Source organism: Tetrao urogallus (genome assembly GCF_951394365.1).
Source record: "Tetrao urogallus genome assembly, chromosome: 4".
Classification (NCBI taxonomy): domain Eukaryota; kingdom Metazoa; phylum Chordata; class Aves; order Galliformes; family Phasianidae; genus Tetrao; species Tetrao urogallus.
In genome coordinates this window covers 2,511,098-2,583,186 of record NC_136817.1, presented here as the reverse complement: position 1 = coordinate 2,583,186, position 72,089 = coordinate 2,511,098, and the positions used below count along the sequence as shown (strand labels likewise).

The window sequence follows — 72,089 nt, the reverse complement described above, 5'->3', positions numbered from 1 at the left end:
CTTAGAGTCACATTTTTCTTCCACTATATCCTTCCAACCAAAGGTGCTTTAAAACCATGTTCTGCAATGACTGATTTTCAACCGAGTTCCATTCTGCAAAGAGATATGTATTTGCTGCATTTTATTTCCACGTTTCTCTTTATTTCTAATGAAACATAATACCTACGTAGTAATGGCTCCTTTCAGACTTGAAAATGCTTTCAGCATTAATGCAATCTCAATTCGTATGCTGATAGACCTGATTTCTCTTTATGATAATCATGAGATTCTAGACTTCAAAAACTTTTTTCAGCCTGTTTGTAATACAGAAACAAAACATAGAAAGTTCCTAATAACTTTAAAAGTGATACCATGGCTGAAATAACTCAGTCTTACAATTCAGCCGAAGAAATAGCACCATATAACTTAAGATCATTAAAAATACCTTTGAAACAACACCTACCAATCATCAGAAGACATGTAAAACATCCAGGAGATGAGGCCATGCAACTTGTTTCAATAGGCATCAGCAAATAAGAGCAACCTTCCTAACTGCAGCAATGCTTTATAAAGGCTTGAGAAGCAGCAGGTCTTTTGTCAGGTGCAACAACTAAGGGCTTTATTAGCTCTACAGGTGGATTAGAATCTAATTAACTCTTTTCTAGTTGCTGATGGAGACAGCTGATTTCATGTATTAAAGGAACGGCTGCATTAACAGTCAATTCACATAACCTCATGGCTCTCAGAACGCGCACATCTTCCACCAACGCCAAACATTTGCAGCAGAATGTTTGTCATAGAAAGAGCTGCACGTAGGAAAAAAATAAACTGCGAAACAGAGTACGTTTGTGAAAAAACCAATCTGCTCAGTGTTGTTTCGTTTTGTCTGTGAGGCACAGTGATCATAATTCCACAGCAGCAACGTCACGGCATGTTGCTATGGAAAATTGTATGACGCAGTTTCGCTAAAATATGTCCTAGTTGCAATCTGCCTTCCTAGAAAGGAGTCCATCAAAGCTGAGAGTGAACAATTCCTGTTATCTAGTTAAAGCCATCACAGAAAACGGCTACATTTTTAAAGAAAGATGCTAGGGAAGAAAAAAAATTTTGCAATCGGCTTCTTAACACAGATGCTTTCTTTTTAAGGGATGGTTTACTCAAATGCAGAGCTTATAAAATTGTGTGTGTGTGTTTTTTTTTTTAATAGTGAATGGATGGTATCTCTTTAAAACAGTAAAAAGATTATAAGACAAAACAAAGGAGCAAGCATTGGTAGAAATGCCCCTGTTTAGGGCAAATGGATATTTATGTAATGGACATTGAACTTAATATACTCAGCTAAAGGGGAAGGAAGAGAGATATCTATCTCAGAGTTCCCTGGCAAACTTTTGTGTGTTTTTAAGCTCCAAAAAAAGAAAATAAAAGCATCACAGGGAAGGCAGCACACATTGTCCTGCCGATGCTCTCACCCCACTGCTCTTAGATTGATCTCTGGCCTGCAGACTGAATTACCCAAGTAAAGGACAGCTGTGTGCCATGGGGTGGGAATTACCGCACAGAAACCTGCCAGCTGGGTTTGAACTGTGCCCACTCATATCAGCCACAGAGCAGCTGTCAGCTGCAGCCACGTTACACTGCTGTGAAGTTGGTCATCTGGAGGCTCAGCCTTTCCGATCCCCCAAACGATGCACTTTCAAAGCACTTTTTGTACTTCTCAAATCTTCATGTTGTTCATTTTGCCTTTTACTGAACGGCAATGACTAATGCTTGAATTGTGCTGAGATTCACAGGATGTGAGAATATGCATTTGAAGATTAATTAAGTTGCTTTGACTAATCAGACTGTGACTTAGTCTGCACCATTATCTTTAGTATAACGATAAGACTATTTCAAAGCCAAAATCATTTCAAAGCGTGAAGGAAAATAATCCTTCAGTTGATACAATCTCTTTGACAGAAGTCCCCTTTAGACTAATTTTCCTTCAAAGTATGAGCATGCACATAAATAGTTGTAACAGCAACAACAGTGTTATTAGGGAACTACCAGAAATAAAAATTCTGTAAGCTAAGCAAAGGATAACAGAAGCAGAAGAAATGGGGAAACATCTCTTGCTTGACTTGCCTGTGATTGAGCCCATCGTTCTGCCCCACACAAATAGTTTTAAGGTTGTAAAATAGTACTTGCTTGCATGCTTAGTGTATTGAGTTTTAATAATGCTTTATGACAGCTCTCAGCTATAGAGGTTAAAAATTAAAAAGGATACTGTAGAAAACAAAGGCCTGGAAAAAAAAAGATTAAAAAAGAAAGGGGGGAAAGAGAATGAGGAGAAGAGGATAAGAGAATGAAAGTTTTGTTCATCCTTGAGATGCCTCACTAACGTTAGCAGCACAAGCCTCTACTTTGTATAATACTAGTCTGAAAATTAACTGCTGTGAAGGAAGCCATTAGAATTCTCAATTGTGAATCTGCCTCATGTTCTTCAAATCTAACCTGAAGATGTAACCTGAGATGCATTTGGGGGGCTCTTGCTTTATGTACTCCTCTGCGAGACTGAACTAAAATATTCATGAAATATTTATTTCTTCAATTTAATTCAAAACAACTTTCAAATCATGAAAGGAAAGAGGAGATGTTGACACAGAAAAGAATAGAAGGTGGATGACTGGGATTTGCTGAGAGCAAATCATTTATTTCCCTAGTGAAGCACAACAAAACAGTTATGTCACTGTGGTAACCACCAGCCTGGAGAAACACTGAAGCCACTGGGAGACGTGGGGCCCTCTGAAGCTTGACCTCCTCTAAATGGATGCTCTGAGAAATGCTCACATCTGCCCATTCCCAGTGCAGTGTCCATTTCTGTCTCCATCTACGGAAATACTGCTGTTCTAATTAAATAATATAAAAACTGCTAAGACTGCAAAGATGATTCTTTTTCACATCATTTCTAAGTAGTTTTTTTTTTTTTTCTTTCTTTTTTTTTCCCCTGTTCTGCTTTTCCCCTCTTTATTTTTTTCCCCCCTTTCTTCTTTGCTGGATTACTTCAGAAAATGAACATAAGCTGACTGGGAGGTGTCCTGTCTCAGATACTGGACATCCCTGGCAGCCCAAGGTGGTACAAGGGTAGCAAGGACAAAGCTGTGTCTTTTGGCACTTGCACCTGCAACTCTGAATGTGATTTCCCATCTACTTGGGCCTTTTTCTCTGATTCTAACAGCAGGTAGAGAACTTAAGCAGACTTACAGAGCAAGCAGGTTTATGCTGATTGTTTCACCCACACTGTCGAACACTCATGCACACGTGCACCACTTTACAGCATTAAGCCCAAAGAAGCATCCCACCAGTGCTTCTAAATGCTCCTGCACAGTTCACTCATCCCTTCTGCTCATCATCTTCTCCTTTCTCATCTTCTCCCTCTTCTTTCTCTTTATAAGGCTCTTTCCCCCTGTAGCCTGACACCTTTTTCTTACTTTCCATTCCTAATTTTCTACTTTGTACTCCAATTATTGTCCTTTCATCTCTTTGTTGGCTCCAGTTATTCTCGCCCTCCTCTGACTTCCTCACCCAATCTCACATCTCTTCTTTCCTGTTGCACAGCTACTGTCCCTTCCTCTCTTCGGCTCTCTTGCTTTCCCCTCTTTTGTTTGGTGTCCTCCTTTCTCTTGCTTCTCACAAACTGCTCCATCTGCCTCTTCATAAGCTTTCTGGACTCTCCAACAAAAAAATCTTCAAATTACCTCATGAAATTACACTGAACTCCACTTTGCTGTCAGCATTATATTGCTTCCTGAATTTTGTCTTTTTTGACCCATGTGCACCACTCTTCAGTAAAGAAAAGGTAAAAGGTGCTGATTGCAGACACTCATGAGCTCATAACATCAGTAAAGAGGCCCTCATATTTCTCACTTCCCTTTAGCTGCCCAGCTCAGGGTGGATCTCTAATATTTGCCAGCACTTTAATTTGGCTTTGGAGGAGAAAATATGTCTTCCAACAACTCTAACAATACTAATCTTTAATTAACCGATTTGCTATTGGTCAATTGAGGTCAACAATTGCAGAAGCAGCTACGAGCGGCGAAAAACAAAAAACAACCTACAAAACTGTTGATGGTTTTGTGAACTTCTGTCAAGAAACAAAACACACAGAGTCCCCATTTCCAGTTCTAAGTAGTGTGCACTTTTGAAAGTCCATAGAAGTGGTCAATATGGAAAAAAGTACCACAGAGGTTTTTGCGATTGTAGAAGTGCTTTGGGAAAGCCTCACCTCTGAACTATTTATGCTCACAGTTTTCTATAGAACAAACGTACTTACGCCTCTCAGTTTTGTTTTGTTTTAGCTGAATTATGCTGTTGAAGCTGGTTGAGACTTCAGCATAGCCTAAATCCAGATCACACTCCTAAAATTAAGACATAAAACATAGGCTGAGTATATTCATAATTTGAACATGAAGTTGGATTGACGAGTCAACAGTTTAATTGAGGAAATGAATTTTATTCAGAATGATCATTCCGTTGTATGGGAACACATAAGCAAATGGATGGTATGGGTGAATGCCAGCATTTTTACAGGTATTCAAAGCAAAGAACCCAAGTCAATTTTGCACATAATAAAAGTCTTATGTTGGTTAACACAGAAACCTGGTGAGTCAGCTTACGAAGTTGCAAACAGCTTGCCCTGTAGTGTATTCCCTGTTTGGAAATGTGCATACAACAACAGAAAATATTAATAAAAAGCAGGTTTTTAAGGAATAGAGAAGTGTCCCACAGAACTCTGGGAATTTGTCTCATGAGATCTACCTTATGAAACAACTCTACTCCGCATTCAAAATATCTTTATGTTCTCAGGTTCCTGATGTCTGCAGCAGAAAGCCAGAAGCTCAGTACTGGAGGGGATTAAGTATAACCTAGGATGGAACTAAGTGGTTAAAAAGGCAAGGTAACAACAACAGCAACAAAAAATAGCATAATGAATTTAGACTGCAAGAGGAAAGGCAGGACAGAAGGTTCAAGAAGGTTTTCTAATGACAAGATAGGAACTGAAAATGATGGTCAAGGTGCCAAAATATGCCCCTTCTAGCTTTAAGAAGAAAAATTTATCCTTAAACACAGAGCTTTTCCTTACCTACCAAAATACAGCAGTATTCAGCTAATGTAATGTCCCTTTTATGAAGTTGAATTTTTTTTTTTTTTTTTTACAGTTTTTAGCAACAGATGAGAATGCATCACAGATAGCATAATCCTCTGTTACACAGACATTGATGGTCATTCTTCTTCGTCTCTGACAAAGCTTTAGTTTCCTAGATCTTTCCAGATTTGCATGCAAATCTGATGCTTGCAAATATTGGACTATAAATTCAAGTGAAGTTACCAATTTGTGATTGTACCTTCTTGTCAGTCCTTTGGTACAGTTTGATTTTTCAGCATGATATTAAGCATGATTAACGCTTTGTGTCTATTATTCAAGCTCTCTGCAGCACACCTATTTTTTGTCATCGCTCTCCTTTCCCTCTATGATCCCAGCATGCCTATCAGATAACAGATCACAGAAGAAAAGCTTTTGGTTACATTCTGCTTTCCGTACTGCATTATATTATACTATAAATGTGAGTGAGTAATCTGTCATGAAAGGCTGCCATGTTTGACATCGAGAAATTGCCCTGCATTTTATTTCCTCTGAAAATCAACAGCCTGTGTCTGCAGACTGAAGCGCTACACGTGTGCCTGAATGTAGGCATGACTGTAATATTCTCTTGCAAATTTACCTGCCTAGTAGCATTCCCAGTGTAACGATTACACAGATTGCTTGTCCTTGTCACACACAGTAAAATTGAACACCAAGTTCTTTAGTGTAGTAAGCAGCACAAGCAGTTGATTAAGTGGCCATTCTCCAAGCAACATTTGAAACCAAAGATAAATCATACCAATGGTGGGAGATATCTTTTGTTTCTAGTCTTCAGCCTTCCAAGTAGAAAGGGTCTAGCTAATCTCTTGGAACAGTCATGCATGACGTGTCTACAGAGCTGAAGAAGGGATTCCAACAGCTTGGAAATTTGGAACTAAGAAATTTAGGCATCACCGTGCCATTTTAAGCTCAGTTCCACATCATTCCAGTCTGAGATACTATACAGAAAGATGCGCCGAAGAGGACAAGTGAGGAATTACTTTGAAAGTACTTTTTACTGCTTCCTAAGCAGAAAATTCTAGGCAACGTATAGAGAACAACCTTTAGGGTCAAAGATATTCACTGACTGAATGAAATGATACTTGCAGGCACAGATTTTCCACTAGAAATGATCAAAGCAGTAACCTGTTTGAGAAACAATCCCCTCTCCAAAGGGCCACGTGTCCTGCTTGGCACCTGGTTGATCCACCACAGGTCCCACTTACATATCTGCTACTCGAGAGATGAAAGACTTCACAGCATATCATACTGTTATTTGTGTGCTCCCATTACAGCATCATAAATAAAACTGCAAAGATGCAAATCTTTTTGTGTAACACTACGGAATTTAAACAGATAGGGATCAGCCTTTTAGATAAACACTTAGAATGGTACTGTTGAATTATTTCCACATTAATTTCATAAGGAATTTGCTTTCACTTGTTGTGTGGGAGAAACTGCCCTGCTATTTCATTACAAATGTTCTTAGAGCAAAAGCAGACCTGCAAAAACATTTGTACAAGTCCAATTTATGAGCTTCTTAATATAACTTCAGTTTAGCATCAGACTTAATTTCATCTCAGTATCTCATAACAGGAGACTGAAATCTAAGAAATCATATCTCTTCACAAAGGAGAATCCTAAAACTCTCAAACACAATTGAGGAAATTCCACTGTCCTTATGAAGCGTTGGGGAATTTTTATTGTACCTATTGAAGCAAATTAGACACAAGCATGTGCTTAAATAAAATTAACTGAACAATCCATTGGGCAGAGTCCTGCAGCCACAAGCAGTTCTACAAGGAGTCTGTCTGTGAAGAGATGTCACGAGCCTTTCCTGGGTCATGAATTATCACTGCTGAGTGTTAGTTTGAAGCTGCTCTGCACTCTTCCCTTTAGTGACAAACACGAACTTCCATCGTTACAAGTCTTTAAAATGCCTCCTTATGCTTCTTCTTATCTATTTCTAAAAACAGTTGTTCCATTTCACTCGGGGTTATTCCTTTTTCTCCTGATTTTTCACCTATTTGGAAACGTAGAGACTTAAGCCTTGCCTGGTTATCAGTCAGAGTATCTGACAGCACCAGAGGACCAGGATACTAAGCTTTGGTATAGAGATTTAGATGCTGCAAACTGAAGTTTACAAAGACACTTACTTTCATTTTCACCTGATTTCATCTTTTCAAGTTGTTCACCCACTTCTGAATGATTGTACTACGAGATAGCTCAAGCAAATTTCTGCTGGTGTCATTTACCTTACTGTCCCATGAAAATCATGCATCCATCTGTTTCAGCTTATTTATATTAAAGACAAGTTAATTTAACAGGTATAAGGCTCCCTTATCTGGAAGCTGTTGATATGTTTGGGCCCTGGTACAGCCATTCTGCTGGGGGGCAAGCAGAACCCATTGTCTGTCCCTATTTTTACTCTTCAGTTTTGCACTCTACTTGTTGGCATATGGGTCCTAAGCAGGAGGAAGCTTGAGCCATTTTCCTAGTTTGTTTCTGACTTTTCCTGGTGAGGGAGTACAAACCTGAGGTCAGCACACTGAGAAGATGTGAGGGGCACCCACAAGAGAGTTTTGCCTCAATCCCCCTTGAAGTGAGAAGCATTTAGAGCCTAGGCCATTTGGCTTCTGGGCCCACACAGAACGGAGGCAACATGAGCCAAGGCTTGTACTCAGCAAAGGTACGTAAGTTGCTCCAAAAGCAATGCCTCCTTTTGTTTCCATAAAAAATACAACAGATGTAAAAAGCACAATAATACTGATAAATTCTTAACTATGAGATGCTGTTTTGGACCATAGCCACAATCATTAGCTATGCATTTTTGCCAGCAAGTAAGCAGAGCCTGCATGCCAGAACTGTGAAAATCTGCACCAGCAGAGAGAACCCACTTTTTCACAGCTGCTATGAAGGTGTCATTGCTGAAAGGCACCACCATCAGCCTCACTGCACTCACATTCACTTTTTGGTCTCCATCAACATTCAGAAAACATCAATGGATGCCATTATATCTGCATGGTGGAATTCAATGCCACACCTTTGCTCCATCACTCCTCCATGTCAGATATCATTTTGTCACACTGCCCCTGTGGTGCCATCTGTCACGCAGAAATAACACGTAACAGAATATTGGCAGGTAGGTTCAAACTCTACTGCCATACCACTAACATTTGCCTCTGATGTCATGGGCCAAGTAAGCAAAAACGGCATTTCTTTTGAAGCAGTCTTCAAAGACAAGGTTTGACTGTCATCAAGAAAACAGAACTTTGACCTTATCCCCTCCAAAGTTAGGTCCGCATGTGAGACAACTCACTGCCACCTACAGAAATAAGCCTGGAGTTCAACTAGAGCTTTGAGCTGCCTCAAACCAAGCTCACTCTCACTTGACAAAACAAGGATCTTTTACTGCAGTTTTCAACACTCCCTTCATCCTCCCCAGTCTTTATGCCGTAAGCATCAATTAAAACAAGAAAAGCTTTGCTCACCATTGGTCCGCCATCCAGGCAGGAGATATGGGCAGGGTGATACGGTGATGAGGATCCCTCACTTCTAATGGTGGTGCTGCCTAGCCCCAGTCCTCACACCACAAAAGTGGGAATTGTTATTGTACTCTTTAAGGTTAACTAAACACAGGTCTGTGCCTAAATATGAAAAGAAATAACAAACAAATTAATGCTTGCAAAAGCAAACCTACAAGGAGCTTACAAAGCTGCACCCCCCAGCCATTCCTTATCTACATCTGCAGCAGCACTGATCTTGGGAGTGTCAGCATCAGGTGCCTTAATGAACAATTTGCTCATCCCCAAGGCCAGCTTTGTTTAACAAACCTGTCTTCTGATCACTACAGTTACAAACCAAAGCTGCTGTCTTTTTCACTTCACTAAATGACAACCTTGCTCCCCCTCACGTGGGGCCAGTCTGTTCCAACCCGTGCGCCCCTCCTAACAACATGGCACCTTCCCAGAAGTAACTAACTGATGCTGGTAGTAAATTACTCTGCAGTTCTACAACTGAGCACTGTACAGACATTCATTTTCCCAACCACAATATTTACGAGAACCCCAGCCAGCGAGCTGAACTCAAAACACCGCAAAGTGTGGGGCTGAAACTCCGTGGTTGAAACTCAACAAATCTTCAGCTTTTTTCTTACTTGATGGAGAACCCATACTTTATATAATCACACCAATTTACTGACTGAATAGAGAAGGAATTACGGTAGAGTTTGGCAGAGAACCCTACCTTCAATGCCACAGAAGCAGTCTACTTAGGAATGTGGACCAAAGTATTTATCTGACTATACTGATTTGTGCTTGTAACAATCAACTAGCAAACAGAAAGAGACTGAAAAAAAAAGAAAGGCTACAAATTCTACTGGAGAAAGACAAAGGTTTGTTTTGTTTTTCACTGTGCAAAACCATCCAAATTATCAGTGTGATGTTTCCTTGGCAAAAAGCTGCAAATAGTTCTCTGTTTTTAAGAGTCCTGATGGCCATGGTAGGGCCTGAGTACTTTCTGCTTGTTTGATGTTTCTCAGGTTGATGTTCATGTTTGAAAATATATGATGAGTACACAAGAAAAGTCGTTGCTGTTAAGTTATAAAAACTCACCGACTGTAAAGTTCACAGTAGATACACACCTCTATTTGCTTGGAACTGAAAGCAGAAAGAAAGAAACAACAAATGAAAATTCACTTCAAATTACTGTCTTAGGAATTCCAGGAAAATGTTTTTGAAACAAATGTCTAAATGAAATTCAGCTTTGTGAGATCATGACACATACAAAGGTAAAAAGCTTTAAGACTATGCAGTTGGAAGACCTTGAAGTATTTTCATCAAAGGACCATGTGGTGATGATGTCAGTGAACTAAGCTTTAAATACAAAGCCAAAGACAATAATAATATCAAGCTCTATAAATAACTTTGGCAAAGCAAGCTTTCTATACAATTTAAGTTACATCAAGCAAACGCTGTTTTATATCATGTTAGAAAAGAGTGTAGTGTTCCAGGAATTTTCTTCTTTGTGTTTTGTTTAAATAATACTCTGCCCTGACATTTCGCCTTAATGAAAAAGCTGTACAAAATATTCTGGAGTTATTCATCCTTGAAAATAAACATTTTTGGAAGTGAAAAACTGTGTGATGGCAATAAAATACTTGGCTTTTCATGTCACTTCAGTATTGCTAGCCAACATGGGAGGGATCTGGCTTGGGATGCTGATGGAAGGTGCATAAATTGAAACAGAACAACAGTTCTGTTAGCTACTAAATTCTGCTTCTCTTTTCATATGCTACAACTCCTGTGTTACTTACCTGGCTATAAGTTTTTACAATGGACAGAACACATCTTGCAATGCATTTTTTTTAATGCAGAACTTGCCCATCCCTGCAATGGAAGACAGCAAAAGCTGCCCCACACAGTTTCACTGATGACCCCATCAACTCACCAGTTCATAAATTTGTATCTGATTCTCCCCACCATAAATCAAATTAAAACAAGAGATAGAAATAAAATCATGAAGAAAACAGCTATTGACCACAGTTTGTTTGCAAGCCTATGCAGTGCCTAGAGTGAACCAGACATACACCATCAAGGCACTCACCAAGATGATGGCTGCCTACAGAATACTTCAAGTCACTGAGTGTGACCAAGGAACTCATTTTATTGGTACAATAGTACAGTGCTGGACAGAAGAAAACAACACTGAATGGCGATTCCATTTGCCATATAACCTGATGGGGGCAGACCTTACTGAATGCTATAACAGTATTCTTAAGGCTGCCCTGAAGACAGGCTCTCATTCCTGCAGAGGCGGCCAAAGGGTCTCTGTGAAACCCTGCTGGACCTGAACGAAAGGCCTGGAGACAGCAAATCCAGTGCCATGAAGACGCTACAGACAACATGGGCCTCCCTGCTGAGGATCCAAATTACTGGCACAGGTTGTCAGGTAAGACACCAAAAGGCAATGAAAATAATCTACTGCTCCTTGCCCCAGAAAACCTAGAGCCCAGAGCCCATAAAATAGAATGGCTTTGGAAGGTGCAAGTAGGACTGAAGTGGTGTGGCCTCCTTGCACCTTGGGGAAGATTACTGGGGGTTGGGGGATCAGTAACTCCCCTAGTAAGTAATAGGTACACGGCTTGCAGATATCACTGTCAACAGTCCGGTTTTCATCACTAAGGGAACCTTAATCACATCCCTGTGGCAAATCTGGACTCCCCCTTTGGTACCCAATACAGGTATGCAGCCTCAGATATCAGGCCAAAGGATATGGTATAAACAGCTGGGACATGCCCTGGTGCAAGCAGACCAAAGGATATGATATACAGATGGGACATGCCCCAGCACAAGGAGAAGTGTAGACCCAGGACAGGAACATGGCCTGTATCTTGCCATGGAAGGTGAACCTTCCACTTCTGGAAACATCTATACTACTCTCCATGAGTCTCTTTGAGTCCACAGGAACGTCAGGAAGAACAACATGACATAAAGACGCTCCACTATCACTATTAGATCAACATGATACCTGATGAAGGAATATATGGGACTGATGGAATGTGAGCTGAGCCTTTCGTGGTCCCAAGCTACTATATGCCTCCAGTAACACCATCGAGCACTGGTCCATGAAAGAACATGGACTTCAACCACGAACCGATCATGGGTCATCTTGCATTATGTCAACCTGAACCACAATGGGCAATTGTACAAGTGTTGTGGTGCACTGGATCCCTGTATGAGGGCTAACCCTCCAGCTGGGCTAACCATTGGCTCATGGCTTTAAGGGATGGAGTGCATGGGAACTGCTGAATCATGGCCTGAACCATTGGAGACAAGACCTGCTCAGCCCTGGGAGCATAGATGAAAGCAATTCACCTGAGTGACTGGGAAGGGTGTAGCTTGGCTTCACCTCTCTTAAGACCTCATTTAAGGGCTGACTGCCACTCTGGAAGGGTTTCTTGTTGGTGACCCCTTCTCTGTGGAGTTTCTAACTGTGAGCCCAGATCCTTGGAGACGGGTGAGCATTTCTCTTCTTTGTTTTGTAACGTTTTCCCATTGCGCTGGTCTCTCTGCTGTTACACTCCCTTAACGTCGTAAAAAGTAAATTATATTCTATTAAACAGGACGTGCTAAACAGACTTGCTCATAGCTGCAGTGTTACAGGTTTAAATTTTTGTGGTTTTGTGTAACAATTCAGATTGCATCAGATTTTCTAAACAATATAACGAAGTCATTTGTTAAATATCTCACATTATTTCCACTTTAATGATTGATATTACCATTAGCCCTCCTGTGATTATTCCTTTGTGCATATTTACATGCCCCTTCATTGCTACTGCATGCTCAAGCATGTGTGACATAACTCTAAATGAATGCTGACAGCAATACCAGAGGCTGCCCATATATGTGTATGTGTATTCTAATGATATTCAAATAGATAATACACAAGTAATTCTACTGATTAATTCTAGTGATGATATGACAGCTAAAAACTATTGGCCTTGTTTCATAATGGAGGTGGGGGTGATGGCAGAAAACACATGAGGTTTGTAAAACAGCTCTGGCAGAAGATGGGTGTACATTCCACAATGCCTGTATTTTGTGGAGAATAATTAAAATAATTCTTCTGAGGTGGCAAGACTGACTAATAATTGAAAATATGCAAGTTTCCATTTTTCTGGATAACCAGACTTCTGGCTCTAAGTAATATACACTTGGGCCACAGCCTGATTGATTGTTAACCCATGTTATTCAGTAAATCGTTTCCAATAGAGTTTAACCTCCAGTTATGTAAACATGTTTGAGTTACTAATAATTGTTTGCTTCTTAACCCAGTTTCACTGAGAATTTACCTGACTAAAGCATGGGAGGACAAGTTGTCCCAGGAAGGTTTAGTTCTTGTCACCCAGCCCAAGGAACACCTCTCCTTTGCAGAAGATCCTTCCTGCTGAACTATTTCAGAGGTAACCAGAGTGAGAAGAGAGTAGTGAGATCAGCAGAGCAAGCAAGAGCTTTAGAGAGAGTTGCAAGTAACAGGGTCATCACTAAGTACAGAGACAACATGAAGATGCTTTACAAGCACACTTTACGTAAATATACAGCACATCACTCAGGTCTTATTTTGCTCCAGGCTAATTAACAAATGCTGTTAAGATCCAGCTCAGGAACAGACAGTGATCCTACAAGCTGCTCTGGCTTCTTCACAACGCCAGGGTTCTGTCAGCAGTGGGGTCAGAGGCATGGCTTCAGGAACAGGCCAGCTTTACTGCTGTGCTTTACTGAAAAGCTTAAGACATCTCTGCTACTAGGAGAGACATTTTTATCATTACCTGACCAAAGCATGCTGCTGCTATTTAAAATCAACCAGCTTCTGCCTGTCAAGCTGTTTCGAGAGCATCCTTAAGGCCTTTTCCCAGGGAATTATATTCTCCTCCTCCCACATTTCTGTCCACCACCCAGGAACTGCTTAGGCACATGTATTTTGTCCACCTGAGCCTCCTGTCAGGACTGTCCTATCTCAGCCCTGTTGTTAATGGCTGGATTAGCATGCTGCTGTGGCTGCAGCTTGATGTACCTCAAGCTGCTCATCCACACCAGGCCACCTCCTGTGAAACTCCTCCATCTGAAGGATGTGCTTCTAAATCTTATTTTAAAATGGTAGAAAAGATTCCGGAAATTTTAGAAAGAAATAGAAGTAGAAAGATTCTCTGTACTGCCATCAGTATGGTACATACGCACATACGTTGGATGCCTCATCACTGGAGATGCTCAATGTCAGGTTGGATGGGGCCCTGAGCACCTGATGTAACTGTAGGTGTCCTTGTCCATTGCAAGGGAGTTGGACCAAATGGCCCTTAAGGATCCCTCTGAACTCAAACAATTCTATGATATTTGCCGTCTGTAGGAACTGTTTGCGGCTCGAGACATTTAAAAATCTGCCAGACAGCTTCCCCAGAATACAGAATTCATGCAGAAGATGCAGATTCGGAGTTGAAAGAAATGGCAGGGTAGCAAATGAATGGTGAATGACGCGTTTATCACGCGTAGCCTTTTGTGTGTTTAAAAAAGCAGCATTTTGGAACATAGCAGCAGAAGTAGAATTATTTTCTTCCTCGGTCACTGCTTTGTTTCTGATGTCATAGGAATGACATGAAATGCTGCCTAATGAATAGACCAGTGGTATATGGATTAGTTGTGCAATCTTTGTTAAGGAATATACTTAATTTAATTGGAATTATTCTTTTCTGGGTAAGCAAGCAAAGCATTTAATCCCATTATAAAACTGACAAATATTGTTAGAATTTGAATTAATGTTTTCAGTTGCATTTAAGAATATTTTTTCTAAAAAAATTAAATTTGCTCCCGATTGTCATTCAAGCAGTCATAAAAGGACTAAAATACTGTTTTGCTTTTGTTCCGTGTCCCTCCCTTAATAGGTTTAAACATTATTAGCCAGCCTGAGTGCCTACAGATATCTCAAGGAAGTCTACAAAATAATGGGAAGTTGTGCCAGGTCCTGTTTTTGAGAACAGACACGAGGAGAAACAATGGAATTATTACCTGAGTAACTAGGAAAATAACGTGCTGATGACACACTGCAGCCATGGGGGGGAACACTGCACTGCTCTCAGACAGCAGCAGCGGAGGTCGCGCTTCCTCTGGCATCCGATGCAGGGCTATGTGGGGCTGTAAGGGGCAGATCCCGAGTTACTATTCCATCCCATTAACCTCCAGCATGATGCAGTCCCTACAAGACAAGTCTAATTGATGCAATATGCCTGATTCTGATCAATTTGCTGAAAGTTCTCTCAACCTGGATAATGAGAAACTCTCACTTCAGCTTCATTGCTTTATAATTTTATTACTGCTTCCTCTTGGCTCGATTTGTCATCCGCACTTATTGAATTCCTGCTTGTATTCCATATCTTAATTAAAAGTTTGTTTCTTCTGCTTTTCTTAGTAATCTTTTTCATGCCTTCTGGAGTTTGTCCAGTAACTGAGGCTTGCCATCACAAGCAAACACAAGCTTACATTTGGACCACTGTCTCAAAGTAGGGAGAAAAGCCACTAAGGCTAAAGAGCTCTCCACCTGCCTCAACAAATGTCCACAGACAGCTTTTCCCCCTTGAAGCAACTTGACTCTTCAGTAAGAAACAGGAAAGAGGCCACAGCAGATGCTATAGGAACAAGTAGGGTAATCGTTCATAGGCACAGTTTGAACTGCACACGCCTTCTTGAAATACTCATTATAATATCAACCAGAGGCTCTTTCTGAATTCCCAATAAAAGTGATCCAGACACAAAATTTACATTGCCGTCTTAATGAGTATCAAATGTTCTATACACAAAGCACAGTAAACGAAGCCTGCCAATGATCTGTCTCAGAGTGCTTATTTACAATACTCATCTACACAACACCTACTGAGAAATTTCAAATTGGAAACTAGGCTTTCTTTGAAAAATCACTTTCTCTTAAATCTTTGCTCAGATAACTTTGCTCTGTGGACAGTTGTTCTTGCATTACAACACAGCGAGTAGTCATTCTTTATTCACAATAATTTACTGGCACATTTTTTCCATGTTGGTTCTCTAATTCAGGACGAGGAGTTCTAATTAAATAACAAATTATTGGGTACAAGGTTACAAGGTTACAGTATTTATGACTTCTAAAAATGCCACTGTACATCTATTTTTGAGACTAGGAAGGCTGAAGTTGTACAGTGGAATACTGCTGTTGCAAGATCTCCTTGTAGGGGAGTTGGACCAGCTGACCTTAAAGGTCCCTTACAACTCTAAGGATTCCATAATTTACTGTTTATTAATTTCAAACATGCTGACCACAAAGTTGACATTTTGAGGCAGCTACTTGCAATAACTTATGCTCCTCCTTAGTTGCTATGTATCTAAATTAAGTGTATCCTACGTGCCTGTATATATATGCATACTGATATTTGCACAGTTAGGGTTACTGTACTGTATAGACATACCAGTATCTTGGACTGATGACATCCTTTCCTGTGCTTCGATGGCAGCTGTAAAATTTGATATTCTGAATCTTTTTCCATGAGCAAATTGTCACTAAACAAAAAGCTACAGCTTCTGAAATGTTTTCATCCTTTACATTTTTCAGAAGTGATTTCACAGTGCAACACCTCATTATCCATCTAATGGAATCCAATCTTGCTGTTTTCCTTCACCAAAGTAATATAAAAGATCTCCAAATCCTGGACAGGGCAGATCTTGTGGAAAACCAGAAGCAGATATTTTCTTGTCTTTTCAGCTCCAATGATCATGCAGACTTTTTAAAAAGACTTAAAAATGATAGAGAGCATTAAACTTCACACAACAATCACTTAAACCGCTCTAACCACAAACACAAATTCTCTACACCAGACAGTGCTTAATATGCAATACTTAATATTAAGATATGATCAAAATCATATGCAAAGCCATTTTTTAAAGCATCTGAGAGTTTACTTGTGTTATGGGGTTATCTAGCTCTATCTGTGTCCATGACAGAGGGAGGTCCGCAGGCCCAAAAAGGGGAGAGAAGAGGGGGATGTTGATGATTTACAGGCTGGTTTGGCCCAGATCTGTGAGAAATAGGGCAGGAGACCCACAGATCCATGCCCTGGGAAAGGGGGAAGGGTAGGGAGATGGGATCTGGGCCTAAAAACAGAACAGTGGCGAGAACCTGAGGAGGAAAGATAATTTAATAAATATGATACCTGAATGCAGAAAGCAAAGTTCTCTGGGGTGAGTATTCTTCTCTTCTGAGAGCTGGGTATCCAGAAAGTTGTCAGTCCACAGAACTGGAGTACTAACTCTCTAATTCCTGTGCTTCACATGATGCTATGATGTGGAATACGGATAACAGAAATTATAGAACTGTGACATTCCACCCCTTATTCCACATCACTTGTTATCCATACATATATACAAACAAGCAGTAATTAAAATGCGTTACACACACAGATCCATATACATATATATACATAGAATCACTGATTGCACTCTCCCAGCATCAAATTCCCTTGGTACACACTAAACATCCCCATCTTTCTGCATCACCCATCAAGTGCACCCAGATCCCTGTGCAGTAACAGTTCCACGGAAAGGTTCCACCTTTCCAGAAGCTGGAAGGACCCAACCAGCTTTTCCCAACATGCTCTTAATATGTACCACAAGGACCTCATCTCCCTCAAGGTCTCCATCTCAACCGACCGATCCTCTAGTGTCGACCAGCCAGGTGGCTTCTGCAAAATGTTTCCCCCAGTGCTTAAATGTTCCACCACCAATTGCTTTCATCGTGGTTTTTAATAACCCAGTGTATCGTTCAGTTTTACCATAAGCTGGCGCAAGATAGGGGATGTGATAAATCCACTCAATGCCACAATCTCTGGCACAAGAACTTACAAGGAGATTTTTGAAATGAGTCCCATTATCTGATTCAATTCTTTCTGGAGTGCCATATCACCACAGGACTTGTTTCTCGAGACCCAGTATGGTGTTTCAAGCCCCTCAGTGGTTGCCTCCACCATGGTAATCACATAACACCACTGTGAGATCGTGGCAAGGTGATACAATATTTTTTTTTGCCATTGCCCTTCCCCCCAGAGAGGTTTCATCCTCTTGGCTTGTGTAATTATGGCAAATGTTTCAGAGTCATAAATAACCTGTGCAATAGCATCCATAGTTAAGTCCACCCCTTGGTCTCTAGCCCACTTATAAGTTGCATTGTGGGAATAAAAGAAAAACTGTTCAGAGCAGAAGCTGGGGAGCAAGATAAACAGCATTGCATCTCTCTTCCTCGATGTCCTGAGGTCTCATGGGCTCACTGAGGAAGAAGTAATTCACCCTTGTTTTGTCAGTCCAAGTCTATTTGAGCCACCTCAATTTTGGCAGCTCAATCCACCTGATGGTTATTTTGTTGTTCTTCAATAGCCTGACCCTTGGGCACATGAGCATCCACGTGACACAACATTATATCAATATTCTTTGTTCAGGCAGCAATGTCTTTCCACAGCTCAGCAGCCCAAATAGGTTTACCCCTTCTTTGCCAGTTATTTTGCTCCCACTGCTGTAACCACCCCCATAAGGCATTTGCTACCATCCATGAGTCAGTGTAAAATAAAGCATTGGCCACCTCTCCTGATCCGCAACATCTAAGGCCAGTTGGACAGCCCTTACCTCCGCAAATTGGCTTGATGCTCCTTTCCCTTCAGTGGCCCCTGCAACTCGTTGTGTGACGCTCCACACAGCAGATTTCCATCTGTGATGCTTCCCCACAGTACGACACGATCCATCTGTGAACAGGGCATATTTCTTTTCATTCTCTGGTAGTTCATTGTATGGTGAGGCCTCTTCAGCATGTGACACCTCTTCTACTGCTGATGTTCCAAACTTTTTACCTTTAGGCCAGTCCATGACTTCTAAGACTCCTGGATGACTGAGATTCCCCATCTAAGCTTGTTGCATAATCAGCACAATCCACTTACTCCAAGTGGCATCAGTAGCATGATGGGTGGAGGGAATATTTCCTTTAAACAGCCAGTTCAGCACCGGCAGTTGAGGTTCCAGAAGGAGCTGCGTTTCAGTGCCAGTTACTTCAGAAGCAGCCCAAACCCCCTCACACGTGGTTAAGGTCTCCTTTCCAGTTGGAGAGTAGCACTCTTCGGACCCTCTGCATGCTCCAGAATCCCAGGAGTTGGCCTCAGGTCTCTCCAGAGGTTCTTTCTCACAGACTCCAAGTGGGACCTTTCTCTCCAGCAGCAGTGTAGAGGATGTTCTTTACGCCCTGTCCCATCCACACCGGCCCCAGGGCCACGGCACAGGTTATCTCTTGTTTGATTCACTCAAAAGCCTGCTGCTGCTCAGGGCCCCATGAAAAATCATTCTTCTTCCACATCACCTGAGAAAGGGCGCTAAGAATAAGACTATCATTTGGAACATGCATTCTCCAAAAGGCCACTACACCCCCAGAAAAGATTGCCTCTCTCTTGCTAGAGAGTGGAGACACAGCAGTGATTTTGTTGATGACACCTGCTGGGACGTGACGACACCCATCTTGCCACTTTACACCTAGGAACCGAATCTCCTGGGCAGGTCCTTTCACTTTGCTCCGCTTAATAGCGAAACCAGCTTGCAGAAGCAGCAGCTTTCCCATAAGGGCAAGAAAATTAGACTAAATGACACAGACAATAAACAGATTTCCAAGGTTACCAAAACAATGAAATTTTACATTTGCAAAGCATCTACCTTCAATTAAAAATTAAAGCTAATTTTCTTATGAAAGGAAAGCAACAAGAAAAACAGGTTAGATTTAGGAAAGATTTAGTTCTGTAACTACAATTAGATGCAAAGTAGCAAGGATACAGTCTTCTCGATGTGCTACACCAAGGGGCCAGAAGCTCCTCAGGAGGCATTTTAACAGTGACATAAGTTAAAGTAGCTATTTTTCTGCCCATAAGGACATAAAAACTCACAAAAGTTGATATATGAAATGTCTGTTAGTAGCAAACAGCTGAGTTGTGACAGCATCTAAAACTGACACAAACCACGTTATGAGAAACACAAGTGAAAGCCCAATTAAATGGTGGAAGTCTGTTAAGATCAGGTCTTTCTTGATGCTAAAACTTACTTCACCAAAATAGGTACAGCCAATATGGAAAAACTGGCAGTTGCCAAAGTGATTTAATATAAAAGGTATGATGTACTAAAGAATAAAATGGATTGATACCACAAAAACGTGTGATTGTACGTGTGTAAATGGACACACATACATACCCTCGCTTCACCAAATCAACCGCTGCTCACCAGGTTACAAGAATACAACGGGCACTGAAGTACAGTAAGTGCAATCAGTGGAGAAGGAAAAACAGAAGGCAATCACTTCACTTCCATGTCTGCAAAAGCTGGAAAAGCACAATATGTGTTCAGGGTGAATAGCCTCACAAAAGGCAAGAAAATGCTGTCTATGTTGCTAGAACTGCAAGTTGCAAGTGCTTAACTTAGAATTTTTCAATGTTTTTTGCTTGTATTATAAACATAATATAAAATGCTGCCAATCTCTAAAAAGATTCAAACATTTTTTTGTTCCACGTAGCTTTGGTTACCTATAAATAGTAGCTTTTTTAGGGATTTAAGAACTAAATTTCAACTACTGCACTTAAAAATGCTAGACACAAACATGTGAAACAGAAGTTAAAGATGAGGGCACACATACTCTTTGCAAATACATCTCTAGGGACTCACCACAAGCCAACAGCCTGAACTGTCCCTTTGAGCTTGATGGCACAGTATGCTTTGAGGATACAAACTCTGATAGGGTTTTACACAACAAATTCCAGCCTTGCAATTGCACACAAAAGCAACTGGAAACCACAGTCAAAGCATCCTGGAGCCTGTGGCCTTTGCATTCCTGAGGTTCTTCCTTGTCCAGGATCAAAGCTCAGATGTGTAGGACTGCTGGGAGCAGTTTTTGCTGTGCAACTCCTGAACAAGTGTACCCCTCCCCTCTGTCAATAAGGAAAAATTAGTCATCTGTTAGAGGCCACTATTTTCCTTTGGTCCACAAATGCAAAATGTCAGGTTGCTCTTGCAAACGGGCCCTTTGGTGCAGTAAGCAGCACAAATCTTCAGCATTACAAGAGAAGAAATCTTTTAGATTTTTAAGACACATTTTGTGGTAAGCATCAAGAACATGAGAAACATCTCCTCAGCTAAAATACTGCACTTCACAGTCACTTGCTACGAAGATTATATATTTAGCTAAAGTAGAGTCCATCTGTCATTGCACAATCCTGGAATACTACATTAAATTTCTTTTTGAAAGCAAGGGGTCAACATAAAAAACGACGTTCATTGCTAGCATACATCATTTGACTATCATTTTATTTTCATTCCAGATGCAAAAATGCACAGGGATCAGATCAAGACTGTTGAACTGGTATTTAGTCAACCTTGAATTGTGATTGAAAAAGAAACTTCTAATGTAGATAAAACACAGAAACATATATAGAGATAGTAAATGCATTTCACTAGCTGCTTTAAAGGACATGGGAGTGAACGTATCTATTTTTCTAGATATTAATAATTTTTACAAAGAATATGAAGGAATAAAAAGAATTATGGAAGAAGAGCAGCAAGCCTAGGAAAGCAAATTGATAATGAATACAGGGAAGGAATAACGAGGTGTGAGAGCTCTAAACAGGTGATGCTGAGTACCCTTGTTGCAAACACCACATACATACAAAAATCTAATTTGGAAACTCCCTGTTAACCTGTACTTGAAGGATTAGTTTGCTTTTAAGGATCACCAGAGAAAAATTCTTGTAACAAGCTCAAATATATTCTTACACATTATTAAACAGTCCCAGACATGTATACGACGTTATAACTTTCTTCAAGAAGTGTCATTTTCCCATCTTGATCCTACTTGATTTTTCTTTCAATTACACATACAAAAAATTAAGCAACAACAGTGAAAAGAAATATTCCATTCAGTTGTTTGACTGATACAAAAACAAAGAGCTTTGCTGATATAAGCAGAGCCATGGTCATTTAGATCAGCTGCAGAATTTTCTCTCATTAGACATTTGCTGTCAGGCTGTTGTGTATAAACAGCTCTATAAACAGAACTCTGTGGGTTCAGCATTTCAACGTTAAAGCTGTATTTCATATTCCAAACTTCAGGAGCATCTCAGAAATCAGTGGAATACTTGTCTTCATAATATTCCACGTGACCACCTTGAAAAGATAGTTTGGAATAAATACATGTTTAAACCAAACCTCCTGACGCGTTACCATAACGGCTTTTTAATAGATAAGAGCTGCAAAGAAATGGTGGTTTGTTCTTTTTTTTTTTTTTTTTAATTTTCCCATTTGCAAGGCAAAAAGGCAAATCAAATAGGAAATGTGCTAAAAAACATTTAACAAAGCCAATATTTGAGTCTTCCCAAACAAGAATTGTAATTACTGCCCTAACAATAAGCAATTAAGTTGTCCCTTCTCATAGCTTTACAATACAGACTGGAAGACTGTACAAAATTGCATGTGGGTTTGTTCCAGAAAGCCAAATAATGCTTTGCAGAAAAGAGGAAGTGCAAAGTTGCTCCTGCCCTAGTAGATTCAAATGTTTCCTACAATCCAATCTGGTAGAAAAATACTGGGCCCACACCACACATGAACTTACGAGCATCCCTCAAGACAGAGCAAACATCTGAACCCAAGACACCTCCACTCAGGATACTCACAGCACCAAACAAAAGAGGAAACTATAGAAACAGACAGGGCCTACAGCACTACTTCATGTAGTGAAGATGGGAAACAGGTGGTCAAGGTTAGAGGTAAACTAGGTCCCCCAGTTCAAGCAATGCTGCTTGTTTATTCCTAGCACAGCTGGGGATAGATTACACAGCAGTGGGAACCAGATAATTTTTAAGGTTCCTTCCAACCCAATCCATTCTGTGATTTTTCCAGACTAAACCTTGAATGAAATTACAATGTAATCTCAACACGCTACAAATTTCAAGCTGTGGTATTAAAGCACGTCATGTTATCATGTGTGTCCATGAGTAGAGCTTATAAAGTAGATGGAAAACATAGTCACACTGCTGCTCTTCTTGTTTTTGTTTTTTCCCCCTAAGACTGCAGTCTGAGTGTTGCACTTTTCTAGACAGATTTAGTCCACTCAACAAGAGCTCAGTAAAAACCCCAACAATTCATACCACGGTCATGATTTCTACATAATGTTATGGCATTTGAACAAAGAGAGTAGCAGCAAGCACTAGTTTATTTTTCAGTACCTTCTTTTTTTCTTTCTGCATTTCCTTCAAAACTTCCAATCTGCAATGATTGGAATATTTTTATATGAATTGTTATCTTTAAAGAATAATGCCTCTAAATAAGAAACAAGTTTCACATCTTTGAATCTTATGTTCCAAAACACAAGTATTTCCAGACATAATACAGTCAAATCAATAAGACAGCATTGGAATAAGATGAATTAGTAAACACACACAGAATATTGGCTCCCTTTCTCCACCATCACAGCAGTGAATTGGAATTTATGGTGTTGCAAGTTTCACACCTAAACCAACAAAATCACTAACTATACAATCATCTGGCTTTATTTAATAAGATCCTTTGATATCCTTGAAATGTGGAAATAAACATTTCCAGGTTTTCTTTCCTGCTAAAGCTTTTCTTTTTTTTTTTTCTTAACTTCCCTGAAAAAAGTTATGCTAAACGTTGGACATGCATTTTGCAAACAGTCGTTGACACACACAGCTGTGCTTTTGATTATACAAGACAGCAGCACCATCTACTGGTAAGAAGATCTTCAAACTTTAGAAAAAGCTGTGGAGAGCGATCCAGCCAAAATGATGCAAAATGCTACTGAGAGTAATACGTAGTTTTTCAGGCCCTGGATAGATGAAAGGAGAGAAAAAGAAAAATACATCATAATTTATATCTCTTCACAAAAAAAAAAAAAAAAAGAAACTAAAAAAAATAGGGTTTAATGTTATGATAAAACAAATCTATCCATTGCATGAAAAGCTAATCTCATAATCTCATCCGTAATGGCAAATTACACACACTATGAATCTTGTACAGAATAGCTAAGGAAATTTTAGGCTACACTGCTATGCTTCAAATTCCATTAAGAAAAATCATGTCAGCCGTGTCATGTTAATATCTAGTAACTCAGCCTGTTCTGTGCATATCAGTTTAAGGATCTCTGTATTGCCCATCAGAAGGACGCTCACTGCTTGGTCCTTTGGAGGATTTGATCCTGGTTTATTAGTCCATGTGATCTTTGGACAACTGCTAAATTCCCTGCTCCCACTGAAAGAACTGGCTCAAATAAAGGTTATGCTTGGCATCCCATTTCTTGACAATGCTACAGCTTTTATTTACCCCCCCTGCTGCTCATAGCTCTGGAATTCCAATCTTCATTCCTTTGTTCAAAGTTCTTCATTTTTCTTGGAAAACTTATTACTGCACGACCCGACTGTCAGCTTCATAATGCAATACTTGTAAGGTGGAGAAATTGAAGAGAGACAGCTGTTTATCAAGTAATGCTGCTCTATAAGCTACACACAACCACAAGAGAGACTAGGTAAAAGGCCTACTAAGATTACCTTGATTTCTTTAAATACAAGGACTCCCCACATTGCAGCAATGAGGCCAGGACCCTGAAGAATAAGATTCATTTGTACATTACAGAATTTCGTTAAAACGTGCCACATTCTCATTATTGTTTTAAGGGTGCTTGCATTTCAATTGGATAGCAAGTTTATGCATTTCCATCCCGTATTATTACAGCATTCATGGAAAAAGCATTACCATCACCAAAGTGATTGTACCTTACCCTAGGAGGTAAGATACAATAAATAATCAAGAAGGGCTAAAGAAGTAAAAGACTGTTTTTACAGAGGGCATAATTTCTTTCTGAATTACACTGCGGAGTCTGCACTAGCTGTTACATGTTCTTTTAGAGTCTCCAAATAGTATGTCCAAACTACAGACTTTCATCTATCACCACATTTCAGAGGATTATTCAGGGGTTTTTTTGGCAGCCATCAAGGATATTCTTCTCTACTGCGACTAACCTGTCCAACAAAGTTTGATTTTATCACTCGGTATGATATCAAGACACTGGAAAATTAAGGTTATTTCCTGTATTTCAGGGATCTGGACAAAGCACAAAGCCAGACAGTTAAGACAGGTCAGGAAAACTAGTGTTTTATCTGTGATGTTGTCTTACAGGTTTCCTAGCTAACAGCAAACAGTGGCACACAATGATATTTTCCAGACGTTCCTGGTAATACAGTTTATCTCCTCTGTGTGCAATGACCTGAATTCTCACGTCTGATAAGAAAATGTCTGAAACTCTCTGCAAATGCTTCTCATTACAGCTGCTCTCTGAAACACCTGACAGATGTTTAGACAGCCATCTTCCTCTCCCTGTCTTAAGTAAACTCAATAGGACAAAAATTTATACCAGGAGACAACAGTACCTAATGCTGAGTGTGTTTGCACATGCTATTTCTGAGTGAAATTGCAAAGTATTATTTACATAATAACTAAGGTGCTATTTCACTGTCTAGATAACTTACATTGCCAGAGGAATGCATTTTTTAAACGAGACAAATTGTGAAAGGGACGTGGTGAATAACTGAAATTCCCTCCAGGGCGAAGTAAAGGAGCAATTCCAAAACTGCAGTGAAAGACAGGCAGCTTCTCATCAGTGCTGTCTTTAAAATGTTTCATTTAGTGATTTTATATCCTTGCCCTTTACGTATGCTGATAACCAAAGTTACTAAAGCTGCTTTCCACTAATCCTTCAGTTTGTAATTAGAATGATGCCAAGTTTTTTTTTTTCATTGCATACTGCAGAGTTTATTTTGACTAACTGCATCTTGAAGCAAACTTTAATCCCTATTGTTTCATTAGTTTTTTTTTTTCCTCTTCAAAATAGAGCTGTTCAGCAGAACATTGATTTTGATACTTATAAACTTCAATTTGCCAGAAGTTATCCAGCTTTGCAGTACCGTTCAGTAGACTCCTGAGAGAGCAACAGCAAATTTGTACACAGTGATGGAATTTATGCAACTTCTGGATGTTAACAGTTTGAAAGGTACAGCATCATAAGCAGGAATCCAACAGCCATTTTCCCTGCCTAGGTATAAGAAAATTATTTTCAGCAATTCAAATGCTGTTAAATGTGTTCAGGAACTGTGGTAAAAAATACTTGACTGAATTAAGCAAAACAATAGAAAAAAATCCAGAGCAATATATACTTGGTGAGATGAAAGTATGTAACTTCTCTGCCTTTGATCACCTCAGTTCACTGTTTCATATTGATACAGTTATGTTTCCAGAGCACTGGCTTCAACACAGTTTGAAGTCTCTTACTTTCAACTCCTCCACTTTAAATTGGACTTTCAGCTCCACTTACTTTCAACTCCTCCACTTTTCACTGGCCAAAATGGTGCTTGTCACAGTCGTGAAAGTTTCCAATAAAACAAAGGCTAGCACAGACAAGCAAGAGAGGCAAAAAAAAGCCCTAGGTGTGCCAAAATTTCATCTTAATTCCACAAATAGCAGGAAAAGAACTTTCACTTCAATTCTAGTCAGAGATTTTGTCGTTATATACTTACTGCAGTAATTATTGGAAAGCTGACCACAGCACTGAGATAGTGATTGGCGATGAACCAGCAGCAATTGGCTACAGCCCAAAGCAAACCAGAAACAAACCCTAGAAAAATAAATTCAGATCAAAAACATGTACAGAGAAGTATAGACAGCCATTTGTGAAACATCTGTATTTACAGCATAATAGCAAAACTGAACATTTTAGTACATTAACTACTCTAACAAGCTAGCTCTGATAACCCAGACCAAAGCTCAAGGGATAAAATCAGCCACCTCAACTGAAGTAGCAAATTATCATTGAAGTTCAAGCTTTCCTGGGCAGTGTGTTATCCTCTAAGGCAGAGCTAGTTTTTGAAAATCCACCACTTGCAATGTCACTTTCCAGATCAGAGCAAAATTAAGGTTTTGTCCTAACTTTAATTAACCTAATAGGAGTATCTTTCAAACCAAAGTCAAATGAAGAGACTTCAAAGGCTAACTACAGCTCCAGTACACAGACTGAAGTAGTCACTGCAAAGAAGTACAAAGAACTAACAGTCATTAGCTACTAATTGAACAGTACGACATACCTGGTAATATGGCTTGGGGATAAACATTAGGTTTGTTTTTCCTGACTGCACAGTAGATCAAAAAGTAGATGGTACTTGTAAGAAATATTCCACTGAAGTGTGCAAAAACATAATCTAAATCTGAGAGAGAAATTGAGAAATTGTTATTAGCCTAAAATACCAGCTATTAATTTTAACTACATTTATTTAGCTGATTCTATTCCTACAGACAAAAATACGTAAAATGCTACTGCTAACAACTCAGGTTCAAATTGTGGTTATGAGTAACGTAACAGTCTGACTGTGGATAGATTTGGTTAGTCATACACATTCTCTTAAACATGAATTAAATGTTGCACTGACTTCAGCATTTATCACAAGCCTTTATGCATTCCTGTGAGTTATTTTTTGTAACTGTTAGTCAAGCAACTGAATTAATTTATAAAAAACTTGAGAAAACCCTTAAATGAGGCCACAAAAGTGATGGGGAGTTGTTTTACATAACCACATCCTCTCTTAACCATCTACATTTGCACTCCTGTAGATAGTCCTTTCATTTCATGTCATACATTTAAAACTGCACATGTGACTGCACAGATAACTGCACACCAACTGATACCAGGGAAGATAAACATGGCCTTTTTTTCTTTCTTTCTTATCTTGAAGAATGCATCACAATTTTGATCACTCTAATCACTAACAACAACCCTTTACATATTGGGTAGGTGCTAAATAAAACATTCCCAAGGTGGTTAAGCTGAAGCATATAGCAAGGTAATTTCCATCTCCTCCCACCTGCAAGTCCTCATCAGAAAAGGCAACTACAATAATAACACATTGTATCTAGTTTGGGAATACATGAAGTTCATTGTTACACTTCAACAAAAGGCTTCCATTTAAAAAGCAATACGACGTTAATTACTTAAACTTCTGTATATCTCTTCTGCTCATTAATTATGTTCTGTCTTCTTTCCCATTACTAGTGCACTAACTTGGCAGCTGAGTGAGCTCTTGTCCCTCATGTTCCTGGCATACGAACCTGGTACTTTGAAAATGTTAGCTACATTTGGTAAGATGTGAAGTGAGATAAGGATGGTATCTTCTGGGTTGTTTCTCACTGTTCCTTTAATGGTGTAAGTCACCTCTGGGAAAAAGGGAGCTCTAGTATTTAGATGGCAACAGATTTGATAACACGTAAGGTGGTGTAGAACTTTGTTTTGTCACTGCACTTGCAGCAGTACAGTTTCATCCTGTGCCTTTATGAAAGCAGAAGACTGCTGTGTAATAATATCATAAAGCAGAAGGGCTTATTAGCCTTTACCAAATTGACTTGCTCTTGCATATATTGTTCCATTTCTTCTTCCATGGTCCTTGATGTAAAGTACTGGTACAAAACTGGAACCGTAGAGTACTCCAGCTATGACAGCTAGGCTACATCCTCTTTAAAAAGAGCAAAAATCAGGAAAAAGAGAACAGCCTGGTGTTAATTAGGGAAGTAAGTAACACACCTAAAACATCTAAGAAAATTGCCAGCAATGCCATAAAAATGGTATGTTAGCACATCTTTTTTTTTTTTTAAAAGCAGAACTTGTTCAAAACAGTTACTTAGTTTTCCTGCACCTCATGGCCAAGTAATACAGACAACTCTTGTGTCAAGAACCTGCAACCAGTATTAACCACATCAACCAAGCAATATTTCTTTAGAAGTGAAGCTAGGAGAAAACAAAAGATACAGTTAAAAATGCGCCCGCTCTCAGCTTCACTTTGCAGCCAATGTTTTCCACATAAAGATTTCAAGGATAATGCACCCCTTCTCCACTTCCAGATAACTGGGGCCTCAGCTGTCAGCAGTCCCCTTGCTAGCTACCAATTCCACCTTGGACCATTTCTGCTGTTTAGTTACCAGGTTGCCATGCTTCTTGCAGGTGTTTTCATCTGGAAACCACACCTGGAAGCATGGAATCCTTCTATGCTGGGTGCCAATCAACAACATGATATAAACCAGCTCTGTAATTACTTAATTGCTATTGATGTTTACTTTGCAAATGTTGTTCTTTGGTAGGGTAAAACACACTGAACACAGAAGAAAATTATCCAACTAGCTTAGCTATTCATATACAGACATGTGTATTGTTTGTTAGAGCATGACTATGCCTGCAAAACAAATTAACAAATTATGTTCTTATTGTGTGTTTAATTACTTTCTCTGTTAATGACTTACACAAATCTTTTTTTTACTGGAGAAAGATTGGTCACCCATGAGACATCAGAGGTGTCTTCAGAAGCATTAACAGACTGTAGAAAAAGTAGAGTTTTTACTCAGTCCTGCTTTTTTCCCTTTAAAAAGAAAACGGCATCTCAGACATCATATTAATACAGCAATTCTGCTCTGAGAAAATGATAATGGAAGGAAAAAGAAGAGGAATTTACACAAATGCTTTGAATAAAGAAAAATCATTTCAGGAAAAAAAAAAAAAAAAAAGAACAAACCTAACAGTAATAATTGGATCCATCTCCAAGTCTGTAAATGACTGCCTATGGATTTTGGCTTTCCTACGTTACAGAGCACTCACAAGCATTTTAAAAATCCAAATGCACATCTGCCTTCCAAAATTTGTCGTGTGCTGTGGATCAGGGACTGGTTCTGTAACGTGGCAAAAATCTAGAACACTTAAGCACTCAGTTACCTTCCCACTAAGCATTCTCCTGCTATTATAGTTAAGTCTCTATTAAAATAGCTTCCTCTTCTCAGAGAGGGAAGAAATGTCTGCAACTCTGCAATAAGTACTTTTAAGTAATAAAGCTGAGAAAGAACATTTGGGAAAGCCTTTTCTGTTGCTCACGTTTGACTGAATACACAAATACAATATAATCAATGCATATTTATACAGTTTCATGTAGTTTACCATGAACTTTAACAAAGTATGTTAACATTCATGCAGTTTTTTGCTGTTGTTTTTAAATGGTTACATATTTTCACTGCTGTAAAGTAACAACTACAGAGTACTTACAGATTCTCTCAGTAATGGCGTGCTTTCTAATGAAGCTGAAGATGTTTGGACTTCAGTTTTGATAAAAAAAAATATGACAGCACTCAGAAAAGAAAAACATACCAATGATTACTACAAGTCAGATCACAAGGATATAACATTTAGTGTCCAGAAACAAAAGGTGTATTTGGAAGCATGCTAGTTTATTGTCATTACTATCCCAGACTCAATTCAATACATTTTTTAAATGCAATTGCTTTGAATAATTTTAACAAACCACTTCAGCAGAAGTAAACCAGATTGATCTTGTTTTAGTCTTTAATGTTCTCTCTTCTATGTAATGCTATTGAAACGTCTCCTTTCTGTGGCGTGGTTACAGACACATGCTAATATTAGCTGTGGTAGATAACAGTCCTTTTGGCACAGCACCACACATGGTCAAACATCTGCACAGAAATTCTATATGGAAAAACTTCAACCTGCACAGAACTGGATTTGTTCCCAAGGGAAATTAAGTCTTTCTGAGTCTTCTATCATGTGCAACTGGGAGAACACTGCTCCTGCAGGGTCTCATGCACGTGCAGGAGGAGAAGGGGTATTGCTTAGTGGTGCTCCAATGCACTGACTGATTGAAAGAAAGAAGAAAGGGGAACATTTCTAATTTACCCCCAGCTCTCAGAAATCAGGTAAGTATATGTAATCAGTCTGGTTCTGGATTGTTTTCTTTTCAGTATTTTTCAGCAAGATAATTTGATGTTCTACAAATTCTTTCTCGTAGCCATAAACAGAAAGCCTCCATTTGAGGAGTGATTTATCTCCTACTGAAGCCATATGGAGAGACACAAAAAGATGCCAGCTTCCTCCAGAGGGACTAGGTAAACATGCACAGGTCCCACCCAGGAGGCTAAAATGAAACACATGCTTCTGAGCTCTACAGAACAATACGCATATGCTTTGTGCAGCTTGCCAGGAAAACAAGTCTAGTAAGGATCTTTTCCCTTGTTGATCACTTTTTCCTCATATCTCAGGAACAGGCAGGAAGCAGCTGGTGAGCTGAATGAATTTATCAGGCAGAAATAGTAGCACTGCTACGTTCAGTGAAAACCTCTCAAAACCAAGCACTGCTAATGGGGAAAAAGCCACAGCAATCAAGGATGGTCTCCACTTCCCCCATGTTCTTAACTCTCTTCTTTTGTGCATTTTTTGGGGGGTATTTTGTGCATCTATTGCTTAGCATGCCTATGGCAAGCCTATTGCATTCAGGGCTGCCCTTCTGCTCCTGGAAAAACCTCCCTGGCCAATCAGCTGGAAAGCAGAGACAACTGCTACCTAACAAAGACCATCGGTACTCTATGTTTAGCTCAAAACATGAACAAATAATAAACTAATAATAAAACGAGAAGTGCTTCCAAAGGTCCCAAAGGAAGCCACTGTTTGGCAGTTGTTGGAGGGAAGGTAGACAGGGAGCTGCTACAGTGAGTGCACCACACATCTGTCTTGACCACGTCTACCAGCATAAAAATATGTTTCTGTTCTGAAATCTAGGCATGGAAACCAAAAAAAAACAACAGGTATGGACAACTCAAAAACGTTGTGGTAAATCACTCTGCAAAAAATAGTTCAATCCATTTGCCTGCTGGTTGCATTTTTCCCCGTGGTTCTAAAATACATTTTTAATGTTACAAAAATTAATCATTACTTTTTACCTTAACAGTGAAAGTCCGGCTCCAATATAATTTAAGACTGGTCTTGCTACCTCTTCTGGGTCAATTCCAAACCATCCAAACCTGAAATATTTAACTATTTATTCTTAGCTGCACTGATTGCACACCAAATACTATCATCTAGTCTTGAAAATCTTTATACACAGAAATAATTCAGCTGAAGTTTACATTAGAAATATTGGATCGATGCTTCAGTTGGCTTGCAAAAATTCGCGTTTATTCAAGAGTAATCTTCAACTTAATTGAAATCGATTTATTTTTTTTTAAATCTGGGTATTTAAAAGTCAAAGTTAATTTGAATTGTTTTATCAATCCATGCTGCAGAAGAAAGTGCTCTAGTTTTATGTAAAAAATCCACATTATTTATTTACTCAATTATGTTAATAAACATGACTGGGCATTTTCTTGCTATTGAGGCAAAGGAAACAAAAAAAGATAAAATAATTAATCTGACTACTTTCCACACTGAAAGAAAAGATCTTTTAAGTATCCTTTTTATTGGCAGTGGTGCTTACACTCTAGCTGTTAACAAGGAAAGAAAAACATCAGTAACGTATGATTTAAAATGCTTACCTGGAACTTGCCCAGCCTGTCAGCAAATTGAAAGAAGCCCATATCAAAAGACCAAGAGCTAAGCCTATGGTTTTAATAATAGGAACAACTGTGATGTTGCCTGAAAAAGAAAGAAAAAATAAATAAATAAAAATCAATGACCCACAACACCAAAATTGAAATCAGTTCTAAACCAGACTGTGGTCTTGCATATTTTAGTTTGGGGTTTGAGATTCAGTTTAGTCTGAGAATGTTCAGAAGGGGATGCAATTGAGGCAATTACAGGTTGGTAGCAACAGCATTTTTTAAAAAAGAAATACATTGAAATCACAGACCTTCCCTCAACATCATTTTAAAAGTTATTTTTGGTGCAAATTTGCTGCTTATCAAATAAAAAGCTGGAGGCATTAAGTAGCTCCACCCAGCATATGCAGTATTACTATTCACAATTATACTTGCTCCAAAAGTAAAGCTCCATTAATAGCAGGACTAGAAAAGCCAAGTCATTACCTCATATAGGGAAATGGTTTCATTGCTGTTTTTGTGATGAGTTAGGATTACTTTGTTTCTCAAGGACTGCAACACTTACCTGTAGCCCACAGGAAGCCTCCTACCATAGCCAAAGGCCAAAAGCGGGGGCAATTCTGGATTAAATTGACCACCAAAGAAACTATCCATATGGAAGCACAGAGAATCCATTGGAAGAACATTCCTATGGAAAAAGCAAATGTGCACAAGAGAGAAATGGCAGAACATGGAATCTATTCCGTGCTATGCACTCTATTAAAAAAAATAGAATAAAATAAATTGGTGGGCAACGTTTACACAGGCCCAATCCCCAAACGCATGAAAGTTCTGATAGCTTTCTGACAGAGGATATTAAGTTACTGAAAGCTTCTCCCACCACCCCAGTAGCAAGACAAAACTCCTTCAGGGCCCAGCTCATTAATACACTGAGGATGACAAAGTTTGGACAAATCAACCTTCGCTGAAGGGGCAACTAAGCAGACTGTTTAACTTTATTCCAGCTAAGGCTTTTACTTTAAACTATCCTTGTCTTTCTAGGACTGCAGTTGGTACAAAAAAAAAAGAAGAGTCTGTAATACACATAATGACATTAAAAGGACACAGCTGTAGATACATTTCTCTGGGGATTGGTTACTGACTATGCTTCACATAAACGTGCAAATACAACATGAAACCAGTACCATAAAAGTGATAACATTCTAAGGAAATTATAAGAAAACAGAAATGATGTTTCCTCTTATTAGCATTACTAATTATAAGTATAAAAATATCCTTTTCTGATTGGTCTCAGGTCCACAACCAAAGGGCAACACTCTGAAAGCCTTTTACAGTGTTATTATAAATATATATTTATATGTATATAAAATATGTATATATAAATGTATGTACTTGAGGGTCCCCAGCATGGTAAAAGTAAGGACACTTCACATTCTGCTGGAAGATGCTCATGAAATCATCATTACTGTTAAAAAGAGATTTAGTGTATCCTAAACTAATGCATTACTGCTTTATACTCCAACATCAGAAAGAAAGTTTGAACCAGACTGTACTGATACTTATAAATGTATCTATAGAAACATTCACATTTGCAGGTGAAATATTATTCCTACTAGCAAAAGTAATAAAAGTAAAAACGTAGGTAAGTTTACCGTCACCAGTATCGTATTTTTTAACTGGCACAAAATTTGTCCCAAATAGAAGAACAGCTACTGTGGAAGAGGTAAATCCAATAGCTAGATCTGTGCTATTGCTGATGTTAAAGGCATTGTAGGCTCTCTCAAAGCTCATTTTTGCTCTGAAGGTGTCTCTTTTTGTAGAGCTTTTCTTTTGTGCTGCAGGTCTTGAAAGGTTCTGAAATTAGAGAGCAGAATTAAATATGTGAGTATAAAAAAATACCACTCTACTTCAGAAACCTGCAACTCAAAGGACCCTAATGTTTCTCTCTGAGAAGTCTGAAAGAACTGGGAACTATACGATGGAATCCCATGCCACACATTTGTAATCACAGGCCAATTAAGAACAAATGCACGCAATAATCAGCGCACTTTGTAACTGCACAGAAATTGTGGCTGAAAACACGATGCCATGAGTGCAGAAGATTTGAATCTGTGAGTAAGGGGAAAACTTGCTGCCTAGGGAGACACTGAATCATCACATTCTTACTCCTGCAGGCAAACTGGTCACACAGGTGTGTAAAAAAGCAGGGATTTGAAAATTAGATCAAACTATTACTAGAAGCTAGAGTAAATTGCAACCTCGCTGCCTCCAAGTCACAAATAGGCACAGAGATTCAACAGATTGCCATAGTGAGCTTCACATAGACTATAAGCAAACCACAGGAACTGCTCTAGTTGGTATAAAGCAGGAATAAAGGTTCATCTTTCCCTTTGAGTAGCAGGACAAGCTGCCTCAACAGTTTCTTCTTTCATTTCAAAGAATTACAAGTAATAGCCACAGATTTTTTTCATCTCATAACAACCTCTTCTTTTGTTCTTTTGGTTGGAGATTCACCTTGAGGTTACACTCAACAGAAGTGTCCCATACACCTCTGATATGCATTTGACAGAAAAAGTGCCTCTGAAGATAACTATCCAAGAAAAGCAAACATGTAAGAAACAAATAGGAAAAGCACTTGGAACTGTAATCTGCAATACGATATTTAACTGGCAGTAGGTAATTTAGTGGTTGTTTATCCTCTAGACTTCCTTTTTTCAATGAGAGATTTCCACTGTTAAAAACAAACAATTACTCTGAGTATAAAGGGACATATTTATAGAGGTACGCAATCCTGTTGTTGATGTAACGCTGCTTATTCTCATTGTAATGACTTCCCACTGCAGTCTGAAACTCCCCAGTGTAGTGGACCAAGTGCTGCCTGGAGGAAAGAAGCTAAAAAAGGATGGAGGAAATTTTGCCAAATCAGCTAAGGGGTGCTGCAACTGTACTCTGCGAAAAAGGAAGAGCTGAGCCACAGCATGTGCTTTCATCTTGCTTAACCCTCCAGCCTCAGCTGCTCTGCAGTCCTTAGAACACTGAGAACCACATCTGCTGAGATAGTGCTTTTATCTAAGCTTCAGCAGAATCATCAGTGCTGGCTGAATTTAATCAGTCGTATTAGCGAGTGAAAAGTTCAGTCACACAAGTACTGTTACCAATTAGTTTCTCGCCATGAAAGATCATTTTTTCATTAAATACTTCTGAAAAAACCACAAATGACATCTAGACGACTTACTGCAAAGGTACAATGGCACAGGTATTTCAGTTCTCTTTTTCTCATTTACACTTCACTTTCCTTACTTATTTAGAAGATAACCTCCACCAGATGATTTTCGCTATACTTAAAGATTCTGTAAAGTACGTTTTGCCTGGGAAAACTTCCACTTTGTCAGTGGATATAATAAGGCTGAGATTTCTTCCAAGACTGAACTCGCAGGCTGAGAAACACCTTGTGACATCACAAGAATAAATCAGAATAGATAAAGGCTTACATCAGCTAGCTTCATGCCATCAGCACTGACTCATAGCATGTTAAATGCCTTTCACGTAAGGCACTAAGGCTGGCTTTTTCCACAAGAAAAGCCTTTATGCTATTAAAGACATAAAAATAAAGCTGATCACATTGCATCTCTCTGAGTGCAGGGTTCAGTTCTTAGATAAGTTCTTAGATAAGGGTTCAGTTTTTAGATAAATAAGTATAAATAAGTCATTATTCACTTAAAATATTAAGAACCTTTCAAATTCAAAATGGCTTGTCATCCTTTTTGATTTTTTTAATTACATATAAACGTCACATTAAAAATACTTCATTCTTATATCCACTAGGAGAAAATCTGTGTGATGCAGGGCAAGATGGTATCGAACGGATATAAAAAAATGCACACTGAAGACAATAGCACAACTGTAGAACTATAACTATGACACAAAACCCACACATTTCAGTTAATTGAGGAGGAGCATGCTCCATTCAGTCTGATAAAAACTCTGCAGCTCTCCAAGGTTTTGGGTACTTACTCTCCAAATTTAGCTAAACGTCAGGGCCAACTTCCAACTCCATTTTAATGAGTTCAAGAGCAAGTTCAGCTGGACAAGACCTCGAGCAACTGGATGAGCTTCAGTGACAGCACTGCTTTAAGTGGGGAGTTGAACTATATGACTGTCAGTGGTCCCTTCTAAATTAAAATTAATCTATGATCCAGTGTCAAGAGCAAATAATGTACTGAAATACAGCATTAAGTCAACTGCACTTCTGTTTGCACGTACCGGGTCAATAACCTTAGTCTTGTTCTGAGAGTTTCAGAGGACTCCTGAAAAACCTCTTGTGTTGTCTACAATCCTGTAATTGCCAGATGAATAAGCTTACGCACCTCCAATGGCTTACAGCTAACATATGCACAGCAGGGCTATAGCTGAAGTTGCCAGGATGTCAGAACACAGTGCTTGTATCTGCAAGTCACAGACAGTTGTCACAGTTACCAAAAGAAGTTCTGTAAGTAGCTGAAAGGTATTTCAGGGTTTCTGAACTACAGAGGAAATATAGTTTTGTTTGTATACATTGGCTTTATCCCAGTAACTCCAATGGCCTAACTCACTAAAAGTTCGTGTTCTCTGTTTTCACTGTTTCCTCAGGAATACGCCACCATGTTCCTTCACACAGAGGGACATGAGGTCCTGGCACAGGCTGCCCAGAAAAGGTTGGGATGCCCCACTGTATAATCAAAGAATATTAGGATGTTATAACCACAAAATAAACAAGTTAGGCAAAGCAGACTGTGATAACAAAAGAGAATAAATGGTAGGCTTACCCCTACCCTGGGCTCACCCACAAAACACCAGCAGAAGCGATCTCCAGAAGAGATCCTTCCCCATTGGTAGCCAGCTCTTCAATAGGTCTAGGAGGGGTGCAGCCAGGAAGCACAGTTGAATTGCCTTCACCTGTGCTCCTCTGGCTGACTCATGGCTCGCCTCAGGTGATCAATCAGAGCTTCAGGCCCTGACTCAGCAGTTCCCATACACCCACCCCTGGAGATGCTCAAGGCCAGACTGAACCAGGCCCTGGGCAGCCTGAGCACAGCCTGGGCAACCACCCACAGCAGGGAGTAGGGACAGGGTGGGCACTGAGGTCCAAGCCAAGCCATTCTGTGACTATTACCTTCACTCTCCGCAACAGTAACACAGCGGTGCAGTCCTTACAAACAGCTGTATAAGCAAGAAGCCATTGCAAGCTGGATCCACAGTACTGCCACAATCTGAAAGTGCTCACGCTCACTTGATTTGCTTAGAAGCTGTATCTAACACTGCTAATTTGCACATTTTTCCTATGCCACATTTCCCATTCAGGATGGATATTTTCATCCTCATTTGAGGAGGCTCCTGTTGGCTCCTTGGTGACACAGCAGCTTGCTCAGGTGACACCGGGCCCACTGCTCATAGAATCACTCAGTTTGGAAAAAGACCTTAAAGATCATCGAGTCCAACCACAACCTGACCATCCTACCCTAACTCTAACAGCCCTTTGCTAAATCATGTCCCTGAGCACCACTTCCAAACGGTTCTTAAACACGTCCAGGAATGGGGACTCAACCGCCTTCTTGGGGAGCCCATTCCAGTGCTTAACAGCCCTTTCTGTAAAGAAGTGTTTCCTCATATCCAACCTAAACTTACCCTGGCTTAACTTGAGGCCATTTCCCCTCGTCCTGCCACCTGTGAGAAGAGACCGACCCCACTCTCACTGGAGGCACCTTTCAGGCGTTTTGAAGAGAGCAATATGGTCTCCCCTCAGCCTCCTCTTCCCCAGACTGAACAGCCCCAGTTCCTTCAGTCTCTCCTCACAGGCCATATTCTCCAAGACCTTTCCCGATGAGCTGAGTGTTTCTGCTCTTCCCTACGACCACGCTTTCCAAAGACAGGCAACGCTTTCGCTAAGCACGCAGCACGGAAAAACGTGCTCACCACGTTGCCAGAGTCTGCCCTCCTAGCAGCAGGCTGCCATTGCCCCAAGGCCGCCATTAGGCGGAACACGAGCGAGCAGAGCGCGGCTGCGCTTCCCCGGGCTCCCGCAAGCCAAGCGCTCAGACACCGCTTGTGGAGAGGCCGACAGCAACGGCCCCGACGGGCGCCCGTCCCGCAGCCCCGCTGCCCACCCCAACCCCGCCACACCGCCTCACCGGCCGCCCCGCCGCTCCGGCCTCCCGCCCGCCATGCCCCGCCCCCCGGGTCGGCCCGCCTCCGCCCTCTGTCCCCGGCTAGGCGGCCGGCATCCGTCCATGCACCCGGGCTGAGGTGAGCGGCCGCCGTAAGCTGCCGCATTGTTCAATAATCAAGTCGTAAAAAGGAAATATTTCACGCGCATATCACGGAGCTTTCTCGCTGTTTGCCCTGTAAGGATTTGACCCGCAGCAATTAAAGCACAGACTTATTAGTCAGCATGTTTAGTAACGAAGCAAACATCTCTGTCCTCTCAAAGTACAGTTCCCAGATGCCAGCTCACGTTGACAGCCTTAAAAACACAGCATAAGCCCAGCACGAGCACAAGCACTGCGTTCCAAAATCCATGTTAACTATAATAATGACTCCTTTTCTTCCTGCAGGCCCGTTGGCCCCGCACAGCCAGCACTGCGCCATTCCTCAGCCATTTCAACGTGAATATCTGCCCCTGTGACGAACACAAACTGATCTGGTTTCTTCTATAAATGAGCACACTGATGCTGCTGTGTTTCAGCAGTTATAACAAGACAAAAAAGGTTCAAAAAATTCAGCTGTTCTGTGTCTAGGAATGAAAAGAACTGGAAACAACTTCCTAATTTCCCCTCTTCCATCCATTGCCCTTTTCCATTCCATCCAATCCAATATTAGGTTTGGTATTCCAGTGCCCCTAGGCTTAGGAATAGATAACACTGGCTGTGGAATATTGGTATATAAAGAAGTGACATGAGAAGAAGCTGACTTTAATGGACACTGATGGCAATACCATGAAAATAGTTTGCAGCAAGAAATAAACACTGACTTGTAAGCTATGTATAGGTGCAACAATTGAGGTCAGTGTTGGATGAGACAGCTCTCATAGTTCAGTCTATTCTTCCAAAACAATACTCCAGACTTTTTGTGAACACAGAGAAATGACCCTTTCGGCCCACTTTTGTGCCCTGCTGCATCTTTGTGTTAGTAGTTATACAAGAAAGAAGAATTCTACCAAAGAACAAACGTGTCTTTATCTTTCCTGAAACACAAAGAAAAGTTTGTTTTCCAAACAAGCCCATAGCCATTTGTTGGTTATTTTGTGAAATCTAGTAGGGCACTGGAGCTCTACACAATCACTGAGATAAACAATGTCTGAATGTGTTATCTTTTAAAGATCCAGAAAAGAAATTTAGATGCAAATATCTGTGCAGTTAACAAGAGACTGAATTCTATGTAGCTGAACACATGCAACCGTTCATTTCAATACATTTAACAAGAAAGAATTCTCTTTCCTGAACATGAAAAATTAAGAAAATACTACAGCCATAGTCACAGCAATCATAAAAAAAAAAAACTTCAGTGATCAACACTGCACATCAGTGGGTACGGCACATTTTAGCTTCTAGGCTACAAAGGAACTCAGGAAGGAAAGAAATATCCCGTATCCCTTTATAATTTCCACCAGATAATCTTTAAAGAATTCCTGTAAGAAGATTGCGTAGATTACAAAATTTAAAAGAAATGCCACGCCAAAGGAAAAGTATTAGTAACTGGAACAGGCAGTGTTTCACAACTGCTTGATTGCCATGCACAGGCAATTGTACAGTCCGCACGCAGGAACTGGACACTCACATATACTGTTGCAGTGTGATACAATCCCCGGCCTGTGCCACTAGCAATGCAAGGTGAAAAAAATAACAACATGCTGAGATAGTTGAAAGAAGTAGAGTGGTTACAACCTTCATGCTGATTTGTTTAAATGGTCTGTTTACTTCCCATTATTTATCTTTAAAGAGAGAAACCTGTCTTAAGCATTTCAAAAGACTTTATGTGTATGTGCAAATATGCTCCGTGCCCTGATTTTACCCGTATAACTTGCTGATATTTAGCACTCACTTTGTTTCTTTCTTAGGTGGAACACAGGAGGCCATTCATAGGACCCATTTATGTTCTCTCTTGGTCAAAGCTGGCACCTCTTCAATGACCATTCCACCTTTCAGCAGGACCCTCCAACCTGTAAGGCTGATTTGAGAAGGTCCATATCATGCAACCCTTTTAAAGTGTAAACAATTTAAAGCAAGATTAGCCATATTTATACTGATATTATTGATAGACTCATCCGGAGCTTCTTGAATTAAGTAAAGAAAAGTGGTGGTCAGTGAAAAAAATCCACTCGCAAAGTTTTGTAACTCAAATTAGACCCATGTGAAACATAAGTCTATTCTTCAATCAGTCTGATCCCCCTAGGGTGTTAATTGTGGAACAGGCAACGTGCCTATTAGTTTAATTGCAGCAAACATATCCATTTTATTGTTTTGTGCTTATGCCAGACAAGGAGTCAGAAGTCATAGCTTCACCACTGTCTCACTGCTCAGCTCTGCACAAGCTCTTCTTACTGCCTCGACTCTCCTATCTGCACAGTGACTGTGCTGTCCTCATTTTGGAAAGCTCAAATAGAAAACCCTCCTGTTTAGTAGCACATTGGTAGCATTTTAAAAGCCACTGTTTGTTTCTCCTCGCAAGAACGTATGATTCTCAAACATTTCAAAATGCAGAGGGCCTTCTTATAAAAAGAAAACCCTGGAAAAATGGGGATTTCTTCTGCTCATTTGTGCGCGGTGCACTAGAGGGCCCTCAGGAGTTAGAAACAGATGGAATGTACTTTTGGAAGGCACTTACTTCACAGAACTTTTCATTACAGAATTTAAAATAGAAGAGGGCTTTTTTTTTTTTTCCCATAACGTGAGGTTCATGTAAGTTTATAGCAGTTCGTATGCAAACAACCTCTCAGCACGGTTCGGTTCCAAACAGTATTTGGCTTGTAATGAAGTACATAAATGTGAACTATACTTAAAACTGAAATATGGGCTAGCATTCTTTGAGAATGTCAGTTTTACTAAGTTATTTTTATTAACCTAAGGAATTCACCAGGACAAAGGATGAGTCAAGCTGAATAGGTAAGAGGTTTTATTCTTTTTATAGCAATAAGTATAGTGTATGCACTTATTCTATCTTTGTTTCTTTGAAAGGGTATATAAGGTACTGTGATTTTATTTGAAAAACTATTGCTAGATCCTATTTTATGGCTTCACAAGAGTGTAAAGAATTAAATATCTTTCATTTTTAATGTGGATTTACAAGTAATATGAACTGTATTTACATTAAACTAGGGAAATTTGTTACTGCTACTTTATTTTTGTATTACTGAGTACATGCATATTTAACTACTACAGTTACTGCTTGTTAGTAGTGTGTAATTTACAGCATTTCCATAACATGAGCTTTAGTAAAGACTGTCTTATAAGAAAAAAATGACAATTTGGATTTGATAAGCTTTTCTTCTAATGTTGGAAGACAGCTAGCTGAGATTACAGTTTGAGCCTGTATTTTGTGATTTTGGTGTTTAATTTACATTGTAACTAGAAAGTGAAAGATGTATTCTGGAACATTTCTAGATGCATATTGTCTCATTTAGAACTTCTGTCTCTTTAAATATAGAACCACGGATGCTGAATGTGTGTAATGAAATGAAATGGTACTATTAACCATTTTCTTTTTGCAGTTTGCAAATCTTTGAAATATCTTTCAGATATTTTAGACTACAAGTGAGTAAACTTTGCTTACGTAGCTGGCTCCATTCATTCTCTGAAACCAATCACTTGCCCTGTGGTGGCTGATAAGAATTCAACGGCTTGCAGACGTGGAGTGTCAGCATCCTTAGTACTAAACACATTCCCAGGCATATCCATAGTCTCCGTCCATCACCCATGCAGGAAGCTTTCTGGAAAAGGAGAAATAGAAAACAGAGAAGGGAAATCATGCATCAGCATCCTGGCTGGAGTGTACAGAAGACTGTATGCTGTTTTCATCATGCAGATTCACTAGAGAAATGACCTTCTTTGATCAGCCAGGTAAAATAAAAAACTTGTTTATCTGTCGCCTGTGCTCCCCACGGACACTGAGGCTGTGGACTTGCAGGCGCCTGAGGACAAGGAGGAATCTGCTGTTGGGCACTGCATGTGTGATCTACCTGGGATTCCTCGTCAGTCAAGTGGGCCACGTTTTACCCCAGCACAAAGGAGGATATGAAACGATCAGTTCCAGAAGTCTCCAGGATGCAGTGCAAACTTCTTTTCTGGGCATCCCACTGGACAGCACCCTGTCACCACCCAGCTTCCAGGAGCCCAATCTGGATGGCAATGGGACCTTGGTGCCACCTAACGTGGTTTATATCACCCTACGGTCCAAGCGCAGCAAGCCTGCCAATATCCGAGGCACGGTGAAGCCAAAGAGCAGGAAGAAGCATGCAGTCCCATTGTCCTATGGGCAGCACTTTCCAAAAGCCGCTTTCACTGGCCAAAAAGAGATCTTTTTCCAGCAGCCAGGGAGGGACATTCACGCTGTGGGTGCCATAGGAGCAGCAGCAGCTCTGGAGGCAAAAAACCACCAACTGGATATACTCCAGCATAAAGAAATGGCAGTCAGGGAAAGGGGACACCAGAGACCTGGGGGAATTTCTGGGAGGATTAAGGCACAGCCTCAGGCTGAAGAAAGTAACATCAGGATTTACAGCGAGAGCTCTCCCTCGTGGCTGAGCAAAGAAGACATTCTAAGCATGCGTATGTTGGCAGATTCTCGGATAGAGAGCATCCAAGAACTACCTTCCCATAAAGCTGTCCTGGTAGTGTTTGAGAGGGGTCCCAGCACCACAGGAACTGCCTGTAATCAGGGGCACTGCGGCATCATCAAAAGACCCCTTGACATGAGTGAAGTGTTTGCCTTTCACTTGGATAGGATCTTGGGGCTCAACAGGAGCTTACCTTCTGTGAGCAGGAAATCGGCGTTCTTCCAAGGTAATGCATTCCTATGATTTTCAGCTCCCCCATCCCACATTAACCACAGGACAGCAGCTAGTCCGAGAACTAATCCCACTGTTAGAAGGGTGTAAAGCTGACGTGTCTGTAGTTTCTGTCAGGTAATCGTGCTGTCCAAATGGTGCAGTACTTCCAAATTTAGAATAAATACAAAACCAGTTGAGTTGCTGAGAGCAGTAATGATTCACTGTCCAGGAAAAAAAAATTAGTAATGATAAAAAAGAGAGAGTCACATGTATGTCGCATGGCATTGTACAGACTGACTAAAGAAATTCCAAAAGGTTCCTTCTGATTCATTGGATATTTGCCTTTTATTTTTTTCATCTCTTAGATTTGACTTTAATAAAATATTATCGGAAGGGAACACAAGAATTCATCTGTCAAACAGGTGGTAGGCAAAAGGCTTTGTATTTTGTCAGGTAACAACCTACTTAAAAAGGTAGGAGAACTTCCTGAAGCTTGATGCTACTTGCATGCTACTAATGCCTCCGGGCACTACTTATTTTTTAATATTATCCTCTCTCCCCTCATACTTAAAAAACTACTATGTCTCATTGAATCCTGCTTGATGTTTTGAGGCTCATTACATATTATATATTATCTAGACAGAGAAATACTTGCAGGAATTGTTGCAATATGCCTGTTAACACCAGCGGTTTAAACAGTTTTCAATGAAAACTTTGGCTTGCTATCCCATAGAGAAATTAAAGATAGATTCAGACATGCAATGCAAGTTAGAAGTCTACATCTAAGACAGCTACTTAAATGTCTGCAGCCTAATTGCTATTTTTGTTCAGTCACAAATCACAGCCCAAAAGGACTACGTTGCATTTTAGTGAATCATTGCTAAAGTGGCTGGCTATTTGTCTTTGCTGTTCATTTCTTACTGCTGAAATTAGCTTAAAGGAAATATTTCTATTTCAGCTGGTCTTAAAAAAAAAGAGAAACAAGTAACACAGGAATGGCTTTCTAAAATCTGATAGCAGGAAGAGGACCTAGTGATCTCTGATTTGTTCCTGCTTTGTAAACGTCCCTTTTGGCAGCCTGTACAACAATGTGAATGAATCTCTAGGAATAACAGTTCAGTGGCTTCTGAATATTATTCATACTTGCAGGGCATGGAAGATACATTATGCCCAGTTTATTTTTAGGCACAAGATTCGTCGCTATAGAGCTGTCATGAGGAATTAAGGTAGTTCAGTTTGAGGAATTCTGCGCAGCGCGGCTGCAGAGATGACAGACTGCAAGTCTCTGTGAACGGCCATTAGGCTAATTGCACACTGTGTTGCACGGCGTCTGTCACCTTACAGTATGTTTTGGACTGTCTGGGACAGACAGAGTCATTCTGCTGTCTTTTATTTTCCATTCCACATAACTGGCTACGTTCCTATAGCAAGAAGAGTGTTGCTAGGTGATGAGAAGAGAAATAACATTATTTTGGTCCCACTTCATTTTTTCCAGCCAAAGAGCGAACGGAGGATTTGGAACAGTTACTGTACCTTGTCTCTCCATTTCTTTAGCCTCAAAATGTTCTGGTGCTCAGATGCCTCATATGTACTTGAGCTCACTACTATTTGCATGCTTATATTTGGCATAATCTTGAAACCATCTTCACGTTGACAAAATTAACAAAACTGTGTTCTTAAAAACAATGTGAACAATTAGCGAGCTCATTTCTGTAGCTTGCATGCATTTAAGATGAGGTGGGCACTCCTAAGATTATTACAGGCTAGCTTGTGTTATTCATGGTTGTTCACATGACAAAGAGAGTGCTACATGATTAGAGACTGTGAACAAACGTACACAATTTCTGAACTGACATCTCTCTCCCCATGACACATCCCTTTAGCTTGCCTCACTTGTGATGTGATGCAACAGGACGTGTTTGATGTAGCATTAAAATCTTAAAAAACAGGCTTTTCAAAACTGTCTTCCATTTTGTCGCAAGCAGTTTCAAAGAATCACATATAAACCCATACACAGATTTCGTTTCCTTTATTCCCACAATTCCCTCACTGGTGGGTTTTTCTTTAAAAGTCTAGCAGAAGACTGTATGCAAGTTCTCTGTTCATAGCCCTCTCATTTCTTAGTTAATTGTAAACCCTCCTAGATGTTAACTAAAACTTTTTTGGGGAAGGTTATGTTATTTTTTCATCATGCATAGACAAATCAGGTATGATAACTCTCTCATTTTTGTAATTAAGTGGCCTAATGTAAATATCCTGGGGTGTACAAGTGGGCAAAGCCCTTTCAAGTTACAGGCAGTGAGCACAATTCTGGGCATACACAAGTAGATACTCATTACTCCTATTGCTATCTACATAGCATGAACACATTGTGAGCTCCGAGACACCTATAAACAAATTATTTGTCTGTGAAACAGCAAGAACTATAAAACTCCAGGTGCTGTGGAAGAAAGCAGAGAATGGCCCTTTGTGTGTATAAGTTCTGGCATACCTCAGGATGGAGAGCCTTCATTATTTCATAATCCTAACCTGAAGAACAGAAGAGCCTCAAGTGTTCTTGCTATGTAGCACATCTTAGTCACAGACCAACTTTAATCCATACAAGCCAAGTATGGTCGTCAGCACAGGTTCTAGCTCAGCAGCTGCCAGGGTTTGCTGTGCCCCGAGCCACAGACGAAGCGATAACGGCTGGAGGGCTTTGCTCCTTTCCTGCAGCTGATTGCCAAACGGAGAGAATTGGGTCCCTTGGACCTTACCATAATGCTGAGCTCTTACACAGCCTTCCTCACTAACACACAGCAACTGCTGCACAGTTTTGTTACATCTCTTTGCCTAAGGCCTGAGCATGCTGACAACCTCTCTAACCCACAGTTTTCTATGGTAAATTTGGCTAAATATGTTTGATCCTGTGAGAAGACTGCGCACATGTATATTCAATTCAGTGGAACCTCTGTTAGCTGAGACTGAGCCAACTGTTTGCCCAGAACTTTTTGTTCCTGAAATGTGCCAGAAGGTCTTCCTTTGACTAATACTTTTCATGGCTAGTTAAGTGCAAATAGGTGAATAACTCATGAGACAGATAGCTCACTGGGAATACTTGTTTTGCTTTGCTGGCCTCTACAGGATGATGAATAGAGCCATAGGTTTTTCACCACTGTACCTTACGCTATCAGCCTGCATTTGTCATTCCACCAAAAGTTGCACAACAGCAGGTAAAGGTGTTATGAATGTCATTAATTTTAAGGCAAAGAACAAGAAAAACCTAGCATTGCCTTATGCATTTAAAATGCTTTAAAGTGCTTCAGTTTATCCGTGCTACTTCTGTCAGCCTGAACAACTTACACCATCATGTGATACATACATCACCATCATGTCATACATGTCTCCAAGGGTACCAGAGGTATATTTCCAGTATCTTGTTGAGTAGAGATGTTTGTGTGTAAGTCCATATTCTGGAGGTCAACTAATACACATTTGATGTATTCCTTAATTTGAATGCCCATGTGCACACAGGTCAAATTTTGCAAATAAGGTGTACAGGTAGGATAAATAAATGACCTAAATCATGTCCTTTCTGCTTCTGTACTTTATATTTTTTCTCAGAACATAATCTAAAACTCTCAAGTCCAAATGCTGCTGTCAGACTCCCTCAGCTTTCCATAAAAGTTACGTGGGCAACTAAACTGTTCCTTTTAAATGTGACAGCAGTAAACCGCACTGCATTGCAGCTAACAGTGATGAGTTTGAAAAGGGCTCCAAGCACCTCCTGAAATAACTGCTTTCTTACTGAAGGTCTCTTGGGTACCTTCGAAAGTATTTTCTTTGAAAGTTAGTCTGCTGTAAGTTAGCAGACAAGGTAGAAGAATAACATTAGCAAGAGCATCTGTGTGGTGAAGCAGCATGCAGTCCAATTTTAAAGTGACACGGCACGTGGATCTCTGAGATAATGCTGATGTAGAAGAAGCCAAGCAGTGGCACATTGCTTAACTGTGAACAGAGTGGTCTGAGTACCTTGGGGCAGCCAAATGTGGTGACCTGGGGTTTCTGTATTCAGCTTTGGATTCCCTGCAGCTGGACCTTCTAAGGACCAAATCAATTTGTAGAAATATTTTGATGCTGGAAAAATCCACACAGATTATTGGGAAGCAGATTCCAGTACAAATTCTGAAAGCCTCTTTCATGCAGTTTTCCAGCTCATTTCATCTTCAGGTAGCCAACTAGTTAAATGGATCTAAAGCAGCAGGTGAAAAGAAAATGAAGTTAATCTGCTTCGAGTAAGTTTCCCTGTCTCCCTCTTAGTATTTCCTTCTCTCACTGTGAATTTCTCAGGAGTTTTTTCAGTCCTTAGGTCCTTCAGTAACAGGCAACCATGGCATTCTTGGTAATTAGAGCCACAGTGCAGCTGCAGCAACAGAAAAACAGCAACCCTTTGTGTTACTATATAAAACTGATTAGGGAACAGGCCCACTCAGGACAAATGGACTTATTCTGAAGTGTGCTGGACCTCCTCAGGTCTGGCTGTATCAGACTTGGTGCTCTTGGTTGGGCCTTGTTTTCCACTGCTCTGTTAACTCTAGCCCCATCCTCAGGAGGTTTGAATCAGAAGAACTGCCTATCTCCATGGGTTCGTGCCAAGTCATACAGCTGTGAATCATCCCCTTATCTGCTTTAATTCAGCAAATTTGTGTTTTCCTGCTAGTGTCAAAAATTTGTCGCTGCTCTTTACCGAAGCTGCTGTTTCGTATTCCCATAATTCAATTTAGATTACAGAGTTGAAACATTTTATTTTGGCTCATCTTTTCTACTCTCATTTCCTCTGGAATGCAAACATTTCCTGTATTTAATCTTGCTCTTTAATTTTTTTTTTTTTATCATATTGGAAACTAAGATATTATTCAAGTATATCACTATTACTTATATTACTATTGTTAATATTGTATATATAATTTTATATTATATAATATATACAATAATAATACCATTATTAATATTACCATTGTTTATCATGCCCCCTTTGAGTAAAAAGGAGATGTTTGTTTTCTTAGAAGGCGGTTTACATATTTGATTTGTTGAAAAAGTTGCAAGTTGCTTATTTAAGCTGCTGACAAAGGTCCAAAAACAGATCAGATTTGATCCTGAAGGAAGCTGGTTTTTTGACTATATATATATATATTTTTTTTTTTGCATTTGTGCCATTTTGCAATGCTTTTATAGACCTTCTCCAGCAGCCTTGGAAAAGAGGCTTAGCTGATGGCTGACCTGACTTAAGTATCTGCAGTATCAGTGATGGAGACAGAGTGAGGGAGATTGGGAAACGGCTAGGAATTAGGAAATTAAACTCCTAAACACTCATTCAGGCATCTCAGTAGAAAAGGAGCTTGATTTTACGGGAGTGCTCAGCACTGTTCCTCTCCCATCAGCATGTTTCCTTTGATGCGTGATGCTGATCGTAGTAAAAGGGCACTTTTTGGGTTCAAAAAGGACAAATCAAGGATCTAATCAAGGAGGGGAGTTAAAGAGCCACAATTTGCCTTGATTTGAGGACTACCTTGTATGCATATGTTATGGCATAGAGACGATCAAGTACATTCTGGTGTCGGAAAAGAGTTTATTTTTCTCTACTTAGTCTCTCTTAATGGAGCAGACACTGGGACGTGATTGTGCATGGAGTCTAACATCCTAAATCATTCCAAAAGTAATGCCTCCTATTTATTTCCATGGACACTACAACAGATACAAAGAGCACAATACCATTACTTGATAGAACAAATTCTCAGCTACAAAGCTCTCTTTTTCAACAGTCACCATCACTAGCTGTGTGTTTTCAATGGCAATGAACAGGAGCCTGCATGTCGCACTCGACAAAATCTTACCAGCAGAGGTGACCCACAGTCACCACTGCTGAAGCACACCATCCAGCCCTCACCATGCTCACATCCACTGTTAATCTCCTAAGCGTTCAGCAAGCACTGATAAATGTCAGTGGATGCTGTTTTTCCCACGCGGAGGAATTCAGTGGCACACCTGTGCTATATATGCACTTCCACATCAGATGCCATTTTGTTAGACTGCCCCTCTGCTGCCATCTGTCACATGGCAACAGAATATAAAGGAATATTGGTGGGAAGGTTCTACTGCTGTACCACCAACATCCTCCTCTGGCATCATGGACCAACACAGTAAGATAGGAGTCATTACTTTTGGTGCACTTCTATTTTGTTGGCAGTACAGTGGTGGATCTTCAAATATAATTCACTGCTAGTTATTGGCAAAGAAAATTTCTTACTTACTGTGATCAGTCAGAAGAAGGTGCTGTGTGGAGATCCGTCAACCATCCTCACTGCTTACAGATGGAGGATTCACATCGGCACCTTCTACCTCACTGTTCATCACTGGTGCCAATCTTCTGTGTTCTGACATCAATCCAGGTTGCCTCTGAAGAAAGTGCCATGGAGCACGTTGCCTGCATGAGGAAAGGAGAGCTTCTTTTCAGATACATCTTTATGTCCCAAGTACATACAGAGGACAGATAGTTTAGACTGCATGAATTGCACGTTTGGCATGTAGGTTTAAGACCTTCAAGTTGGATATAAATGAATTCTAGAGCTTTACACACATCTCAACACCTGCTAGTAAATAACTGGCTTGCAATCAAGTGATTCCCATTCTCTGTAACAAGGCATCATATTTCGGTCTTCCTGCAAAACAAGATTTTATTTTAAAGTTTTAATAAACCCCAGTCAGTTCTCGGTCCTTGACTGCTTAAGGCAGCAACAGGAGCATTGCATTGGCAGTGAAACTGTCCAATTTTCCTTAGAGGACACGCATGCCTGTTATTAGATATGGGATGAAAAATCTCTTAGCTTATTTTAAACTTTTTCAGTGGTTTCTTCCCACTAAATACTATAAAACTTGGATTCAGCAGTGCTAATACACTCGACTTAGTGATTTCAAAGGAAAGTGGAACACTCTCAATATAGGGAAAAAAAAAAAGTCAAAATAGTTGCTATACAAAGCAGCTCTCATTTTCTATCAGTCTCTGAAAAAAATATAATAAAATTGTCAAGGTGTTTATTCATGCTGAGCTAACACTACAGTATTCTCATACATCACTTCAGGACTGTGAAATCATACATTATAAGCCCACAATACTAAAAATAACAGAATAAATCCACTTTGAGTATAGGATTTATAATCTTTTTATGCCCATTATATGGGAAAATGCACTTTGAGAGAAGTTTTTAAGCTCTTGTAAATCATCATCAGTTCACTGCAGAAACGTCACCGTTGGTTCACAGCAGCATTAGGGTATTAATCTACCTGTGCACTTCGTAATACTTTGGTTTAGTGTATGACTTAATATGTTAATCTCCTTCAAGTGGAAAAAAACAGCCTTCTGTACACTGAAGGCATCTGTCTGTGCTTCTTCCATTCTTTTGGTGTCTGGTTTTAGATGCGGAATAAGACCACATAAACCAAAGGATGTTCAGTCATTAGCCTGTGGCAACATTTTTTCTGCCACATCTGCAAAACACTGTGATCGTGGATGCTTAGGCAATGTCTGAAGTCAGTCTGACAGCATCCCAGTATAACTACAACCTATTTCTCCTTTTTCAGCTGGTCAAGCCTGCCCTGTTATTCTCTGGGATTCTTCCCTGAGTCCGACTGATAACAATACTCACTCTTCAGTGAGATTAACCTGGGGAAAATATCAGCAACTACTGAAGCGGAAATGCTGGCAGAATGGTAAAGTTCCCAAAGATGAGTGGGGCTGCACTGAAATCCATCACCATGAGTGGTCCAAGATGGCAGTCTTCGATTTTCTTCTGCAGGTACGACATTTAATGAACACATATCTGCCTCAAAAATCACAGAAAGACACGTGGGATCTTAGAAAATTCTTTTTTTTTTTTTAAATGCACAATCTGAACTTGCTCCTGGTTACATTTGATTAAAATGTCCAAAATGACTCGTAGTCAAGGAAAGATCAGAAACCAGGCTGACCCACTTAGAGATGTTTTGTATTACTTCACCTCTGAGGCAGGCAGTGTTTCTCTGCACATGGTTCTTGATAGTGTTCACAGCTGTAAAACACTGATGATAAGAAAGGGTTCAGCTGCTTAGCTTTGGTCAGGTGAAATTGGGGTCAAGACAAGAGCTGTAGAAGTAAATTTCCTGACTTTTTACAAATTTACCATTGATTTAATGTTTAGACTTAATGACCATAGCTGCTGTTTTTCAGTTCGGTATTGCACATCAGCATTTGCTTTCCAAGCAGCACCACACTAGGGCTTTGTCCTGTGGTATCATGATGTGACTACAGTTACGCAGCAGGACATTAATACACTCTCTGTATTAATAAGGACTGAGCTGAACTAACTATATATGGCTGGCAGCTGATTTTATACCTCGCTTAGCATTGCTTCCAATTGTCTCTGCCTGCCTCCTGCAGCAATTACTGACGTCTATAAAGCTATTGGTATTTAAAATTGAATTTAGCACTAGTTTTATGCACTGTGATTGAGCGCTCATATAATTCAACTTTTTAATGGAGTTTCATTTCTTGAAATATAAGAATCATTCTGCCTTATGAATAGCCTATCTCTGCCCTTCTCAAGTCTGTTATAGGATTAACAAATGCTTCCTATGCTTGCATTTTTGCAGTCTTGTTAAACAGAGCATGAAATTTTCCTCTGAAAATATATTGTTAGTTGTTTAAAGACTCCATCTTTAGTTCTACTATGAGCAAGAAACTCTTAGAAAGTAGCATAAAGTCACACGTGGATTATTTTGGTTCTAAACATAACACAATATACCCCAAACAGAAATAAAGCAGAATACATCAGTTAATTTTCTCATGCCAATGTTCTCTTGTTGAACAGTTTAAAAATTCTTAGCAGTTCTGTGCTGTTTTTTAATTTTAAGATCTTCTAGGTCAAGTTTTTAAACTTCTTAAGGGAATTCCTGTTTTCTAGAAGGAGAGGTCAGTTAAAAAAAACCATTCTATTCTAAGATGGAATTTTTGTCCTCTGTGCATATAAGATTGAATAAGAATGAATAATTCAGAAAATAGAAGGGGAATTTGAAGAACTAAGGTACCTGTGTAATGTGCTTACAGGGGCTGTGCTATGGAGATAGTCTAACATCTCAGAACTTGAGGGGCATAAGCACCATGATGGTCTGAAACTGTTCAAGATAGTTAAAGAGGCCATCAGATGTAATAATCTTAAGTTGGTTCAAGAACAAAAAAAAGCCTTAATAGTCTAAAGCCTAGTCTGGTAAACTCCAGAACACTGCTGTAAAAAAAGTGCTTCATAAATCATTTAGTACTACAGTGAAAGGTTAAACATAATTCTATCAAAGAAATGCCTTTGGTGCTCTTAACGAGGTTCCTAATCTCTGGATTCAAATACTGTAAACCATAGGAGCAGGCTGACAAATGCTTGTTTTTGGCCTTTGCTTGCCTTTTTCAAGAACTCAGGTGGAGTAAGGACACAAAAAATAAAAATGAATTCAATTTTCTTGTGCATACATAAATATATATCAAAAATCAGTAGCAAGCTGTTAAGGTTCCAATATCAGTTCCAGAGTATCACCTTGCTCTGTTTTAACACTGTAATGTTGCAGTGCATGCAGAAGGCTATCTGTAAGAACACAATCTACTTGTCTATTTAACACACGCAATGAAATGCAGTGAGGATGAAATAGGGTTATGTACAAGAGGAGTCTTGAAGCTGTTCCTTCACTTTTGGACAATGAATTCTATGGGAAATGAGGTAGGATGCATCAAGCAACAGTCTTTTGTTCCTGCTCAATGCTGCGCAGCAGAAAAGAGAGAAAGAAATCTAGTTCTTCTCCCAGGATTTTCTCAGTTGAAAATAAACACTCCCACCAAGACCAGTGGCAGCAGTGCTACATGCTTCAGACGAAAAAAGAGCTCTCATGCTTTCATTTGATGAACAATAACGGGAGACCTTTCAAACATTTATCAGTTCTCCATCAGAAGTCACAGTACTTCATTTCACTGAGGTGCCAAAAAATAAGACTAATTTTAGAAGGCTTTGTGCTTACATGAGCAGTATTATTTTCATGCCTAGAGCAGTTTTAAAGGTTATCACTATATAGTGAACAAGAAGGGCAGAAAAAAAGAATTACTATAGTTAGTTTATTCATGAAGTCTAAATGCATCTTACCTCACTCCTGCTCCCAAAACACCTATGAATAAGAATAGGATTAGTCCCCAGGAGAAACCAAACCTAGAGTTGAGGGCAACCACAAAACAGGCCTGGCAGTGTTTAGCACACGGCACAGGGTCATCAAGCCAGAAGCCCTATGCAGCTATCCAGTAACACCAAGTAACAGGACAAGAAGAACACGCACCTCCAGTAAGGCCTAAAAGAGCTGAAGTGCTGAGCCTGAGCTTAAATAGGGCTCCTGGGCCCATGGGCAATGTGTGAAGGTTCCAGGTGAGGCTGTTTAAGGCAATTGAGGCCAGTTGTGCATTCAGGGTTCTGGCAATACTGTTATCTAATCAGCAGGAAATAGGAGTACCTGTGAAGCATGATGTATCTTTCCATGCTCAACAGTTAGCCTAAAATGGCATCCTTTGCTCAGGGAGTGCTTAGTTCTTGTCATTGTTTACGTGAGGACCAGAAATGACTAGCTCAGGAGAGATGCTTAGCATTTACACTGCTATAGTTAGACCAGATGTATTCCTCCAGCTAAGTGCTGTGTGATGACTGAGTGAGTGTTCCCATGGGAAACAACAGTCCAGACCTTGATGTCATTAAAGTATGCATCACAGGGCAGCTTGCAGAGGCTTCTCTGTGGTTACAAATCTCCTCTTCATTCCTGCATTTGGTGCCTTCTGGCTGTTTAACGTGCCCCTTACCCATCTTTAAAAAGAACAAAAAATTTGCATGTCTGATAGAAAATTGAGGCCTTTTGTGTCTGTCAGGCTATGCTATTTCTATTGTGCTCCCACAGACGACGTGTAAAAAAAACCCTACAGCCTTTGGTAAAAACTCCCCAATTGTTATTCTAGTTACAAAGTGGCATTGTTCCATTATTTTCAAAGAATTTCTACTGACATAACAAATCATGGCTATAAAACGGATACAATACACAGTCTAGCAAATTGCTTTTAACAGTATGAGAAATCTGTGGACCAGGTCGTTAATGCCATTTCAGTGCTGCCTTTAATTATGCTTCTTCTGGGCTTGTTCTCTTGCCAGCTGTGCTAGTGAGCAATGTCTGACAGTGGCACCATGCCCCAAATACTTTGATGCTGTTCTCACTCAGCGCTCTGCTGTGCTTGGTTTTAGATCTATAACCGGCTAGACAGACACTGCTGTGGATTCAAACCTCTGAAGGAGGATTCCTGTGTGCAGCAAGGACTGGCTCTGAGATGCAGTGATCAGGATGCCGTTGACTTGACGCACATAGTGCAGAGAAGGCACGATCAAAGGCACTTGGCCTTCATAGCCAATAAAGGTTTCTTTGACAGAAGTGAGGACAATCTCGACTTCAAAATACTGCAAGGAATCAATGAGTAAGCTTTAAGTTAATAATTTTGTCAAATGAGTTGCCATATCATAATCTAAAAGCAAGGGACGCTAAGTTACTGGAATAAATAGCAGCAGCAAGAAGTGTGTAACGACTTACAGGATGTGTCTAAAAATGTGTGAGTAATCTTAGTTGTGTAAAAGATACAGTTAACTCATGTATGATTAGGCATGCGTGGACTTCATTTGCTGAGTCACGGTCTGTATTCGTAGAACTGATTGCTAAACCACAACGTGAATATTGCAATTCAAAGCGACGGCAAAACTGATGATTTTCTTTGTGCTCCTCCAGATTCCCTGAGTCTGCAGTTTCAGTGCTGAGGAGCCAGCGTTTACGGGAGAAGTTGCTTCAGTCTTTGTTCCTTGACAAAGTATACTGGGAGAGCCAAGGAGGCAGAAAAGGAATTGAAAAGCTTATTGATGTCATAGAAAGGAGGTCCAAAATTCTTCTTACTTACATAAATGCACACGGAGCCAAAATACTGCCCATGAATGAATGAGCTTCTGAGAGACAGTCCTTAAAATAACTCGTGTGGGGCAAAAATCGAGAGTAAAATTCATTTATTTCATAGATTTATTTAACTTCTATTTTTCCAGACTTCCAAATGTATTTTTGAATAAGAAGCCTTACGTGGCTTAAAAGCATCACTTAAACATCAGCTGCAGCTCAACGCAATGCACTTCTAGGTCGTCAGTGAAATTAAAAAAATGTCAAATAATACAACAAACGATGCAGAAATAAGTATGCACCATGAACACTCCTATTAAACCACTTGAAAATCAGCAACAAGATTTTCAGCACATTAGTCTGGATTCCCTCATTCAAGTCAGTAATGTTCTACTGCAAATTTAAATGGGAAGAGATTTTAGTCACTTCGTACATCAGTGAAAATTGCCATCACATCTGCATGCTGTAACATACAGGAATTCATCTGTTTGATTAAGAACACTACAATTCCAACGTTTCCAAATGATTATTTTGTTTTATTTTGGTCTTCTGAAATCTGAGGACTGAACTTATCTCTTTTAAGCTATATTTCCATTGGACACAAGGAAAATTTAGAATCAGAAAGAGGGAAATCTGGCTTTAACAATAATAATTAATTTGACAAATACAGTTTTCACCTGTCTGATGTGGAACACATTTTGTCACGAGTCATTTTTTACAATGTATTATTTCCAGTGCAGGTTGGTTTGTTGTCTGACTGGGTCATCTGATATTTCTGCTTATTGATTAACTGAGTGTTACTCACAGACTCATCCTTTAGCACCACCATTTCATTTTTAGAAATTTAGCTCTGGCTTCGTGTAAATATGCTGCTAAATTAAGTATAATGTTTGTTTTTGCAACATTCTTGACACAGTTTATTAGAATGTTATCAAAAGGCAGATCTAATAGTGACGCAAACGTTGTTAAAATCAGAACTGAAAATCTTTCTGCTGCTTGTTTAGCTCTTGCCAGCAACCCAAGCTCTGGTTTTAAATTAAGACTGATGATTCTGATTCCAGCTGATGACTTGGCCCAAATATTCCCATAAGTAAGGTTGTTTGAGAAGCTTGGACAAGCACTTTAGATTCTCAGCCTGGATCTATTCCAGAAAATATTCTGTTCAAAGAGCAAAATATCAACTGCTATAGTCTATCCCAAAATATACCTTCTACCTATCTGTTTAAAAAGGTTCTTATTTTTTTTTTTTTTCTAAATAAATATTTATCCTTTTTTTACCATGAGATAATAGCAGAAGTTAAATGCTTTCATCTATTCTTCATGTATAGTGAAAAAAAAACCACCACCACTAATATAGGATGCAGAGCTTTTAAAGATATTTTTGGAAATGCTTGTGTAACATTTTTCATTATTAGAAACTGAAATGTAAATATGGATGGGTGAAGTTAATATCTTAAATAACTGCGATTCCACTGCAGCTAAAACAGATTGTCTTCCTTATTATCATAACATCTATTAACAACTGAAGAAATAGATCTAATTGGAGGCAGAGTTAAAGACTCTTAATAAAATTTGAAGAGCTTGGCCATCTAAATAATCTTTTACTTTATTCTGTCAGTAAAGAGCAGATACACTCAAAAATTTCCTAGAACTTACCAATTGCCTTGAGAGGACATGTTTTTAAGTGCCTTGGACTTTTTAATGACACCAAAGCAGAATTTTATAGGGTTTTCATATTATCCCTTTCTGAAAATGTTATATTAGCCAGATAATTTCTATCGCAGAAACAAAAATATTAGCGTAGCTTGCATTTTCACTGAGCCTAGAGAGAGAAATAGTCCTCTGCATCCATTTCACATGGTACTCCTGTTTGCATTTATCACAAATTTCACTCTGATGACTGTTACAATCAATTTGTCCTTTTTTCTAGCCTATATCAGTTTTCTTCCTGCTAGATGCTTTTCTATTGGATTATCACACACTGGTAAGAATGAAGGATGTGTCTCTCAGCTGCACTGAACTTCGAAGAGGGCCAAGGAAACGTACAGCACTGCAGTTGATCATGAAAGAACCCTGACTGGAACTTTCCTAGTTTTTCCTCTTCTGGTTCTAAGACAACACACGCAGAGATGTGGAGCATCTCTCCTGTGAAGAGAGGTTGAGAGAACTGGGTTTGTTCAGCCTGGAGAAGAGGTAACCTGCAGGACAGAATGATGTCTAGGCTTCAAAGGAAGTCTATATCAAGTCTTCTCAGAACTCCTGCAGGGACTGATAAACTCAGAGTGAATATGCACAACAGGATAAGCTGTCCCTTTCCAAGGGCCAAGGAATACTTCTTTCTCTGTAATTCTGAGTATGAGCACACTCTAGGAGGTGTGCTGTGTATGCTGCATCATATTCTCACCTTATAATCACGTCTTAGTATTATTTTATGTGTAGCTGGGAGCATTGCTGTCTATATTGCATTAAAATGCCCCATTTCCAAGTCCTACCAACACTCTTGTCTTCAGACAGTCAGGAGAGGCTCGAGGAGGCTGGCAGTGGGACTGCAAAATGCTCCTAATCCAGTAACATTGATCAAAACTCCAGGAAGTGTCTTTTCTTCCTGACGTTTATACTGTTGTATATCTTTGTGCTTGAGTTTGGTACAAAGAATGATTGGTAGAGTGTGTATGAGTACACACAAGCCCAGTTCTCTCATTTTCTTTTCTTCTTTCAAAAATGAAGAATTCTGTACTTTTTGAGTGTACTTGGGTAAACGCTTCAGTAAAAAATACAGAAGAAGCACTTTGTATAGCTTGTTTATTCACTGCTACTACATTCAAGACATGTACTCTCCTCTCAGTAGGACTAAAATGTACTGAGAAATCAGTCCATCTCCTTATAACAGCATGAACTTGGACTGACATTCCTGCACAGAAGCCTAAGTAATACTGACAGACAGAAAGAAAAGGAAGAAGCCTTGATCTACCTATGGTAGGGATCAACTGAGAGCCAAGGAACTAGGTTTTAGTCATTTCTGCTGGGCTGCCTTCCATTTAAGGGCATATGGGACCAGACAAATATTCCTGCTGCGCATTACTCGGAAGGGTGGAACCAACGGCAACAGTCCAAAATCTGTGGGTGGGAAAAGAAGATTATGTCATTCTTGAATCTCCCTGAAAGCCAGAACCACATAAAATGGAGTAACTAAGAAAATCAGGAGGGTTCGCTGATTTCATAACATTGGAAGACGGAGCTTAAAATAAGTAGCACAGGCACAGATGCCTTGAAATTCCTCAGGAGCTTGCCAGCAAGTTTATAATCTTAAGACTTTTCAGAAGCTGAGAACATGAAAACTTTTGTAGAGCGCTGTGGGAGAAATGTCTCTTTCTTTTTCTCTTTCTTTTTTTTTTTCCCCATACATTCTATCATGTCCTATATTAAAGAAAAATAAATTCCACAGTTTCAAAACTGCAAATACATGCTTAGGGGACATTAAGGGACAAGCTTCCAGTAGCAATTCTGGGAATGCTTTAAAGCACATTTGTGTATGTGAATAAGAACATATATGAATATATGTAACTTATATATACCTTAGCTTTTTTGTAATAAAAGGCTCAGTTCTACTCACAGAGTGAGTATTCAGTTTGTTGTTTACGTGTAGAATTGTGCTGTTTGAAAGTGTAAGTTCAGTTGTGGATATATACAAGTCAAAGTTTAAACAAAGCATTATAATGGAAGCATCTTTTGTTCTCAAAGCATTAACTCTTCCCATGCTAACATATCTGGGCAATGTAAAAAGTTTTCTATTTACAATTGTAAAGAAGAACAGCTATCTAAGTTTAACAGCCAGACAACAGCGCTATCAAATCTGAGGTGTTTTTACATTAGATGCAGAGGTTCCGTCTGAAACTTGTGCATTTTACATTCAACCTGTTTGTCCTCTTGTAGTGACACTAAAGGCATTATCACAAACTGTGAATTGTTCGACTGCTGCTGTTGTCACCTGATGCCCTCGAATATATAAAATAAAACGGTGTGTTCATCACGTTTTGTTTTCAGACCTCTGAATTGCAGTAACAGAACTATACCGCATATTAAAGAAGTACGTGGATCATTAGACACTTTCAAAAAAAGCTGTGTCCTTGAAACTGTGTCTTCAGAGAAACAATCCGACACGACACAATCCAAGAAGTGTTATGAAGTTCTTCCTGTGGAAAAATTTCCTAGCTGTTCCCTCGTGAGACTTGGAACTAACTTAGCTGATTCACTGTGGCTGCGGAGCTGCTGGATCCTGCACCATTGCTGTTACTGTATTCTTTAGCCATGCTGACAATGTCTATTCACACAGGCACTGAGCAGAAAAGGCCGTGCCCTTTTATGATGCCAGAAGAAAAGCATTCGTCAATGACTGCTAACCTTTATAATAGACAGTGAGAAAGTACAGGAGTAGCAGAAGGATGGTGAAACCTCTGCGGCATGGAGACTCACACAGAGTTAAAGTAGCCCAGGAACTTTCAGTCTCTGAAGTTTACATTTTTCTTGTCCAAGAGAGACTAATGAGAAACACAAAGATGCAGAAACATTTTTAAACATTCTATTTCCCACACAAAGTAATTTGATTTGTTTTCTGGAAACGTTATTTATTTGTACACGTTACCACATGCTTCAGGCTAAATAATCTCAAATACATTTGTGTACATTCACTGTGGTTTTGTTGAGTTGCTCCATTCTGGATAAAACAGTTTAGTTCGCTTAGACTAATCAATGTTCTCAGAGGCTGGAGGACTGGAACCAAAGGTCAGAAGGAGACCTATGGAGAGTGACAAACAAATAAGATGGAGAGTTGCCTTAAATATAGAACAGATGTGGAACTGGCATGTAAAATCTAATATCTGTGGGCTCCAAGCAGGATTTACAAGATTTAGCTGAAGTCTGTCTACCTGTTCCACCTGTATCTCTATGGGAAGACCTAACCTAGCCAGACATAAACATGTGTGATCAATAATTAAAGTAAGTAGTGTAGAACTTTCTCCTCTTGATCTGTCAGAAAATACCTGAACTGTATTTCAAAATGACAGTGTTAAAGAAATGAGTTTTCACAGTGTATGAACGACAACAAATGGTGAAGAACTCTAGAGGAGCCTTATGAAACAGAATAGGTCAAACCTGGCAGATGAGCTTCAGTGTTGGTTACATAAAGACTTGGGCACTATTTAAACTTTGGAGAGACTGTATCTTGGATTGTGTGTGCAGCCTGTTCTCCTCTTCTCCAAAAGTCAAAGTCAGTAGAGAGGAGCAAGTGAAATGATCAGCGACTGAAAAGGCTGTCTTGTAAGGAGAGACGGATTTCTTTAGTTTGGAGAAGAGAAGGTTGGAGATATTGGTAATTCAGGTTTAGAAAATCGTGAAGATGGGCAATTGGGTGAGCATAGAAGGTGCAATTCTTCAGCAAATCCTGCAATACAGGAGTTGTGGAGTACCCAATGAAACCGGTTTTTCTTTCAAAGAGAGAAAATAAAGCTATTTACACATCAGGAGCTGGGCTTCTTGAACTTGATGCCATGAGAGACTTGTGGGAACAGCAAGTCTCTCTTTATATATGGGCTTCATAAAGACTAGGCAAGCCTGAATCCTATAACATTCCTAATACAACAATTCTGAATTCTGAGCAATCTAAGGGAAAGGGACCCTTGGCTCACGTGTTCGTCTCACATTGCCACAGCCTAAGATGTACTGCTGGATGACCTATGGCTGTGACACAGAAGGGAATCCCTTGTATTCCTATATATGAAGATGGTTCAACAAAGCAGTCTTCAGTGAAAGAAAAGAATGAAAACGGATGGCAATCTTCAAGAACCTAATGGTAGTTTTCCATAAGCTGTTCCACAAATTTTGTGATTCTTGAAGAGAAGAAATGCACATGAAAGCCAGATATTTTTTTTTTTTTTGCCACTGTGCTGCACTGTACTATCTGTATTCAGCACTAGCTGTAAAGATTCAATTACTTAATTAAATCACATCTTGAAATAGGTGGCTGAATTTCTCAAGAAAAGAAAAAAAAAGTTCTATTTTAATATTTTCTTTTTTGGCTTTCTACAGTACATTCACTTATTTAATCACACAGTTTCAGAATTCACTGCCAAGAAGCATTATCTGTATTTCCTTCGATTGAAAATCTGTCATGGCATTCCTTGGATGTCTATTAAGCTACACAAGAGCGCCTTATCGGAGGTATTCTTCAGCTAGCTATGTGAAGCACTTTGAGATTTGGTTAGGATTTATTAACTGTTGAGAAAAATAGCACCAGTGTGAAAGCCAGCCTCATGAAGTGTGAGAACTATGCCTGACAGATGGCAAAAGCTGGCAGCCCAGCAAGCTCCTCTGCCCTGGGAATTCCGAAACAACAGCCAGTCATATGTCTTAATTTTCAGATGGACGTGTATATATCACATTCATAAGGCAGGGTCATTTCTGGCCATGTAATTTTTTTCATGCCTCAAGATGTCTGGAAGAAAGAAACATTCAGTCAAAAAGTGAAAATGAGAACTGACTGAAGGGTGCTCTGAAGACAGCTGTGGCATAGCTGCAGTAAACATGGGAACTGATGGTACGGAAAGGGGAGCTAGAGCTGCCTGATGAAAGCACCGTGCTGAAGGAGAATAAAAGAATTTATCCTGCTAACCATGACAACATCTATCCTTAAGAATTTCACCATGTGAGGAAAGAGCCTGAAGCGTTTTATCATCGATTTGATGCTCAGACCCACATGGCAGTAGCAGATCTCTCCCCAGATTCATTCTGCTCCCTCTTTTCACCATCACACTGGTAACTCTCCTGCACAGGTCTCTGCCTATAACATGAATACTGCTGAACTCAGAAAGCTCTCCAGGTTTCTACTCCCAGGATACTCCTGAATCACGCTGATTCTCTCCATGCAATAGGTTTGACTTATCCTCCTCCCTCTGGATCTGATGCCCTTAAATGAAAAACTCCCAAGATGACACACGTGCTTTTATTTTGCACTTGAATCTTACAAGCTGCAGGTCTTTTTTATAGTCTGTAAGTACTCATCTACTTTTCATTTGGTGATCTTCAATGATGTGAAGCACTGGTTCTATCTCTTAGCTTCCTAATACAAAAGTAATCTCTTTTTATCTTCAGAGCTTTTTCTTCCATATAATGTTCCTATTACATCTGATATATCTGCTGCTATCCAGAATAGCTATTGCAGCTTGGATTCACAACTGCCTGAAGGAAATCTCATTTATTTGGAGCATATCATTAAGTCGTAGCTGAATTTTTGAGAGGAGGGCATGAGTGGGATACAGCCTGTGATGAGAAATCCCAGAAGCGCAGTTCTTTTGAAGAGTCTGGCCTCAGGGAATATAAGACTTGTCATCACACAGCTAACCACACATGGAGGCTGCTGTCTCCAGCTTATTGCTTCTGTGGTGGGTTCCTTTCCTAGTGACTCAGTTTTTTCTACACTTTTACCTAGGAGATTTCCACTGTAGGTGAACAGTACTTACGCTGTAGATGTTCCACTTAGCTGAACAGGCTTTGGAGCATAAAAGGAAAGGGGAAATAAAATACGCCAATTAGGCTGTAAAAAATGTCCATTACATGCACTAAAAATGCAGCGTGTTATTTTCTTACTAATCAGACTTGAAAAGGTTTTGTTATGAGATGCTGATTGAGCACTTGCTCAAGTATCATTCTGCCTTTGGCAGAGAAGATGCTCAGTAGGCTTGGTGTTCCCCCAGAACCAAAGCACTGAGCAGCTGCTTCCTACAGTTGCTTTTCAACCGAGGCTCTCTCCATCCAGTTGCAGGGATCACAGTGCAAGGGATCTCAGCTGAGGCCTGTGCTGGTGCACAGGATTTATACCATGCAAGGCAGTGCATGGAGTACTTACTGCTAGATAGAGTGCAAAATGCTGTAAAAACTTAAAACTTCTCATCGCACTTGAATGCCTGCTTGGCTGCATCAGCACGTTCTATGCCAACAAGACAATTCATGCGACAGAAGTGTTGATGTATTCTGAGAGCCACAAAAGGTCAAAGAACAAAAGAGATTAAATCCCCATTAAAATCATAGCTTTCCACTTCATTTTGCTTTGCGTGCTCGTATGTCTAAACTTGAACTTGAAATGCTAGATTGAAAGTGGACGTAATGTGCAAACACAGCTTTTGTCAAATTGTTAGTGTTTGTGTTCTGAAGCAAGAGATCCAAAAAGCTAAAGAACAACAGATTAAAGCTTTGCAGTATCAACACTGTACTGGGAAAGAATTCTTAACCTCTATCACAGTCTTATCTGAGCGATAATCTGCATTGGGCATGGAGAGCTGACATATATTTTCTGTTAAACTGTTGCCTTAGCACTAAGATTTCTTTGATTTTCTGCTGTCAGCTTTACCACCCAGTGGAGATGTCCTCAAGCATTCACAGTCGCTGCCTTTCTTAAGAAAACAGAACTTCCATGTGTTTCAATGCTTCCTGGCATCCTACCTTCCACATGTAGTTTAGGGCCAGTTCTTCAGCCTGTTTCCTTTCCTTGATTTTAAGTATAGTTAATACTGTAATTAGCAAGGAAAAATAAATCATTTTTCCCTTTCAGTGGGGAGAAGTCACGCCAAAAGCTATGCGAATGTGCCTTGTCAGGAGTGACTTCAGATCACCAGAGAAAAATGTACTCCATAAGCGTAAATCTAAAAACGTGATCTGATAGTCATTTAGTTTTACCACAATAACTTGTAGAGCTCAGCGTCCAGGCTATTACACATTTTAAGTACTGGGTGGATATTTCAGAAGACCAAGGTAATTTCCTCAACCAAAAGTTTGTATGAGTTGTCCTGCCACTATATGACGACAGAAGCCTGGAAAAGTCCTGACCTTTGGATGACTTTCACTGGTGGACCAAGTTTCTCACATGGTCAGCTCTAATCTCCTCTCCCCTAAACTCTTTCCCTGGGGCCATTGTAGCAGCTTCAAGTCTTGGAGCTACAACGTGATTTTGTTGCAGCAATTTCTCTAGTTTTGCTAGATTTTGCCCTGTTCCTGAGAACATTTCAAATTCATAACAAAGTTGCTCAAACCAGGGAAACTTCTGTGGTTATTCATTGCATTCCCAGACTTTGCTTCTTGTTTCTCAGATGGCACAGAAATATCACCAAGATCTGGTCAAGCCTTCTGGACTGAAATGTAGCGTGTATTATGCAACTTCAATATTTTTCTGTGGAGAAAAAGCTTTTTCTTTTTACAGAAATTTCCATAAACTTAAGCCTTCAGTCTTCCTATTGAGTTGTGCTTGCTGCATTGTAGATCCACATATGTCTTTTTAATAGGGACAACGATGATAGTAGAGATTAGAATTTCTCTGCATCTCAAAACCCACAAAGCTTTCTACTGAATGCTGTTTTTTTGAGAGTCAGTTGGAATACGTTCATCAGAAGGAATTGCAGTGGTTCCTTCCCTTGTAAAGAAGATTCAGTCTATTGAATTCAACCCTATCTGAATCTAGGATGCCTAGCTCTAGGTTATCCAGATTCAAATACTATTTAATAGAAGATAACTTCAGTCCACTTGCTCTCAACTCACAGTCATACTCTAACTGTTAGGATTCTCTGGATTCAAAGGACCACTTTGGCAAAGCTCACAGATCTCAGTTCCCAGAAGGAAGGAGTGGTTTCCTCCAGTTTGTGCATAGATGTTCAACTTCGAGCATTTTCTTCTGTCTATATTAAGAGATTGCCTAGTCAGTGGGCTATGTTCTGTGACACAACTCTCAAATCATGAATGATGAGGAAAGAAGGGGCCAGGAATATAATCAGAAAGAAGATAGCTAGAGGAAGATTGGGTAATATGAGGCTGTATCTAGGTTATCTCAATTTTTCCAGCTCCTCCCTAAATACTAACATTGTTTTAATACATCCCTGGGGATGAATTCACAAAAATGGAAACCCTGAAATACCTACATTAGTTTTCGATGTATTCCTAATGGGGCTCTGATTCTCATTCATATCAATCGTTTTTTAATAGCAAATTCTTTACAGGAACATTAGCGTAAGATTTTTCAGTTTAATAATCCCCAAATACATTCATTCTGTACTTGCTAAATTAAGCAATAATTCCCCAGAAGTAGAGGGAATTACAGTAGGTAATGGTGAATTTCTAGGTTGGGCATGGTGTGACACATCTTCCCATTAATGGCAGATCAAAAATCTACCCCTCAGAGACATTCTGTGAGTGCTGCCCAAGGCTCTTGCAAGAGTACAGACAAGCAAACACATTATACTCTTACCCACACGTGAAATTTCCACCTGTGGTTCATGTTATATTAACAATACTTTTCATTTAACAAACAATCCAAGTATTATTTCCACACAATTTGCAAATACAATTCAGAGTTGTTTTTCATTTAAATCAATTTAACAGCATCCTGTGTGGAAGGATATGAAATTATCAATATGATTTGCGAGAAAGGACATTAATGCTGTCCTTTACTCCTGAATTAATACAAATATGCAATATAATAATAATAATTATTATTATTTTGCCTGAGGAAAGCTCTGCAGACATTAAGTTTTCATAATCAGTTCAAAAACCCCTAAACTGGACATACTACATATTACATACAGCTGCAATTTTGAGGTGCAAAGTAATATGCTTCGAGTAGAACAAAATATTTTCAGAAGAAAATAAAAAAACATCTCCAAATCATTTTGGCTTGGAATGCATTCCCAGCTAAAACAGGAAGTCTAATCTGCTTGGATGCTTTATCGAAAGGCCATTCCTCATTTTGAATCTGGTAGAAACCTCCTTATAGACTCATGGCAGCAATCCTGGGGAGTGTGGTAACCATTGGCTGAGGCAATAGGGCTTGTTTGAGAGTCAGAATACTCTATACTTCCCAGCTGGATAAGTTAATTAAGAAATTGATTCCAAGCAGGCAATCAAAGCAGAAAAAAAAAAAAAACAACCACGAAAGACAAAAAAGGAGGTATAAATAATGCAGCAATCTGAGTCTAAATGTAATTATGATGAAGATGAATGAGCGAAACGTATTTGGAAACTGGGCAATTTTCTCGAGGAAGGCTCAATTTTTTGTGGGTCAGTTTTCTTACAACACACAGACGTTGGAAAGCACTGAGTAATTAATTTATTTCAGAGTGGTCAAAATGAGTATGAAAAGTGAAAGCTTTCTTCCTGTCTGTTACGAAATAAATACAGAAAATGTATTCGTAAGCATTGAGAAGAATCCTGAGAGCAAAACTTTCTAAAGCACACAACAGGAGAGAAAAGAAACAGAGGGCAGAAGTGAGAATCAGCTCTGATGCTGCCTTTTCATAAAACCTTCCCTGTAGTTCATCTCATTTCTGTTTTACTGAAGACAGAATCCTAGATGTCACATCAAATAAAGTTAGAAAATGACACTAAAGTTCTTAAAATGTAGATTACTTTGTCATTTAGATTCATTCTAGTAAATGTATGACACACAGAAACTGCTGGATTCCATTTGATTTCTCCCTGAGGGCGGCACATTTTTTAAAATTCTGATCAGAAAATGCTCCATATGTCTAATGTTATTATTGCTAACTATTTCTGAAATTGTGTGACTTAATCCTGACTTAGCTGACAACAGTTTTAAAAGACAATGAATTGGGTAATGACGATATGCCTGTGTATGACAGTGTGGCTTCAAATCAACCATCATCGCAGGATGTTCAAGTGGATACTTGCAATTCCTGAAGCTGCAACTCCATTAGACTGCTTTAATTTACTTGTAAAAATACAAGACTATTTCAATTCAGTCTCTGATAGATGTGAAGCAGTTGTTAATTTTCAGCACAGAACATTAATCTTCAATTACGCCAGTCTAATTCAGAGCCAAATTCTGGAACTGATGACACCTGCCAGCATTTTGGAGACTGCTGGATTGCAAAACAAAGGTCCCCAAGGAATTTTGTTAACGAAGCCCTATTTACTTCACCTGGCTCTTGGCAACAAAAATGTCCTTTATCTACTTTTCTTTGGGTTGCTTCTCCTACATCTCTACGCACAGCAGCTTTCTCGTATTGACTTTTTTTTTTTTGCAGCTCTGAGAACAGACACAAGTGGAGTTTCAGGAGTTAGGAATACCAATGTTAATGCCCAGCATCAGAGGTGCAGACATCTAATCTGTCAGGCCGTTTATCTACAGCTACAGAGAAGTATCTCCTTTCCAGTGTGCCTGCTTCCTGAGGCTTTGATAGAGCTCATACTGCAAATGTACAAAATTTCTCACACTCTCAAACATTTCACTCACATTAAAAAAAAAACACCAAAAACATTCATGAAATGTGATGGAGTGAAAAACTAGTGCATTTTAAATATTACATTTCATTACCTGTTTCTTATTTGAATTTTGGAAACTATCCTTAACACAGAGCATTCAAATTAGGATTCAGTTGGAGCACAGCGTTTCTCTTATTTAGAAACAGATTTCCAGATTTGTTTGCAGATTGTTATTTTTCCATAATATTTTCCTTCTGCCCCAAAGCGGGATGCATGTAGTTAAAAAGGTAATTGCATGTCTATACAAAACGTTAGCAGAAAGACCTGGCTATGCCATGGGGTTGTGGGTTTGGGTTTCACCTCCAGTAGAAGTGCTTGGGTCTCTTCCACTTCAGGTGCCCCAAATGTCTTTAGGCAAATATCTGAAGAGCAGATAGGTATGTGCAACTACATGTGTCTAATTCTTATGAATATCATTGGACTCTTTGCTTCACAACCCGTAAAATGGTGACTATTGCCTACTGTACTGACCTGCTATGCTGGAAACTGCAAGAGACAACTTCGTCGTTATGACTAAAGTTTTCAGCCTGGTACTTGCTAATTTTTTTCCCTTTTTCCAAACGCTACCAAACATTTTCTTCATAGATATCACCTATTTCTGTAAACTGCTTTCCTCAAGAATCAAGATGCTTAGTACAATAAGGGGAGCCATATGTCAGATATGTATCTTTTCTTCATTGTTACTGTATGTTTCCTTGACCTCTTCTCAATTCCTAAATCCCAGTTGATCATGTTTCCTACAAATAAAGATAGAACTAGGAGGGTCTTGCAATACATATAATTTTGAGGATGAAATTAGTGATGTTCTTGTATATAAAATTTCTGATATCGTTAAAAGTCCATTGCTAAAAAGAAAGAAGTATGTTTAAAAATAGAGTGACACTTTCAAGATAGGCTATTAAAAACAAACAAACGAGGACGGATAGTGGGTCGTATCTGTTGCAGCTTACATTAGTTTTGCTTGTTTTTCCATAATTCAGCCATGCAGAAATCAGTGTTTGAGCTTTCTAAGCTAGCTTTATAAACATTATCAAGTTGACTTTGGTGAAAAACAAAACAAAACAGAAAACCCCCTGAACAGCCAAAGCATTAACTGAAAATTAAATGAACCTTCACCCCTTAAGTCTTATGATTACTCAACACAAGGAGATTTTTTTTCCAAAAATAAGCTTCGGTGCAGAATACATTTCTAATGCAAGATGAGCATCTCTGTTTAGGACACAGGGCAGCCTCACTTTTGTTCCAACATTTACAAAAGTAATGTGATGATGCTACAAGCCTAGCCTTGCATCCCAGAAAACCACACTAATAGTTCTTTTTGTTATTCACTGGCATGAAACTGGGGAATATTAGGAAATTCTGAGTCTGTTTTGTGTGCTGTTGTGCAACTGTTGCACATAGAAAACTTGCAGAGTACTCCCAGTGAATCCTAATAGGCCATAACCATGCACTGGATGGTAAGTAACAGCAAAGACCTTTTTTCATGTTTCCTCCAGATCAGCTCAGGCTCAATTTCTGAACTTTTATTTCCAGGATAATAGGGGCAATTTCTGTAGAGAGGGACAAAACTTGGCCAGAATCTATGAAATAAAAAAAAGGCCGCTTTGTGCAAGCCCAGCTGCCTGGAACTGTGCCAGCACATATCCTATAGGAATTAATCTTCTTTTTTCGGGTCTAAATTACTTTAAGACACAATTTTCCATTTGTGAGGCTTCTGGCTTAGTACACCAGACTGTCTTAATGGAGCATGGTGAGTCAAGTCAGCAACTGGAAAATGAGCACCATAAAGCGTCTCCTTGAAAACTTTCACTCACTTTGGCAGAAGTGATCAGCAACGCCTCCGAGTCTCCTGCTCTTCTGGAAAAGGAAGGGGACCCTGAAGGAGTGACTTTGTAATTCCAGTGAACAATTTCATGTAAATGAAGCAGACGCAGCGGGACAGGAGCATTCAGTTGTACGACAAGCAGGGCCACAGTCTAAGATGGGGAAAGACAGGGGAAACAAGAAAAATGCTGGACACAGCTGCAACCAAAACACTTCTAAGGTGAAGTCGTGCTTCTATGATAAAAGCATCTTCAGTCACGACAGTGAGAAAATGTTAAAAGGCATGATTTAGATATGCTGTACATCTGAAGGAGACCAACAGCAAACTAAGGGAAATCAGGACGTGTGTTTGATATAACTCCCAGAAATGGGTCATCCCTGCTTAGGAGGTAGCACCAAATATATACGAGTTCATTTCCCTTATATCCCTTGTTCTTTGGACATGCATAAATGTATGCATGTTTCGCTGTTGTGCACTACTTTTCTCATCAAGTTATCATGGTGTTCTTCTGGGAAAAATACAAGACAAACTATAAAAACAATTTGAAAGTTCACTATTGTTTCAAACAGTTCCTCATTGTCTGCATTATCTAAACTGGTTTGAAAGACCAGGCCTCTGGTTTGTTTTGACTGGCCTCTCCCTGATACCATCTCATGGTTTTCTTGCCAGCAGCTGAAGTTTAATGAAGATCTTTATCTTTTTCCTCAAATCTTTGCAGCTAGTCCCTCTGCCACTGTGGACAGCATTAGTAGGCAGCTTGTCACTCAGGCTTATCAGTTCACTGCCAAATTCACCTTTGAAATTCTGTGCAGCGTCTTTAGGGCACAGCTTTCTCTCCTCCACCATCAGCTAAGTGTTTTGTACAAGCCCCATGACAAGTATTAAGTCCTAAAACACCCAAAACACCCTTTTCTCTGGGGCGTGCTGGCTGGTTGCTATGTTGCCTCCATTCACACTGCTAGTAAATCTTACAAACATAGAACCCTTCTCTCCAGATCTCACTGCTAGCCTTCAAAACTCTAACACATCAAATGCAAGCAATGGCGCTTTCAAGATATTTTATGTCTGTCTTACTTTCATCTGGGATGGAACTTTCTTCTTCAGAGTGCCTGGTATGATGCTACACTTTGGTTCTAGGAGAAAAACGCCGTGGATAACACACTGATGTTTATAGCTGCTGAGAAGCAGTGCTGTACAGAGCCAAGGACATTCCCAGCAAAAAGCCCAAAGAGCTGGGAGGGAACAGAACTCTTAACTACATAAATGGAATGAGTGAAAAAAGAAAAGACCTGCAAAATATGTGGAATCCATTCTATAATACTCGCTAACACGCGGATGGAATGCAAAAAGAGAAATTAAGCCATTTCCACGATTAACAAATGCTAATTATAGCTTACTTGGATACTCCCCCAGTTCATGATAAAAGTGTAGCTTATTACCTGCGATACAGTTTTCAGTATTTTGCTCTGGCTGAAAGTGAGATGACAACTAAGAGAACTTGGTCTTTGCACTGTAGAAATTAGCTTCAAGACACCAGATTTCTGAATAATAATAATAATAAAAAATAAATTTAGAAGCAACTTGCAAGCCTGATTGCTTTAAGTGTGTTAATTTTGCAAATAAACTGAAAATGCTAACATCTCTGTGGTATCAGAGCATATGCTGGGAATAAACTTCACTATAGGCCAAGGGGAACGTTGCAAGTAAGACAACAGCAGATTTGTTTCGAGAAAAGTGAGAAGGTGATGAGATTTATAAAGTTAACTTGTTCTTGTGTTGCCTTGGTATTTTGCTGCATGTGTAGGAGGATTTGCAAATTTAGTCAACAGCAGCCCATAAGGCAGAGCCTTGATCAGAGCTGAATGAACCATTGAGAACATTCCTTTGAATAATAGCTTTCTAATACTTGATGAAATTCAGTAAACATCTTATTTGCTGAGCTCATTTGACAGACTGTCTGGTTTTAGAGGGAGTAAAATCTTAAACACAGCTACAATGCAACCAGTAATTGTAAAGAAATGTGCCAGAAAGGTTATTCTACACACAGTAATCAACAACCTCTCAGCCTGACGAAAAAAAAAAAAGACTCCAAAAAATGAAACAAAACCAATCAAAAAGAGAAATCTCTCTTCCCTGAGTTTCTATTTGCAGTCAGTGAGTTGGGAAATACACAGCAAATGACAAAACTGATACTAAAACCATCAGCTTCGGCAATATCATTGCTGCATAAATTGGTAAACTCGCATTTTCTTCTGAAAAGCGATGCTCTGAGACTTTGGTGACACTTGTTCTGGAGCCAGAGAGCATGAGCTGAGCATGGTGGTATGACAGCACTGAGAGGGTCAGTGCAGCTGTCGCGTAGCACAGAGCAGAGCAAAATTCCATCAAATTTCTGCTGTGCAGGGTGCAAGTGGGAACATTTGACCCTTGTTTTTAGTTTCCCAGATGCACAAACCACATGTCTGAGCTGACACACAGGGAAGTATTGTTCATCGGTTAAAGATTGGCATCGATTACTTCCTCCCTTTAGGCCATACTGGGAACAATATTGTGGCTCCCTAGCTGCTGGGGCAGCAGAACTACATGCTGCCCCACAATGAAGGATTAATTACAAGTCTAAATGGGAGATCTACGTGATACAACACAAAACTGGGAGCGCAGAGTGTGACAGGATAAAGCAGGAGACAGACAAATGTGTGACCACAAACTGTAAGAGATAAAGATACTCAATGCACAGGCCACGTGCCAGCGCCATGCATGTGTGTCTCTCTTCATTAT

The 72,089-nt window shown here is 39.7% G+C and overlaps 2 protein-coding genes across 2 annotated transcripts; one reads left to right on the top strand and one right to left on the bottom strand.

Moving 5' to 3' along the window:
* Window positions 1-23,479: 23,479 nt before the first annotated feature.
* Window positions 23,480-33,927, bottom strand: TMEM144 (transmembrane protein 144; the record flags this gene model as incomplete). The annotated part of the gene is made up of 11 exons (XM_079534675.1): window positions 23,480-23,563; window positions 24,282-24,335; window positions 26,304-26,401; window positions 26,868-26,987; window positions 28,168-28,286; window positions 29,068-29,141; window positions 29,858-29,939; window positions 31,543-31,623; window positions 32,134-32,233; window positions 32,702-32,824; window positions 33,789-33,927. 11 exons carry the CDS (start codon window positions 33,925-33,927, stop codon window positions 23,480-23,482), a joined length of 1,074 nt encoding a protein of 357 aa, XP_079390801.1.
* An 8,245-nt stretch (window positions 33,928-42,172) lies between these two features.
* Window positions 42,173-55,220, top strand: GASK1B (golgi associated kinase 1B; the record flags this gene model as incomplete). The annotated part of the gene is made up of 4 exons (XM_079534924.1): window positions 42,173-43,169; window positions 50,774-50,988; window positions 54,481-54,707; window positions 55,013-55,220. The coding sequence occupies 4 exons, from the start codon at window positions 42,173-42,175 to the stop codon at window positions 55,218-55,220; spliced, it is 1,647 nt and encodes a 548-aa protein (XP_079391050.1).
* Window positions 55,221-72,089: the final 16,869 nt, after the last annotated feature.